We start from the raw sequence: 72,089 nt of genomic DNA on the forward strand, positions 1-72,089 counted from the left end.
CTTTCAAAATCAAAAACAAGGAAATCGTGGAAGTAAGAAAATAACTGTAGTGTTAGCGAATTGCAGATCGGTTAAGGGGAAAATAAACGAGATTCAGGTTCTGTCTTACCAGCATGATATTCTTTGTTTAACAGAGACTCACTTGGACAGCTCAATTGATGATAATTTAATACTTTTCCACACTGATAAGCAAATATATAGACAAGATCGAAATCTTCATGGTGGTGGAGTCTTGGTGGCAGTAAATTCGGAAATTGATTCGAGATTGATTCCTTTGAGTTTGTCGATATACCCTGTTGAAGTTGTCGCAGTGCACATACCCAAGCAATCTATTTTTATTCTAGACTTGGTCATCGTATGCGTATATATGCCACCCGGGAACTCATCTAGATCTGTTGAAGGCCTGAATCAGCTTTTTGAGTTTGTTTTTTCACATTTTCCGTTATCACAGATATTAGTCATGGGTGATTTTAATTTTCCCGATATTGATTGGGAGTCTTATTCGACAAAAATAAGCTCAAACAACAAAGGTTGTCATCAAATTTTTTTGAACTGCTTGGCGGAGTATAATCTTAGACAAATGGTCAATAGACCGACACATTTTAAAGGAAATATTTTAGACTTGGTCTTAACATCGGACTCAGAATTTATTGAAAAAGTTGAGGTTGTGGAACCTGGTCTGAGTGATCATTTTTTAGTAGAAGTTGAGCTCAACATATCAAAAACTGACAAGGTAGCTAGCAAAGATTTTTATTTTGTATATGAAAAAGCAGATACCATGGCAATCAGGAAATTTTTACTTCAAGCTTTGGAAGACATCAAGGACGCGATAAAAACAGGACACAATATTGACCAATTGTGGAATATTTTTGAGAAAGCCGTTAAATCTGCTGTCAGTGATTTTGTTCCTAAAAAGACAATAAAACAACGAAATAACAGGGAACCAGTATGGTTCAACTCTCAGGCACGTAAGGCTGTGTGCAAACAACGAAAACTATACAATAAGTTTAAAAAAACACACTCTCCTGACTTGATGGCCGAATACAAAATTATGAGACGCGAAAATAAAAAGATGTTTCGCAAAATTGAGCAGGATTATTATAATCGAGTTTTGTACGAACCACTCCGGGCTGGCATAAGCAAACCTTTTTTCTCTTTTATGAGGCGCACTCAGGGTCGCAAGAACAGCCCCTCCGCCCTACTAGCTAATATGCAATCAGAGTCGGAGATGGTTAATAATTTTAACATGTTTTTTCAAAGTGTTTTCACAAAGGCAGATGAATTTTTTCCTGAATACGATTTACCGGATACCAGCACCAGTCCAATAATAGTCACTTGTGAGGGCGTGGAGAAAATGATCGTAGGTCTTGTAAAGGGCAAAGCCCCTGGGCCCGACGGCTTAAGAAAAGAGGACTTCATGGTTGACGTCAGCACAGTGTCAGCAATGCTCACACTGGTTTACCAATACTCTTTGAATACCGGAAGTTTACCTTCTGCATGGAAATTAGCCAATGTCACACCAGTTTATAAAAAAGGCGATAAGACTCTCGCCGGAAATTATCGCCCTGTCTCACTAACATCAATAGCGTGCAAGATGCTTGAACACATCATTTTGAGCTATATCAATAAGAGCCTAAATCTTTCCTCGCATCAGCACGGCTTTAGGCATGGACTGTCGTGTACCACTCAACTGGTCACTGTTGTCCATGATCTTATGGATGCAAATAATGAAAATCAGCAAATACACGCTGCAGTTCTTGACTTTTCGAAGGCCTTTGATAAGGTATCACATTCTCTGCTTATAGTTAAACTTTTAGGTGCTGGGGTCCATCATTCGATTGTTTATTGGATTCAAAATTTTTTAAGCAACCGATTTCAAAAAGTTATTATAAACGGTCATGCATCAGCACCCTTAAAAGTCCACTCTGGAGTGCCGCAGGGCTCCGTTTTGGGGCCCACACTCTTTTTAATATATATTGACAATGTCGGATCAGTTTTAAAACACTCCACCATCAGACTGTTTGCTGATGACGCTCTTCTGTACAGTCGAATTGATAATCACCATGATTGCATAAATTTTCAGTCTGACCTCACTGCCTTGGAAAATTGGGCCTCTGAGTCCAAAATGATTTTTAATGTAACAAAGTGTCAAATTGTAAATTTTAATTTCACGTCAGACTCTGGCGTCCCAGCTAAGTACAACCTTTATAATACCAATCTGGAAGTTGTGGATAGCTTTAAATATTTGGGCGTGATTATTACAAATACATTGAGCTGGGACCACCATATAACATCGATTTGTACCAAAGCATTACAAACCTTGGGAATGATAAAACGGGTTCTTTTTAATGCTCCTAATAAAGTAAAGAAAATCGCATATTTGACTTTATGTAGACCCGCCTTGGAGTACGCTTGTGAGGTCTGGGACCCTTTTTTAGTCAAACACATATCTCAAATTGAATTTATACAAAGAAGAGCCGTGAGATTTATATGTAATTTGAAAGGAGTTGCTAGTGTAACGGAAGCTCGAGAGAATATCCAGTTGGAAGTTTTAGAGATCAGAAGAAAACGAGCAAGACTCAACCTTTTAATAAACATTTTATCTAATAGCACACACTCAGCGCTAATTGAAAGTTTTAATTTTTTAATGTCCCAACCACACCAGTATGACACCAGATCATCTCGGTCTAACGCTCCAAAGGCAATCGCCTGCAACACAAACACATATTTTAACAGCTTCATTCCACGAACTTCTCGGGATATTAGATTGGGAGATCATTAGAACAGGAAAGTTTTATTAATTGATGTTTTAAATTCACTTGTTCAAATAGATAAATTTTTATTCTTATACAATCTATGCAAACGGTCTCCACTTCCTCCTTTTGAGGTCTCGAGACTCTTTTTAATCAGAATCAGAATCAAGAATGTTCTCTTTTAGACAGATGCTCAACATGAACTTGTTTTTAAACGCGATCGAAGCTGATTCTCCTATGTGCACCTACGCGTTTTTCGGCGTCGTGGGAAGACTTTCAAAAATTGACAAGCCGTCAACGAACCAAAAGTTAGACTTGGTCAAACTCATTCATATAAATTAGAAAATTCGACACAAACGTCAATTTGTGGACGTTTATTCTCTTCGATGTTATGCCCATTTCACGCATGTCAATACCTATTTCTATCGAGCTGTTATATTGCTACAGTTGTTATTATTCACATGCGCGTCACTACAATCGTTTTTTTTATAATTTCACAGATGCGACAAGTATGTGGGATACTTACATATCAGCTCATAGTATTTCCAAAGTATTATTTTTTTATTAGTACATGTGTATTGTTATTTCATTTATCAAATTATTTTATTTATGACGTATCCAGCATATAGGTATAGCTAAGTCAAGTACTCGATACGAAGATGATCGTTTTTACTCCATTTGTGAAGCTTTGTTTGTACATCAAGTTAAAGGTACCTGTCAGCGTTTACTCATAATTATTTCATGTCAGTGCTTTAGTATTCTGCTTGGTGTTATTAGCAAACAAGTAGCATCTTTCGCTAGCGTTTGCGTTATATTCCTGTAGTAGTGGCTCATCTTAGTTACTGTTCGACGATAATCTATTTGGGTTAGTAGGGCCGTGTGAGCAGTCTTCTATCATTGTAATAGTGTTGGCATCTGCAATTTTCCTTGCCGTCAGTCAATAAAGGATTAAGGTTTTGCTGTTAAGATGAGAATTATCTGTGAGAACTTGGTATCATCAATTGTGTCATCTTGCGTCATCATAGATCTATTAGCTTTAAAAGTAGTTAGATTGTTGTAACTTGTTAGTAGAGTAGGAAATATTCACGAACATTAAAAATGGGTTGTCTCAACTAAAACAGAAAATACAAGTGTGAATAAGTTTATGATGTACTGCCTTCAGTAATATAAGCTAGGCCTACTGCCTACTCTCATTCTAACTCTTGTAAACGACTTTAATAAAAGTGGTAAGTGGTGTTTACCAACATATATTGTTGTGTTTAGCTTTGCTTCTATGTAGTAGGCACAGCTGTGTCCTCATAATCTTTATATTTAAAATAAATCAGTTACACTGATTTAATTAAAATTACCTATTCGCATTAAGCAATACATAATCGAGTTAAAAACTTGTCTGATGCAGCAATTCAAATCCCAAATCACTCAATTATGGTTAAAAGATACTTGGCAAATAATTGGCTACAGAAAATTTTAAGAAGCAAAGCAGATGCTCAACAATATATGGTAGGCTACCACAAGTTTACTCTTTTCGTTGCATCGAGTTGATAGAACAGTATGTTATATATTGTATTGCGTCCAATTAATAGTCACAATTAAATAACCATTCAAGTATTTGCTTATTGCATTTTATTCTTAGCTGTGTTTGGGTATATTTCATGTATTCTGATGTGAAAACAGTAAGTGAACATACAATATTTAAAATAAGCAAAATTATTGCTATTGGCAGGGAGAAAACATTTCAAGGTTTTATTTTCTCACCTATCTGTTGCCATCAGACACAAATATTAAATGAAATTAATCCAAATAGAGAACTCTGATTTGAACACCAAATCTGCTTTTACTAAAGGCGTCTGCTATTGGAGCAGAAGTTGCGGGTATAGATAAGACCCCGAGAAAATGCCTAGAGAACATGTTTTTCAATTTCATTTTGCCTGGGTGGAGGAATTTCTCATATATAATGCGGTTCTACTATTCTAAGTATAGTATCGTCCATAATCATTGTAATATTGTAATGCTAATAATTCACAAGTAATTATTATATGACGATTATATGTACAGCTATATATCGGTTTTCGATCACGGTCCATTCGAGCATGCTCAAAAAGTGATTTGTTTGAAATCCAAAACTCTTTCATTATAACTAATGTAATGTTAATAATAATAACAATAATGTTCTGTGGCTAGAAAATGACATCAAACGACTAGATTACAATGTGTAAATTTTCTACTAGTGCTGTTTGTCATTTCTCGATTAATTTTCCTCAGCAATGCGTCTGCGGCTTGAAATACCCTAGGACACTTATATTTCGCTAGTATTTAGTTTCGTGAGTAGCATACAGAGTAAAATTTCACTGCAACTTAATTTTGCAGCTCTGATGAGTGCAGAAATATAGTGATGTGAAAGTAAATGCAGTGGAACAAACATAATTAGATTCCTCAATTTCAGTTCACCGCAGGCCTGTATTCATTGGTTGCAAGTTGGGGCGGCTCATGTTAGGCGACTAGTTATGAACACCTGGAGGTGTTGAGGGGGCGCTGTAAGCCCCCAACAGGTTTTTCTTATGTAGGGCCTCAGCCGAGCCTCTCGTGTGAAGTTTTAAAAATTTTTATCGGAAAGTATCAACATTTTTCTATTTTTGAGATAGATTTGTTTTGTTTTAGGTGATGTGACTGACGAGGCGTTTTTAAATTAAAATAGGCAAAACTTGACCGCAGTTAAAACGCTCAGAAAAAGACATCTTTTTTTGAGCGTTTTAATAAAGATCAATTTTGCCGATTTTATTTTAAGTTTATACGGAGGTTTCCACGCTTTCGATATGACATGGCCAAGCGGATGTTTGGTAAAACTTGATATCTTGCAAACCTTTATAAAGGTCGTTAACAAGAATATTTTGCCGCTGATGATGATAATAATGACGCCTAAGAACTACTAAAAGTTGATGTTTGTCTCTATAACTTCGAATAAAGTGATATTCTACAGCGATAAAAACCGTCTCCATAGCCGTTGGGCAAATAACTTTTCGAATAAATGATGTTGAGTTATCTGAAGCAATTTATCATTGCGTGGGAACGGATCAAACAAATACGTTCGAGTTAACCTTGTGTTTGAGATGAAATGTTACATTTTATCCGAGTGCGAGTTATCCGAGTTTGACTGTACTTAGCTGCGGAAAGTTCCTAAAAAGTTGGGACGGCTCAGCCGGCCAGCCGCCCCAGGGAATACGGGCCTGGTTCACCGATAAAAAAAATTTCAATTTGAGACTCATTTGTAATTGTGAACCGCAGGTAGAATGGTGTGGCCGAGGCCGATAATGCAATTTGATCGCTTGCTGCCATTTGTTTCTTGGACTATCAATGAACCAAGCTATATAATTTCGCGTTTTCGCTCGTTCGTTATGATGGTTTAGTTTCACACATGAAATTTGAGAGGATGACTCCGCGAAAACGCGAAAGTTAGGTGAGGCTAACACATAAGTGTCATAGGGTATCATTGACAAGCATTAAGCTGGGCATTTTAATACCAGAATAATATCTGAACTGGCTTTAACGATTATTTTAGAGGTGCTAAGCTACTTTGGATAACATGATCTTCTGTTTTATAGCCAAGCAAATATTCGGCAAAAGATTTCACGAAAAAAATGTTTGTTAATAATTAGTTGTTTTTATCTAGTACTTATCTCAAATCACTTTATTTTTTCAAATCAAATCCCAAGTCACTTTTGCATTTATTTGTCCACATCAAATGAATTTTGATCTAAATCACTACAAAGCGGATTTGGTTCCAATATTTCAATATTTGAATCACCAACAATCTGCATAGATCTACATCTCTGGTATTAGCCATTCCTATTTTATTGTCCAACTATTATGCTGCTAATTTTATATTGATGTATCATTTTGTACAAGTTTGATAGTTAATTTATTATATTGTGAGGTGAATTCTCATTATTATTATACCTACATTGTGGTTATTTCAGTTCGCCATGATAATGAGACTTAAAAATGCTTTATTCATTGTGACGTAGAAGAGAAATTTCCTATCTTTAGCACAAATATGGCCTGATGACAAAAAATTTTTGTTGTTGATTATTTCTTTATTTATTCTCTTACATGTAGTTCAGTTATTTGCGTTTAAATTCTTTTTATGTAATTTTGTATAGTGCATAGTTTATTATAAATGCAAAACTTTTATTATAATATTTTGCTCTAATGTGACACCTTATGGTGTATATCTATCTCTAATGTGACGCATTATGCAGTATATCTATTTCTAATGTGACATATTATGCAGTATATCTATCTCTAATGTGACACATTATGCAGTATATCTATCTAGTGTGACACCTTATGCAGTATATCTATCTCTAATGTGACACATTATGCAGTATATCTATCTCTAATGTGACACCTTATGCAGTATATCTTATCTCTAATGTGACACATTATGCAGTATATCTATCTAATGTGACATATTATGCAGTATATCTATCTCTAATGTGACACATTATGCAGTATATCTATCTCTAATGTGACATATTATGCAGTATATCTATCTCTAATGTGACACATTATGCAGTATATCTATCTAATGTGACACCTTATGCAGTATATCTATCTCTAATGTGACACATTATGCATTATATCTATCTCTAATGTGACACATTATGCAGTATATCTATCTCTAATGTGACACCTTATGTAGTATATATGTCTCTAATGTGACACCTCATGCAGTATATCTTATCTCTAATGTGACACCTTATGCAGTATATCTATCTCTAATGTGACACATTATGCAGTATATCTTATCTCTAATGTGACACCTCATGCAGTATATCTTATCTCTAATGTGACACATTATGCAGTATATCTATCTAATGTGACACCTTATGCAGTATAGCTATAGCATAGCTTTTGCCGGATTTGTCTTTGTAAATCATAAAAATTATAAAAAATGTAATATAATGACTACTGATGTGGTCAGTATTTTATTGGATACTGCCAGAAAGTATCCAATGACCCCCTATGCTGATTAGCATTGGATTAGTTCGATTTTACAAGGTGGTTTGTCCCAACCCAAAGCAACTAACCGATCTTCTCATAATTGCTTGATATGCTTAGGATGACTAGTAGCTTACATATTCGCATTTGTTTTGTCTGTATTGAAAGTATTATCTATAGAGTTCATATTCTATTCTCTTTGTATTCGTAATATTTTGTTGTTTTTACCCATAGTTGTTGAGAAGATGGACCATACAATATGCTGTGGATGGCTAACTAAGTCTCCTGGCAGCCGCTATGTCAGCATACTAGGGGGCAAAGTTCAATTGCCTGTCAAGGCTGTGAGTATGAATGTCAATTGTCATTTTACTTTTTATAAATCGTTGTGTGCAAATCCTTAAATAGACAAAGCAGATATCCTTCATTTTTGAGGTTAGGTGGGAAAAAGTAAAAATCCGTGAAATTGAAACTAAATTTTTTTTGTATAAACCACAATTTTTGCACCAGAGCACGTCAACTACTTTCTAAACTTATTGTATTTATTGCGTGAATTTCATACATATAGTAAATAAATAAATTGTTGTTTTCTCGATTAGCTCAGTCTTATAATTTTAAGCCAGAGAATGCACTTAGGCATTAGTAAGGACTTGATCTGGTCTAAATATTTATTCTCGGGAATTACTGAGTCTGTTGTGAGAAGGAAGTAAATATGAAAGAGAGGGGATAACTTTCGGTTGTCATAATTTATAATTATTGAACGGCTTAGGCAACGAAACTGTTAGTTTGTTGATGTATTTATACAAACTAGCTGAATGCTTGGCGTTGCACGGGTTAATATTAGCCCTTTGGCTGGGGAAACGATAAAAACGGCAAAAATGTCGTTTATCGGTTGCATGGGTAAACGACATTTATGTCGCTTTTGGTAGACGTTTATAAAGCTGTCGCCTAGTAACGTTAAACAAAGGATATGATCGCTAGTAAGTTTTAAATATCATCAACAAGATATTAGTCGATGAATTACAATATGAAACGATTATCTGAGAGGCGTTGCTTTGTGCTAAAAGCTAAAGAAATCGCGCCTCCTTGGAAAAGAATAAAAGTTGGAAAAACCAGTCAACATTTGCTCGACATTCAAAATGGCAAAATAAAAATTTATTTGATCCTGCGATCGTTAGGGATTTTTTGTCTGATCAGAATAAAAATAATTCAGATGATAGAAGTGATGTAAACTTTTTGCTATTTTACTATACTTGGAATATACAGAGAAAAACGATCGTTATGGTAGCTCACACGGCTACGTTACAGCGTTGTGCTCTACCGAAAGGAATGCTTCCAGGCATTTCATACAGGGACAATTGTACATGGTTTTAGTTTTTTTTGTAGTAGTAGATATGTAAATGAATGTTTGTGTACAAAATATTTTGTTCATAGAAATAAATTTAAGATTGAGCTATGCACGTTCATAAAATATCGATTTCTTTGAATTTTCAAAAATAAATTACACGACTTTCAGGTTTTTTTGCAGGGCTTTAACCCAGCCAAAGGGTTAAAAGCAGCTTATAAACAGTGCTAGGTAATGCAGTTGCCATTGGCTAAATTGAGTAAGCTGAGTAAACTTACTAAAGAGAGCTGTGAGAGCAAGCTTTAGTGACATTGCCCGTAACACAGTCGCTATGCATATTTCAAGTCAGTTGATGAGTATCTGCTGAGTGAATCTATTGTATCCCGTGGAGCTTTGTGGGTTGTCACTTTGTGAACAGATTTCACTCTCTATAACTGGACATATTGTGCACAAAAAGACAAAATTATAAACACTGAGGTTTGTTCAAGTATATACAAATGAAGGCCATTCCATGTTCAATGGCATCATAAAAATATGTCCAAAGAGTACGCCTAAGAATTGAATTTGAGAAGTTGCTATAGAACGATTTATAAGCCGTGAGGGTTGTTTAGTCACACTCGAGTGCACTATTCTATTGTTTATTGTTTCTCCTTAAATTTATAGTCACATCCCAGATTTCTTATCGGCTCCTTATCGGATTTCTTATATTCTTTGCCCATGTTAATCTTTTTTGGCCAGTCCTTATCTCTATATCTCACTCAATTGGTCACAATGATAGGGTCCTTGTAAATACGCATCCATCGCATCATTATTAATAAACAAATTAATCCCCTCACTGTTGATTGCTAGAAATGGAGAAAAAGATATTTCCGGTTGTACAAAAGAGATGGCGAGCACATATCACACAAGTTAAGCTACTATCAGGATGAGAGTTTAAACAAGAAGATAGGTTCTATTAAACTTGAAGACTGTGTAAAGATTCAGTCATCTCTGGACTCATCCTGTTACCAGCACCTCTTCGCCCTGCAAACCTGTGACACTCGGGTGTGTTTTTATTTGCATATATTTTTTTTGGTTGCATTTTTATGTCTGTTCTGCATGTAGTCATGTAGTCATGTTTTCAATTTATATATCTTTTTCCTTATAGGATCCTTCCTTGTAGATTCATGTTCATGTCTTGCTCTCCTTGTGCAGTCGAACGGACTTACGATCGCATCCACATGCAACTTTTCTGACATGTAATGTAAAGTGTTAAAAAAAAATTCTGACGCATAATGTCAAAAACTTCCTTAAACATTGCAGTGTTTTAGTAAAAATAATGGACAAAAATAAACTAGAAAAACTGAAGAGACGTAAATATTCATTAAAGTTCTTTAAAGAGTAATGTTCAGTTGCATGTTTCTATCATTCACTCTACCGCGATTCTGCACTTAGCTAGTCATTAATTTATTAATTAGCTTTTACGTATTATGTAGTCTTTCACGTGTAAATTTTTATATAGTTTCATGTGTTTTAATGCTATATATAATTGAGGTATATGTTGTTGTGTTTTGGGCTCTAGAATGAATTAAATAAAATACCATACATTCCTGTTAGAATGTTTGTTTAAATCTACTATGGTTGGACATACAGCACAAACACCAGAACTGATTGATTTTGTATGCCAAGGTTTTGACTCTATAGTTCTACAGTGGTGTGAAAAATAAACGGGCTCCCCAAAAGAATATCCTCTTTGTTGACTGTGCAGCACTCAATACGCTTAATCCGTCTTTTAAAGAATAGAGAAAGCATAATATTATTATGCTTTATTATTTATCTTGAGGTGTTGACTGATGTTCTAAAAAAAGAATCAAGATTGACCAACCAGAAGCTGAGATATAGCCAGCCAAACACAGGTCTACCGAAAAACATAAGTGTTTTGGTAATCATCAATATATGACATGAAATCGACTTGTGTGCCATTGGTCAATTAAGCCAACTAATGCGCTCTCTTATAACAATCACGGCGTTTTAATTGGTTTATTCCCTGGAAGTATAGAACAATCAAATTGGGCCTAACAATCATTGCTCTGAGAATTCCGAACGAGTCCCTCTGACGTGTAGATTAATTTTAGAATAAAATAATTACACGCATCTATTATTTCGCAACATTCTGCTATCACTTTCTACAAATTATATTAGTTACATCATTTATTCTATACGCAGTTATATTATTATTTTGTATAATATGCATTATGGTTATTATATTAATCATAAAAAATAATCATAGATAAGATAATAGATCAATAGAAAAATCAAATCAGAAGTTATCGTTTTCTTTTCTTACAGCAAGAGCAGCACGGTCAAGTTATTCTTTTTTAAGATTATGACTGTAGTGAACTTACAGTCTGTTAATAGTGACGATAATCATGAAAATCAACTGAATGCTGCAGTAGATACACGGTAGAAAAATGATGAATGAACAAAAATTCACATTCCCATTTCTTATTCAAAACGAACTGCAATCGCGGATGTCGCATATAAACTATACACGCGCCGTTCGTTGAACAGAGGATCTTCGGAGCATATCCGTGGAGATCGAGTTAAAATTTGAAGCTCAATAGTCAAAATCTGCTCTTCTGTTTTGAAAAATCATGGCAAGGGGTTGTGGGCAAATGCCTTTACCACACAATTTTTGCTTGATTTTTCTGAGAAACCAGAGCTAGTCTGTAAATTATTTACTATCGCGAGAAGCGTTTCACTTCTCGTAGCCAAAACAATCATTGTACGTAACGGCGGTAAGGGTGCGCAACTCCGGCACATGAACATTAAGTCGATTTCATACGTCACAGTTTTCAGGATTTTCGAAGGGTTTTCCTCTGATTCTTCATTAGGTAGACCTGTGTTTGGCTGGCTATATCTCAGCTTCTAGTGGGTCAATCTCCTTGATTCTTTTTTTAGAACATCAGTCAACACCTCAAGATAACTAATAAAGCATAATAATATTATGCTTTCTCTATTCTTTAAGTATTTTTCTTGAGCTGTTCCTATACAAATTATACATCAAAAGAAAGCTTATAAGGCGTAGACTTTGATGAAACTACTTATAGTTTTGAACAGAAATATTGAGTAACTCTCTTATAGTGATTCAAACTTAACATTTATTTCTGACACTTTTACTCATTTTCACTTCAAATAAATCCATATTCTATTCGCAAATAACTTTGAGCAGTTGAGTTATTCAAATCAAAGATTTTATGCAAAATAATCCTCAAGTCTTTCTGTTGTAGTGTATAGAAGAAAAACTCTTTTTAAGTTGTTATTATGCTATAAAAGTAGATGTGTAACATCAGTAAATTCATTCTATTTCATGCTGCCATTATTGCGGGGGGAGACCCGTTTATTTTCACACCACTGTATATTTGGTGTACGTTTACTTCTCTCTATTTGTCTATATCTTTCTATTCTAAGTTTATCTCTTATACAGATATATATATGTCAAGATTGTGTTTATTGTTCTCTATTGCTTGTCATGATAGAACTTAGTCTATTATTTGCACACCTTGTCTATTTACTATGATAGAATATATTCTTTGCTTACCTCTACCGTTAGTGATGATAGAATAAAGTCTATTGTCTGCATACCAGGGTTCTCCCCAGCTGGGATAAATAGTATAGTAAACTTAGTAATTAAGTTACCTAATTAGTGGTTATGATTTGTAATGAAATGCAAAATTACTATGTACAGCACTGTATTAAGTTCTTACCCTTGAGACAGATGCAGTGGCTAAGGGCTGCGTGAGAGATACTTGACTACAGTGCCTTCGGCACAGTAGACTTTTGTGACGCTACATAACATAACATAAACTTTGAATTTAACCTGAATTTAGCTTACTAAACGAACTTTTGAAGCAAAGCTTCAATCTTTTACTAAACCTAACCTGAATTTTATCTTAATCTTTTATTAGCGTTCTGTTTCCGGTTTGGCACTTTTTCCGTTGCTTTCACTAAAACTTTTAGCCGACCTTATTAGAACATTTTTCAAACTAATTTGAAAATAAAGACCGAGCGCCTATTTGAATTTTATAGAGACATTGTTGATGCTGTATGGTGAGGAAAATGTCGTAGCAAGGCGCTGGAACAATTTCGTATTCCACTCCCCACCATTCTTTGCCTGCGTCATATAGTTGAGGCAGTCAAAAAATTCCCCTTTCACACATGTTAAGCTCCAAAAATAGCTTTTTAGTAAAAGTATAGACAGTTTAGTGTTAATTCAAGCTGTAAATGTTTTTTATAATACAAATTGGTAAACTATTCAAAGCATTTTAAAAAGGTCTATGTAGTTCTGAAACTTTTGGGATTCGTCTTGAAGTCACGGAAGGACAACCCAAAATTTTCTCCTCAGCCTGGAACCTTCTTTCTTTAAATCACAATTCATGGGAAAAACTCTGCAGCATACTTCTTATGTTTGTCAGGGAGAACATAGCCTATCATCTGCATAGTTCTGTTTTTCATGATAGAACAGAGTATATTATCTGCATACCTCTACTCTTTGTTATAATAGAACAGAGTCAATCGTTTGTCATGGCAGTACCATAGTTTATTAACTAAACGCCACTGCTATTGTTGCGATAGAACCAAGTTTATGGTCTGCATACCTCTACTGTTTGTCATGATAGAACAGAGTCTATTATCTGCATAACTCTACTGTCTGTCATGATAGAATAGAGTCTTTCATTTGTATACCTCTACTGTTTATTATGATAGAACAGACTCTATTATCTTCATACCTCTACTTTTTGTAATGATAGAACAGAGTCTATTACCTTGCTGCTGACTGTGAGGATGATATGAACACCTGGGTGGAGCATATCTGTGAGCTATGTAAACTCAAAGTGGATGGCACTGACCCCCATCGGTCAGGTATGACTTAGCATGTGTGAACATGCGTCTAGAGGAGTATCCCAACTATATATAAATTATTAACTTTATTGTGCAAATTTTAAATTGCATGCCTCATATTTCCATGCACATTGTCAAGCTGGCCACAGACTGCTCGGAATCTGCCAGGGTGAAGAGTCTACTAGTTGTGGTCCTTGAACTGTACCCATCAGAAGTCAGCGTCGACTCGACGGGCTTTTGCGACGATGACGATTTTATAGGTTTTGTATCATGACGTAAAGTGCTACGAGTATGCTGTAGATGTATTCTATTAATTGTTCTGTTCTGTATCTATAGGCTAAGCATGACCAGGTATTTTAGAAATAGAGCGGCCCTTTCCTATCTGTTTCATTGCCCAACCCCCTACAACTGACAAGGGTAATCTCAGAGCCCCCTTGTTTTGAATAAAACAAAAAAGGTTCAAAGCATAATAAAAAATCAGACAGACCTGAATATATGAAAACAATAAGTTATTAAAAACTTATTTTAATGAGTCCAACATTTGCACACAGCAACATATAAACAACAACTTTATGATCGTTGATTTTTTCTTGCCTCGGCTATTATCTGATCTAAAAGTGCTTCCTTGTGGATGAATGAGTAAATACAAAACGTTATTCGTTATTTTGCCTCGCTGAGACGTGATCACGTGTAGTAATGGAACAAATATTAACTATAATTTTTTGTGATGACAAATACACTTTCTTCGTCTCTATGATTGATTCTCGCACTTCCTGTTCTCTGAATCTTTGAACTAAACAAATGATCTTGGTGCAAGCTTGCGCTGCATATCAGCAATGATATATGACTGCGTGTCAGAGGAGACTTGTCAGTTTGTTTTTCTAACAGCGAGTCGAGTCGAATGCAAGTTATACAGATTTTAATTGTTTCAGCTAGCAATGAATGATTAACTGTAGATAAATATTTGTAACAAGTTCACTCAGTTGTTAGTCAAATATACCTCAGAAGACAAGTGACAAATATCTATAATGCAGTCACGTACCTCGATTCATATATTTTACAACATTTACAACATATATTTTGTTGTTGAAACATCGTATATTACAATAGTTCTAGATTTTAGCTTACCTGATCACCTGAATATTTTCAGTAGTGCTTATTTCAAGTAATTCCATGATACTTTACCTCGTTTATTCTCTAATAATCGCGGTTAAAACACTCAGAAGAAAAATATGTGCCTATATGACGTGGCTAGTTTCGTGACGGCCTGTCTCTTTCGTTACTGATATCAGCTATTGTGTTCAAGTTGCAGAGTTGTGCTTCTTTATTCTGTCAGACTCTTTTCCAAGGTGCAAATATAGATGTCATAATCGCACTTTCGGTTGAATCTGAGCTTTTTAAGAAAAGAGCTCATTTAAACTATTATATCTCTGGACTGAGTAGGTCTACAGAGACAAAAATGACATCAAATTGAATCTTTATGTCTTAGCTTTATATTGATATTAGCTGTACTACCCAGGTAATAAAAAAGTCTTTGGACAGAAAATTGATGTATTGACTATGGCTATGCAAATTAAAAACATAGCCATTGACACAATGGCTATGTTTTTAAAATGCCATCAAGTGAATTAGTGCTACCACTCACGACCAATCAAACAACAGCTCGATGAAGTATTAGGTTAGTCTCTGATTGGCTAGTCTTGATGAACTATTATGTTTTGGTGGACTCTGTGCAACCATCTTTGTGATTTGATAATTCGAATTCATTAGATATACATAGATGATGAGTAGTCTGTAAGAGCCATTATTTAGGACTGACCTTGTTACACAGGAGGAAGTCCTGGCTTGTGTGGAAAGATTGTGAAATGTTGATGAAGCAAAATAGTCTAGTTGTTTGTTTGGATTATGAATCATTGTCTCGTGTCCTTGGAGCTAATGCTAATATGCCCTTCAGCTAAGTTGTTTCATTATAGACCAGATGAATACCTAGCATTGCACAGGACCACAGGTAGTGCGGTGCACTGGAAAATTTATTTTTACCCAACAGAGAATATTTTGCTGATGATGGTAATAACAACGCCTAAGAACTACTGAAAGTTGAGGTTTATCTTTATGGCTTGGAATAAAGTGATATTGTAAAGCGATAACAACCGTCTTGATAGCCGTTGGGCAAAAAACTGTTCGAGTTAACAAAGTTGAGGTTGAGTTATCTAAAGCATTTTATCATTGTGTGGGAATGGACCAAACAAATCCGTTCGAGTTAACCATGTGTTTGAGCTATCCGAGAGCAAGTTATCCGAGTCTGACTATATATATACATATATACTAGCCGAATGTCCGGGGCTGCATGGGTATTAAAGACAGCTCATAAACAGTGGCAGGTAATGTAGTGGCATTGGCTACTTTGACTAAGCTAGTATCCGTATTGTTAAACTTACTAAGAAGAGCCGTGAGAGCAAGCTTTAGTGACATTGCGCGTAACACAGAGTCGCTGCATGTATTTTAACTAGGGATGGACGATAAATACTTATATGCTAATATCGTATCGTTGGGAGTTGTCTTCTCGATATATCGAGTTACCGATAACTACTGAATATTGGTGATGCAATCAAATAGTTAGTTCTTTATTTTAAACAACCAACGAGAAAGAAAAACTAAAAATCAACTACCTAGCGAAATAAAATAACTATCGACCTATCGGTCAAATGATACATTGAGTTGACAAAAAAGAATTTAAAAAATCTCAATAATTGTCAAGGGAACAAGGATTGGCATGGCATAAGATCTACTGAAATGATAAGATTATGTGTGTGCAAAAATAGTCTTTAAAAGATTCAATTGGGTGCTTAGGTTTCAGTCAGAATTTATTAGGATACAGAAAATACCTTTGATTCAGCAACAAAATCACAGCCACAATAATTGTGATATCATGATCCGTGAATGGAAATGATGAACTGCAGAAAAAAAATAATACGCAGCAAAAAATGACAGACAATATATTGAGGTGTGAACTATCGATGAGTAAAAGAAACTACCGGTAAGATCGATAACACAATAGGGCAGTTTCGCATCGATATATAATCGAGAAGACAACTACCGAATATCGCCATCGTTTATCGTTATCTTGTCCATTCCTAATTTTAACCCAGATAATGACTCATATCGCCCAACGAATCCATTGCTACCTGTGTAGATTAATAGGTTAGCTCTGACCGGGAGGTTCCGCAATCAAATATTCCGCGATTAGGATTTTTCATTGCTAAATTTAAATCGGCTATAGCTGGACAGACAAACATTGAGATTTATATACATATAGATTGTAGAACTGCTGCTCCAGTCTGCTTTATTCCATTTTCATTTGTAAAAATAAGTTGTTTTCTCAGGCGCTTTTATGGAGTTAAACGGTGTTTGAGCAAGGTGAATTCTGCTTTGGAATTGTAGATCGCATTGGCCAAGTTATTTTGTTGTTCAAAGTTGTGATATATGTGTAGGGACAGACTCTGTGTTTGGAATTCTACCCGCTGACAAGCCTATTGTGCGAGAGCCGGAGAGAATTTCACAGGTATCCCCAAACAGTCTCAACAATTTTGAACCTGCCGTCACATTAGGTATTTCTTCTCTTTGACTTGATCTTTAGCATCGAATATATCAAGGGTCAGGACTATCTCTGTCTCTCAAATTTTAACATTCAGCGGGAGATAAGAAAGTAGAATAGCAGGGAGTAGAGATGACTTTCTGAATGGCTATTGTGTTAGCTCGACACTAGCGATTCTAGTCAAGGAAAAATTTATTTCCTTTTTACGTCGTACGAATCAAAAACTTCACATAAATTATTTATGTGGACTTTACGATATAGAAGGTATACGTTATATATAGAAGGATCAGCTGCCGTGTATGATCTCATCGTCATCAGGTACTCATATGTTTTCACATCATTTATAGGAAAACGATTCGATAAGTTTTAACTAATCTAACTTTAAATCACTTGAAACATCTATAGCGGTGTATCTGAGGCTATATTTGAAGTTTTATTCCAACAATCGTAAGCAAATGCGAAATAAAATATATGGCAACCGAGATGCGTAACCCTGCAACTTGAACGTAATAGCCAATGTCATAATGAGAGGGGCACACAGGAAGTGCGACTGTTGATGTCGTTTTTGGGGAAGTCTTTTTCTGAGCGTTTTAACTGTGATCACGTTTTGTTGATTTTAATCTAGAAACATCTTGGCAGTCAGATCCCCTCGAACAACAAATAAAATCTCAACTGAGAGAAAAATATCTTTACTTTTTGATAGAATCAACTAGAATTTGATGTGGCCCTTTAGCAACTGATTTTATGAAATATAAATACCAAGAACCGGTGTCTTAAGTAATGCATGTAACAGAAATCATGTTTTAGTTTAGCCAGTTAGGTTGAATGTATCTCTCGACGGGCTGGCCTTTGCAATAACTGGTATCTGGTAGACCTGATCGAGTCTAACACAGCTTTGGCTCGGGTCTAGTGGAGCTACACGCGCAACCAGTTGTGTGTGCGTTGCGGTTTGTCCTGTGTCAGTTTCATTTCCTGCATGATGGTCTGTATGTTTTGGTTCCGTTACTTTCATCATAATGCATCAGCATTGCTACTTTAGCAAATGTGCCATATATACGAAATGCGGCGTATCAAATCTTTTAAAGTAACTTCAATAAAAAAATTGAAAAAAGCAGAGATATGCCGGACTCTTTATGAAGAAAATTCGAGCAGTTGATCGCACAATTATATGATCATATATGGAATATATAATTTAGTTAGGATTGCAGTTTTTATTAAAATTATTGCTTAGTGCCGATTTTAGACTGCAACTTGTGTTGTGATTACTGGATTAGCCAATCACACTTCTGGTAGCAGTTTCTAGGGGAAAATCCTAACTGTTTTGGTTTTGATTAAGGTGAAATATATTGACTGGTTATGATTACGTTTACAGCATCGCATAAAATAAGTATTTCACTTGTGAATTAACTAGTTAATGATTAACACTAAAAATAAATTAACTTCATATTTGGAGGTTTATTCTTAATACCCTATGCATTTAAATCTGCTATATTATAAAGCACTGAACAAAGTGATATAAATGGTAAATAAAGTGCTTCTTCAAAGGTTTTTTTGCGCTGGTCTCGAACTCATGAAGTTACGTAAGCTATCTTAGTACACCGACCCTCTACCACTCAAGTACACCGACCCTCTACCGCTCAAGTACACCGACCCTCTACCGCTCAAGTACATCGACCCTCTACCACTCAAGTACACCGACCCTCTACCACTCAAGTACACCAACCCTCTACCGCTCAAGTACACCGAGCCTCTACCACTCAAGTACACCGACCCTTTACCACTCAAGTACACCGACCCTTTACCACTCAAGTACACCGACCCTTTACCACTAAAGTACACCGAGCCCCTACCACTCAAGTACACCGAGCCCCTACCACTCAAATACACCGACCCTTTACCTCTCAAGTACACCGACCCTTTACCACTCAAGTAGACCGAGCCTCTACCACTCAAGTACACCGACCCTTTACCACTCAAATACACCGACCCTTTACCTCTCAAGTACACCGAGCCTCTACCACTCAAGTACACCGACCCTCTACCACTCAAGTACACCGAGCCTCTACCACTCAAGTACACCGACCCTTTACCACTCAAGTACACCGACCCTCTACCACTCAAGTACACCGACCCTCTACCACTCAAGTACACCGAGCCCCTACCACTCAAATACACCGACCCTTTACCTCTCAAGTACACCGACCCTCTACCACTCAAGTACACCGACCTTCTACCACTCAAGTACACCGACCCTTTACCACTCAAGTACACCGACCCTCTACCACTCAAGTACACCGACCCTCTACCACTCAAGTACACCGAGCCCCTACCACTCAAATACACCGACCCTTTACCTCTCAAGTACACCGACCCTCTACCACTCAAGTACACCGACCTTCTACCACTCAAGTACACCGACCCTTTACCTCTCAAGTACACCGATCCTCTACCACTCAAGTACACCGACCCTTTACCACTCAAGTACACCGACCCTTTACCACTCAAGTACACCGACCCTTTACCTCTCAAGTACACCGAGCCTCTACCACTCAAGTACACCGACCCTTTACCACTCAAGTACACCAACCCTTTACCACTCAAGTACACCGACCCTTTACCACTAAAGTACACCGAGCCCCTACCACTCAAGTACACCGAGCCCCTACCACTCAAATACACCGACCCTTTACCACTCAAGTAGATCGAGCCTCTACCACTCAAGTACACCGACCCTTTACCACTCAAATACACCGACCCTTTACCACTCAAATACACCGACCCTTTACCTCTCAAGTACACCGAGCCTCTACCACTCAAGTACACCGACCCTCTACCACTCAAGTACACCGACCCTTTACCACTCAAGTACACCGACCCTCTACCACTCAAGTACACCGACCCTCTACCACTCAAGTACACCGAGCCCCTACCACTCAAATACACCGACCCTTTACCTCTCAAGTACACCGACCCTCTACCACTCAAGTACACCGACCTTCTACCACTCAAGTACACCGACCCTTTACCTCTCAAGTACACCGATCCTCTACCTCTCAAGTACACCGAGCCTCTACCACTCAAGTACACCGACCCTTTACCACTCAAGTACACCAACCCTTTACCACTCAAGTACACCGACCCTTTACCACTAAAGTACACCGAGCCCCTACCACTCAAGTACACCGAGCCCCTACCACTCAAATACACCGACCCTTTACCACTCAAGTAGATCGAGCCTCTACCACTCAAGTACACCGACCCTTTACCACTCAAATACACCGACCCTTTACCTCTCAAGTACACCGAGCCTCTACCACTCAAGTACACCGACCCTCTACCACTCAAGTACACCGAGCCTCTACCACTCAAGTACACCGACCCTTTACCACTCAAGTACACCGACCCTCTACCACTCAAGTACACCGAGCCTCTACCACTCAAGTACACCGACCCTTTACCACTCAAGTACACCGACCCTCTACCACTCAAGTACACCGACCCTCTACCACTCAAGTACACCGAGCCCCTACCACTCAAATACACCGACCCTTTACCTCTCAAGTACACCGACCCTCTACCACTCAAGTACACCGACCCTCTACCACTCAAGTATACCGAGCCCCTACCACTCAAATACACCGACCCTTTACCTCTCAAGTACACCGACCCTCTACCACTCAAGTACACCGACCCTCTACCCCTCAAGTACACCGAGCCCCTACCACTCAAATACACCGACCCTTTACCTCTCAAGTACACCGACCCTCTACCACTCAAGTACACCGACCCTCTACCACTCAAGTACACCGACCCTCTACCACTCAAGTACACCGACCCTCTACCACTCAAGTACACCGAGCCTCTACCACTCAAGTACACCGAGCCCCTACCACTCAAATACACCGACCCTTTACCTCTCAAATACACCGAGCCTCTACCACTCAAGTACACCGGCCCTCTACCACTCAAGTACACCGACCCTCTACCACTCAAGTACACCGACCCTCTACCACTCAAGTACACCGACCCTTTACCACTCAAGTACACCGACCCTCTACCACTCAAGTACACCGACCCTCTACCACTCAAGTACACCGACCCTTTACCTCTCAAGTACACCGACCCTTTACTACTCAAGTACACCGACCCTCTACCACTCAAGTACACCGACCCTTTACCTCTCAAGTACACCGATCCTCTACCACTCAGGTACACCGACCCTTTACCTCTCAAGTACACCGACCCTTTACTACTCAAGTACACCGACCCTCTACCACTCAAGTACACCGACCCTTTACCACTCAACTACATCGACCCTCTACCACTCAAGTACACCGACCCTCCACCACTCAAGTACATCAACCCTTTACCACTCAAGTACACCGACCCTTTACCACTCAAGTACATCGACCCTCTACCACTCAAGTACATCGACCCTCTACCACTCAAGCAATGCTTGTCTTACTGTTAGTGCCATATAAATCTGAATTGCTCTCAAATGATACGACCCAGCTCAAAATAAAACTGTTTTCTGAATTCATTTTTCAATACGAAAATGTTATTGTACTTTTGTCAACAAGTTGGTGTGTAAAGATGTTAAAATTAAGACATTTTCACGTGTCCTTGGTAAAGTGCTTTGGATTCCCTCACTCTGCCACACTCCTTGTTTTCATTGTCCTTTGACCTTTAGCAATCTCAACTTCTCTCTCTATCTTTTCCTGTCATCCAGCTATTCAAACAGTAACCTGTTTAGTCCTGCCAACAAGGTAATAGGCAAGGGTCAAGTGTTCCCTAGCTGTCAGCCGAAGGTATGCTGGATTAGTTGGCAACGATTATTGTTATGTGGCTTGCTCAGTCCAAGTTAGATTTATGATATTAGTATCCTTGCAACTATTAGGCTCTCCCATTGTAGAGTCTGAAATCCATTCACTTCAAATATTCTACGTATGTATGCCTAGTTTCAATATCCTTGTTCCAAGTAGTTGTGCTTGATGAGTGCAACATAGTACTCTGCAATCTCATGAACTGTTTGGTAGAGTTGCATTGTTTGTCGAGTCGCAATGGAAATTGAGTTATTTTCTATTGACATGTGATCTATTTCTATTTGGTGAATGGTTCGGGAGTCCACCATTTACAGCTAACTGTACACGGTGGAGGCTCCTGCGAAGTAAATAATCTGTGTCGAGAGTAATCTAAAAACTAAACTTGATATTTTAATTTAATCATTGTACAGTAGTTATGGTTTAATTAGTTTGTATTGGCAATCCTTTTCTTTGTATCACTTTCACTTAGCGTTCGTGATTACAGTAGTTTTATGTTATGTTAAAGGGGCACAACCTTTCAATGTCCATTTGAATCGCTTTTTTCACACTTTTCTAGACAGTGTGGTCCATTATAGTAGAATAAAAAAATGTGTACATTTTAATTATATAGCCTACAAAATGAAATTATTCGCGGAGTTAAATTTCGTGAAAATTGTCTTTTCAAGCATATTCGTGGACCAAATTATTCGGGGATGAACACATTCGCTAATAAATTAATCCGTGAAAGCAGCTAGCAATAGAGTAAAACCTTCATGTGCGCATACCACGTGTTTAGGTTTCTATTTGGCTGAGAATTTTATGTCGATCATGCTAAGCTATACATTTTTGACTGCATAGGCTCCAAAGATTTTCATGAATGTTGATGGATTTGGAGGCCTTTGGTGAACCAACTAATTGTGGTAAGTTATGAGTTTTTTCATTGGAAACAACTGCGGGAGAGATTTTTGCGATGATGACGCCATGCCAAATTCCGAATAGCTTGTGACAACCTTGAAAATTTTTGTAAAGAAGTGTGTGATGCATCGGCAATGGGCTTAATTTAATGCCCTGGCAAAAATTTTAAGAGTTTGGAACTCAACTACGTTTACTAACTCTGCCTAGCGGCTAGTTTTTAATTTGAAGTAGTATTTATTCTTCCTTGTGTTAAAATTAAAACTAATTCACGAATTTGACTGTATGCGAACTCGCGAATTATTAAATTAAATTATTAAAAAATTTAATAATAAATTTTTTGATTGTTAAAAAATATATATATTTAATATCGTAGGAGTTGTCTGTTCATCAATTTTTCTGAAGCGAGGGTTAGAGGTTAGGATAACAGACTGATTTCAACGAGACTCCACAATTCTTGACATTCAGCTTGGTAGACAGACACACTAACACCTGCACCAATTGATAGCCTTCAAGTATTTCTGAACTTATCATGCAGCTACTTATTATCTGCACACTACTACTTTATCAGCTCATCTGACAGTCTTCTATGGCTATACTGGCTATATACTGCTATGGCTATACTGCATGCTATACTGCATGCTATACTGTGAGGGTTCTAGTATATATAGAATAGAGATGCCCCTATGTTTCCGTTTTTTCGAGTACGGCAAAGGAGAAAAAAATATCTTGAAGTCTAATTACGGAACTCTCTTTATTCAAATCGAATTTTAGAACTTGCATGGACTTGACCCTTTAGGTCATATAGAATTTCTTACCTAATATGAAGCAAGAACTTTACATAATTTCTTTACATTAAGAGAAATTTATGTTAAAGGATGTATACGTTATAAAAATGGTCTGTTTTACTGAAATTTGAAGCAAAAGTTAAGAGTTATTTTCTCAATCTTAGCTCTCTTTGTAACGAGAGGAAACAACTCTGTACTAGATGGAACTTTATGAGCAATTACTCAAATGAGTATACCGGTATAATAATTCTTGTGGGAATTTGGTGAACATATCCTTATTGCTTTTTAGCAGCAGGATACGTTCCTCTATTCCAATCTGAGATCTATACATGTTTTATCCTGCTCGCTTCTACCCATTACATCATCTTTGAACATCATTGCCTTTTCCCAAACTTTCTAGTGTCTGCATTTGTATTATAGGTTTCAAAATTCTGTTAAACTGCCCAGACTATATATATTTATCCGTCCGCGCATATGACAGACATCATTTTTTCATTTCATGACCCCAACATACTTCATCTACCATCGTATGTTTCAGTTTAGGAACTTTCTGTTACTGCAACCTACAATTCACTATCTCGACTCCTCTGCAAAACGCGTTTTTTCAACTCACTCAATGATTCCTGATTTCTGACTTTTCATTTTTTGTTTTGGCATGTAATGAAAAACATTTTGTTGGTGATTACCAATGTCAAAATAAAGTTATACACACATACATGCATACATACGCACGTACCTACATACATACGTATGTGCGTACATACATACATACATGCGTACGTACATAGGTAGTATGATACCAAATGCATCACTTCTAGGACAATCATTTGATTTTACTTTATGAAGTTAATCAGTTATTTTTTAGTCCTTTTGTGTTCTTACCTAGATGTATCAATAGATCGATCATACTGGCCGATGCTTGTCCATTCTGTAATATAATTTGTTAGTACAGTAAATGTTTATTTGTCAATATTTTGAGAACATTAGAGCAAGCAATCATCAGCTATGCTTGCATCACCATCATCTCATATTCTCACAGTAAAATTTGATACTGATAAATATATTTATCAGTGTTATGGTCATCTACTAAAGAGTGACAAAAACTTGTAATCGTTTGAATTCAATATTTAAAGTTTTTGTTTTAAATTGAAATCTGAAATGCATTGTAGTCAGCTGTTTCATTTTCCTACCTCTACTATATTCTACAGGAGAGATCGTAAGTTTTTTCAGCTCGGTTAGATTGCTATGTTTACATGTTTTTCAGCTAGGTTCAGTCGTTGTAAATATATGCTATGGCAGAGCTACTACATATCCATCCATCTTGAGCGCCAGAGTATTTCCTATCCTTTTGTCACTCCTCTGCATGTAGTGTTTTGTTGTGTTGTGGCTAGATTCTGGCTTTTGTTCCGGCAGCATTCGTATTGCGCGAAGGTTTATTACGTTGTATTTAGCATTCCTTTCCTTACAAAACATTGCGTGTTAATCATACGAAGAGCAATGTTTTTGTCTGAAAATTACTGCAATTCAGTGTTGCAAGTTGTGACACTTCATTTTTATATAATAGAAATTTCAAATGCTGCCGCAGAGACTTCAGTAGTCGGTCATGCAATTCATTTATTCTTAGCAAAGTAATTCTGCTTCTGGATAAGTAATTTTTGTAAAAGAGTTTTGCTTGTTTATTTATGAAAGTTGAGCTATCTTGTCTTACCACTGCGTTTACACCATAGATATATATACCTATATATATCTATATATATATATATATATATATCTATAGATATATATACCTATATAGGTATATATATCTATGGTTTACACGCATTGATAGTATTCCTTAGAGAATTGCCTTTCTTTTACTAAGATAATGCAGGCCGGTTTACAGTCAGAAAAGCTCGTATGTAATCAAGTCTTGTATATATAGTTTAGTTGTTTGATGTGTTGTAACTGCTTAAACTATGATTAGCAACTGATTAGCTCATAACAATTAATGAGCTAATCAGTTGGTGAGAATATTTGAAATGGTTGTCAGCCTTTCCATGCAGCTCATAGCTGTCAATTGACAATATATTTTATCTTGCTATTCTAACTTACAAGTTTATGTTAATATTTTACTTAAAAATTATGGTGAATTATTTTTCTGTGTAAACATGATTTTGGCAGCAATATTGCTGACCACAGTTGAAGTCGTTGAAGATGAAATCATTCGGAATCTATTTGCCGGCAGATTCTTCATAGCGTCAGTTTTTTGAAGAATAGAAGATACTTTCATAGAGTATGTTTTTCAGTTTTTCCTTTTTTTCGTGCGTGTAAGTAGGCTTTGAAGAACCAATAGAAACAGTAGTTTTGTTGCATTAGGAACTTTGTTGGTGTATGTTGCTTTTATTGAGCTATTAAGGATTTTATCCCAGGTAATGCAGCCTCTGGTAAAGGAGATTCATACAGGGAGGACTACGATGTGCCCCCTCCACGCGCTAGCGTTTACCCTGTCGAGTCCGAGGCTATGTCGGTATGTTGGTACATCTAGCAGTTTTAGCATTGCTGAAAATTTACTGTTAAACTGTTAGTTATGTTGCTACAATTTTACCTTGAAAATGGTTGTTTTTGTTGATTGTGAAAATGAAGAAGGATATTCAATGTTTCACTTTAATTTGCATCAATTTGTACTTACATTATATTTTACAACATAAAAAGAAAAAGTTGCATTATTATATATATATATTATTACACTACAATATTATTATTATGTTTCCAGTTTAATAGTTCTGGTGTGCTTCACAAGTTACTTAATCCTTTCACTGCCCTACGCAAGTTTATGCGAAATCTATGATCGTCTTTCGCGGACACATTTTTGCGAAATTTGCAGTAGTTGAGTAGTAACTGAATATTAATGATTTGTGACAAAATAACCAACAATATTTGGTACTTCTATGACCTTGACAGTGATGACCGAATATTTATTTCAGAAGTTTGCATATATTCGGGAAGCAAATTATAATGTCATCAGTCATTTCCAAGCCAAAAACATACATTTTTTTCTAACGATCTAAGTTTTTAGTTGTAATATGGTTTCCGCAAGCAACTCTCGTGTTAGAAAAAAAGAATAGTTTTTTGTTGCTGACATTATAGTCGATTCAGATTCAGACTTTAGTGAATAATCAGATAATGAGTCACAGCACAAACTCTGATGGTTGTGAAAGTAATAGTGTTGTAAGAGTGAGGAACATTGTAGGGGGTCAAAATAGCTTCGTAGCGATCGTAGCTTCACATAGCCTTAGCAGTGTGCAATATATAGATACGTTTAATTTTTCTGTATAGTTCTGTTCGTTAACATGTTGGCAACATAAAGTATGTAACAAAAATGGTCTAGATAGTGTTTAAAAAAAATGTATACGAAATCAGCAATTTTCAATAAAATGGCTTGGCTAGCAGTAGGCTGATAGGTAACATTGTACATGGATGGAAGTGACAGTGTTAAAATTTAGAGGGAGCTAAATAAAAATGGCTCACGTGACTGCTGCAAACTAATCGTATTTAGTATCGTTATGTAACTACCAGATTACTCTTTCTTGCCAATGCAGAAGTTTTCGACGTAAATGCATAATTATGGTAAGACAACTCTATCGAACTGTTGTCACATTGGTTCTGCAGAGTCTAATATGTTTCTAATAATTAATTGACATCTGTCGAGCAGTTTGCCAATTTTTCAAATGAATATGGAAAGCAAGTTGCACGAAGAACGAGCAGGATATATATATATTTATATATATGCAGATTATTATTGCAAAAATTATAATAAACTAATTATTTAACATATTATTTGGCATAGAAAGTCCATTTGACAGATGTATCAGTTGTTATGGTTTAATAAAAGTCTGACGGACTCACTGAGATGTTAATATATTTTACTGTCAGCTTTCCATAATCTTTTAGCCGGACTCTGTAAGTGATAGACGTTTTAGCAAGAAAGATTCTTATGCTGAAGATTATGATGTTCCTCCAACGCCTAACCCTGTGGAAATTGACAGTGGAGAGCAAGTGCCTCGAGCAGTATGTTGTTATATGTACTAGTATCCTGGCAGTCCGGCACGCCGTGAGAAATCGTCAGGTGTAACAACTAGCGACATAATTGTTCCAAAATGTGGCAAGGCCATCGATTGGTACAGGTGATTGAGTGTCGGTATGCCAAACTGCAAGTTGGGACTTCGAATCCCGTGGAAAGCAATACTTTTTCTATCCTCTAAGAGTTGCTTCTGACGGATTTTACTGTACAAATCTTCTAACCTCTATGCACAGCTCTTACTACATTAAAGTGAATTTATACAAAATTTTAGTAGATTTTATCAGAACGTATCGATATCTTCTAATATTTGCAATCATTTTTAGTGTTTAAAGGGATCTGATTGCCGGGATGTTTCAATATTAAAATCGACAAAACTTGATCGCTGTTAAAATGTTCAGAAAAGAACATGTGCGGAAATGACGTCACTAGTAGCTCGGCTGCCTGTCTATCTCATTATTGATATCTGCTACTGTGTTCAAGTTGTGGCGTTACGTGTATCTAGTCTGTCGAACGCTTTGCAACTATAGACATTATAATCGCGCTTTTTGGCTTCTCAGCGTTTTACCTGCGATCAAGTTTTGTTGATTTTAATCTTGAAACATCCTGATAGTCAGATCAAGCATCAAAAACAATAGCAAATGATAAAATAGTCTGATACTTCCTGATAAAACCTGTTAAAAAGTGATTAGTGTGCAAGTGTTGAATGTGCAAGTCTTTAGGCGTTGAGTCAGCCGAGTAGTGAGTCAACCACATACATAATTATTATGTTTCAATTGATATAATATATAATCTCTGTTTGCTTGATTTATGATAATGTTAAGAGAATGACTAAATGAAGCGGCTATTTAAAATAAAATCAAACCCTCACTCTTTAAAAAGACATGTCGCATCAACATGTTTTGTTGAACAGTAGAGTTGTCAGCACTTGTCTTTTAAAAGTTTCTCAATACAAAGCTTTTGCTCATCATTTTTGGAAAGGTTTGTGGAAGATTTATAGAAATAACAGATGCAAAAATATAAATGGCTGCATCAAAAATATGAAATTTTGTTACAGTGTTTGCATGTTATTTTAAATAGTTGTTACTTTCAATCAGTTAATTGTTGTGAGAACTTGCACTGATAAATCTCTGGTTAGGATAGGTAGAGATGGCTATTGGTTATGTTCGACTTATCTACCAATATGTTGTAAATTGCTCATTTTGGATCTTATTATTTGCAAATGGTTAGTTTTTGTCTGAAATAGATTGGTGTTTAAGCCGTATTAAAACAAAATGGAGCTAGGTTTTATTTACCAATGGAAGTTTTTGATTCATCTTTTTATTTTGAAACTGTTATCGTTAATTGTAACAAAAACTTATATTTGGGATGTCACAGAAAAACAATGAACAACAACACCAATGGGTAGCACTTGAAGTGCAGTGGTTTACCCTTGAATTGATTGCATGACCTTGATGGACTGCAGATGTGTAATCTATTCTCAATTTATCATATGTGTAGGGTGAACGAGCTTCTTCAGAAGCTGAAGGACCTGAAGAAATATATGAAAATGCAACAGTTTTCTTCCCATCCAATGATATTAGGTATATTGCACCACTTCTAACAATTTGCTACAGAATTTATGACCTACCTGCTAGGTAGACAATTGCACGGAGAGCTTGTGTGCATTAAATGGAAGTCTACTTGAAAGTCAACGGCTATATTTAGAGGCTTTGTTTTTAGGAGTACCCAAGGGCAGCGTGTAGGAGTGTTTATAGGTAATATCCAGGGGTAGTGTGTAGGAGTGTTTAGAGGTAATGTCCAGGGTGGTGTGTAGGGGTATTTAGAGGTAATATCCAGGGTAGTGTGTAGGGGAGTTTAGAGGTAATATCCAGGGTAGTATGTAGGAGTGTTTAGAGGTAATATCCAGGGTAGTGTGTAGGAGTGTTTAGAGGTAATATCCAGGGGTAGTGTGTAAGAGTGTTTAGAGGTAATATCCAGGGTGGTGTGTAGGAGTGTTTAGAAGCAACGTTTTCAAGGTAGAGGTTCATTTTTTAGCTTTTAAGCGCTTGTAATCACATTTCCACATATTTTGCACCTACAACACAGCAGAGTAAGACATAGTGGATCTTTTGATATCAAATAACTGTAATTTGAATTTTGGTGCAAGTCAACCTTTAAGCATATAAACATATACTTTCAGTCAAAATACTGCTAATGTGGCTTTCCTTACCACGGAAGAGACCAATGGAATGTCACGCCCTCCGCGACCTCCTAAGCCCGTTGTTGACTCTGAAGAAGCGGAGTATGGTAACCTGCTATCATCTGGCGATGTCTTTGCTGTGTCACCTGTGTCACCAATGACAAATGAGAACTTGGATGAGATATATGATATACCTAGGAGTCTCTGCACCGCGCCTCCGCCCATGTGCCCTGGCGGAAACACTAAAATCCACAAATACATAAATGCTTCAACCAAGTCTATCAGTATTGAAGGTATGACTCTAAGGCTGGTTCACATGCTAGACACGAGTCACAAGCAGTATAACTAATAGACATTCAAATAACTAGAAATTTCCCGTGTTATACAGCCCAAGACCAAAGTGATAATGGAACAAAGAAAGGGTACTGCTGCTTGTTGAATAAGTAGTTACAAAAACTCAGAATTCTACAAAAGTAGTATTCTTTAGTTAGATGTTGTAGGCGAAGCCTACAACAGATGTTGTAGGTTGCTGTGATGTTTATGGTTGATGGTTGCTGTGAGGATCTTCTATTTCTCCTCCTCCTCCGTAATAATTGGGAGACACGTGGACGGCCAATGCGACGACGTGGTGTTCTGGGAGGTTGTATGTTCATGGTAGTTATCAAGTTGTTTTGAAATGAAATTCAAAAGGTCAATTATGCAAAACAAAAGGTTGTATAAAAATCAGGCCTAATCTACTACTATCTCAAACTTATGTTTTACAACAATAAAATAAATATTAATTCAAGCTGTAGACCAAACTTACTGTCTGTAATTTAATTAACAACAGCAATAAAGAAATATGTTTATTATATCTCTGAAATGCAATATTAAATGTAAAACGGCAAGCTGCCTTGTAATATACAGTTTGAAAATTGGTTGTGTTGTGAATGTAGAATGGTTTTGACAGCGATATGTAACAGAAAGCAAGCATTAGCATTCACGCATCTGGAAGTTTTCTGCAAACTGGAGTGAAATAAAGAAATATTATTATCACAAAGGGGCATTGTAGTTCGGCCCTAGCTTTTGGATAAAATGTAAAGAAATCTGGGTAATGTTCTAGATAATTTAAAAAACCTTCAGTAATTGGACAAAATACGTAGGCTGATAAACTGCGTACCACATTTTCGTACCTGTAAATCGGTTTACGCCTCAAACAGTCTACGTTAATTACACAAACCTTTGGCAATTAAACAATGCTATAGACTGGTGAAATGTCCACGATTTTCTCGTAAAATGCTGGCGACTTAATATTTCTACTCTCTGTCGCACGGCTTTATCGGCGTTTCATATGCCGGTCTTAACTTTAATTACAATAGGCTTGTAAATTTTTTATTTTGATTTAAGGCCGAATTAATCTGTCTATTTATGCATAATCCGATCAGATGGGTTAGTTTTAGGGTTTTGCGGTATCCTTTCAAAGACTTGGTAACATATTTAAAAAGGTTTATATGTGTTTTGTATCGTTATCATATTTAAACGACTCTACACAAAAATGGTTAAATTTGTTGATGAGATTTCGGTACAAGGGTTTGCGACAGCCGTTAATGAATAATTTTCGGGAGTTGTGTGCACATGTGCATTTATCATAAATCTCCCAACCAATCGTTTCGCTAGTGTTTGGTCGTGGGATTATTATAAATTGCTGTAAGTTCAATTACTAAGTTACTGTAAGTTCAATTAGTTATTGTAAGCTATCGCTTTATTGTTTTGTGATGTTTGCAATATATAATTTTCTGATTTCCTTTCAAACTGAATTTAGATTTTTCTTCTCTTTGTGGCTCTTGGATTATGGTAAGATATAGAGTGCTGCCATTCCTACATAGTACAAGGGGCCCCACAACAGTTCATATGAGAGTATTTAACAGACAACTGAAAATTGTTTGTATTTACAAATTTTTTAAAATGAGGAAATTGAGACTTTCGTTTTTGTTTAAAAACCGTTTTATTTAAAATTAATAAAGCACAATCTTCGTTTTTATATTTGAACTGTTGCAGTAAATACTTGAAACAGTGTGAGACTATCATAACATATCATTTTGTAGCAACTACTAAATGTTGTCTGACAATGGTTCATGCATTAGTGAAAACAAATATCAGATTCAGTACTCACAATTTAAAGTGATGGCTCATAAAATAATTCTTTACGAGATAATTGTATGCCAATATTTGTACTGTTTTTTCTATCTGTAATGCTCATAGAACTTCTCTACTGATACAAATTGTTACAAACTGCCAATACTGATTATGACAAGCTGCCAATACTGATTATGACTGACTGCCAATACTGATTATGACAAACTGCCAATACTGATTATGACAAACTACCAATGCAGTTTATGACAAACTGCCAATACTGATCAAGTTGAAATATCTTCCTTGTGTAGCTGTTTCAATATTTTAAACGTAAGCAAAACAGAGCTTGTTATCGCGATGTTCTCTACTTTGTCTTTATAATAGGTGAGAATTCTATGTACCCTGATGCATCAAGTCAACCAACTAAACCCCCTCGAGAGACAGATGCTTCATCACCAAAACATTTTAGTGTCGACGATCAGGACGTCTATGATTTTCCTCCAACTTCTCGACCTCTTGATCAAGGTGCTGTTGGTTTGTACGCAATCTTTTCATATTCTGTTATGGAGAAGTTTCGGAGAGGTCTAGCTTTGAATAAATTGATATAAGCGCTTGGTAGCTCAAAGGGTATCAGAGATATTGGTTGGTTAGCCTGAATATCTGCTCTCGCAATGCTTCCGTGCGATACAGTGTGCATGCACAGCAGAAATGATGCCTATTAACCCTTTCACTGCCGACCATGTACAAATTTAGCTATCGGCCTACTGCCAGCCATTTTACCAAAAATTGCCAATTTTGCTTCATGATATGTATACAATTTTTTCAACTTCAAACTCTATCTAGAACACTTGTTACGTATTTTATTTTGCTAACATATTAACAAATAGTGCTATGGCAAAAATTCAAAGTATCTATGCTTTGGGCGTTGCTAATGCTGTGTGAAGCTACGATCGCTACGAAGCTAAAACGATCCTCTACATTGTAGAGTCTACAATGCTCCTTTTACAAAACTATTACTTTCACCACCATCAGAGTCCGTGCTGCTACTTTAATTGTCTGTGTTATCACAAAAATCTAAATCTGAATTGGCTATAATGTCATCAACATAAGTAATTATCTGTTTTCTAACTCGGGAGGTGTTTACAAAACTTACACAAAAAACCTTTGTTTCAAGTTGGAAATTCCCATGCAAAAGTTTAAAATTGTTTCGTTGTTTTTGGCTAATTTTATTGAGCAATCTTCGGACAACACAGTCAATACCATAAAAGTCCTAAAGATCGTTGGTTATGTTGTCAACGAATAATAAATTAAGTTATTACGCAATTGCTGGGCAAGTCGCATAAATGCGTCTACAGCAGTCGACCATAGAAAACGCATAAATGCGTCTACGGCAGTGAAAGGGTTAAGTTTGTTGTAAAATGTGTAAAATGCTAGCTTTCTTGGTAATGATGCTCTATCTTACCACCCAATTTATAGCTGTAGTTTGTTTATAGCTGTATACCTTTCATTAGTGGGCTATAATTTTCCCTCCCCCAACCGTTTATGTTGGCGGTGTTCAGCTATTTGATTTTTGTTCGTTTGTATTAAATATAATAATCTCATCTGTGCATATAAAACATGATGAATTGAAGTTCGTTGCAACTAGGATAAGGCCCCTTGGAGTGTTTGTTGGAGCACTAACTCCTACATGGCTTTAACTTGTACATTAAAACGGTTTCAAATCTGATCAAGTTTGTTCATTAGAATACATCGTGAGTCGTTCCATCGTGTAAGAAACTTCTGATATTTTCTCAATAAATATTGCAGAAATTTATACAAAGCGATAAAGAAATGTACTATGTAAGGAAAGTGAATAATATCTTATTAAACAAGCACACAAGTGAATGGAGGTCTTTCATTGTGAGGGTAGGTCAAGGCAGGGAAACGAAAGAGCGTAGAGAGATACATAATATGGTCTATATATAATAATATGATTTGTACATGTAAAAGGCAAAAGTTAAAGTTAGCTACAACTTGTCCAAGGTGCCTTGAGGTGTTTGTTAGGATACAGTCAAACTGTTACATAGGATTTAATTTGTATGTTATGTTGGTTCATGAGAATGCATTGTAAGTCGTTCCACAACCCAGGAGCGTACACTTCTTTCTTATTCTATGCTACCAAAGAGTACACAAAACTGGTGAAATCAATTCATTGTTACCGTATTGTGAAAAATATTTTAATAAAAATCACGTGAATAAAGAGGTCGTTTTTTGTTACTCAAGCAAGCAGAAGTGATGGATGGTGTATAGGTAGAGTCGGTGACAAAGCGATGTGGGTAGTGACTTATTCTAATATAGACTACGGGAAGTTTAACCCTTTGAACCCTGATGACTGGCATTCCGATATTCCGTAGGGTGTGTCAGAAACCGTAACGGCCGGAATACCGGCATCCAATGGCTCTGTTTACAAATGTTGTTTCTAAGCAACATTGTTAACCAATAAAATCAATTCTTGCCCACGGCTTCATGCCAGAAATTATATTTCCGTTTTCAAATATGTTTTTTACTTCCTTCGTTATAATAATAATTTTACTCGGACGGTATCGTGAAAAAAATTGATACAACTCATTTTTGGTATGTTATGAAAGAGTGTGATGCAGATGAAGAGCTAGATGATACTAACCATAATTTTGTGTAGTAGAATGGTTAGTTCATCATCATTTTATTTTGAGTAATAAAACAATGATGAACGTGTACTCGATAAATATGATGCTACTGTAAAGACTTTTAGAAGTTTTTAAAATCGTATGAATTTCTATGGTTTTAACCCGAAATACTGAAAAGCGGTTTTTTTTAATTTGGTGACATTTGCTGCGGGTGTTACTGAACATTTTTATCAGTGTTCTACCAGATATCGTTAAATTATTATCATATTTAGATATATTTAATAAGTTTCAAAATTTCCTATCGGTGAACAAATTGCCAAATTGGACAAACACCAAACTAACATCGTCTACACCCTCTTCTGTTGTTTTTCGCTGTTTACATATTTTTTATTTTCACCTTAAGCCTCCACCATTAGTTATGAAACCGTGATGCTTTGATATACAGTATGTTGAACATTGTCTATTGGATATACAGTATGTTGAACATTGTCTATTGGATATACAGTATGTTGAACATTGTCTATTGGAAATCTGTTGAGAGGTAAAGACAAATGATTGCTCGAGTTTTAGACAGTATTTTAGAAAAGAAGACACTGTACTCACCCAAGTGTAATGCTCCCCACTTTTAAATAAAAAAACTGGTCTTTTTTGACATATCCAAGTATAACGCTCACTTAAGTTTTCAGATTCTATGTGGTACGGCCGGCGAGTTTCGGCCGGCGAGTTTTTGCCACTATCTGCCAATGGGTTGTGGATGCCTGAGCTAAGGTATCAGTCTGTAGTGTCATTCGAGCTTTTACTGAACAAGCGGACTCTCACTAGGGTACTTCATGGTTGCTTTTGAAAAAATAGATATTACAGTTTTAGCTCTATGGCAAAAGTTATCGGGTCTGGTGGCCGTCAGCTGCCACCTTTATAGCTGATAGCAGTTTGCTTTGTTTTTTAGTTCAAAATCCTCAAGGGCAAGCAAGCCCTAGCTCCTACAATACTCTCGCAGACGATGTGCAAGTGATGAGCATTTCTCAATCGTCTCATACGAAGTCATATGTCAGGGACTCCTCGTTGATGTATGTAAATCTCAGTCGTTCACTTTTTACTTGTATTATGATGTATCGATATGATTGGCTACTTGCTCTGGTAGGAGTGGAGTCAGGTTAAATCCCACAACTTGGTGGCGTATATACCGTACTTTTCGGACTATTAGCCGCTACTTTTTTCTGATGATTTGAGCCATACGGCTTATATAAGGGTGCGGCTATTATGTGGCTTTTTCTTTGACGGTAGGGCGCATTAATCAGAATCTCCGGTTAGTGCGCCTTTAGTGATGAAAGAAAATACGAAACAATGCCTAACGATACTGTTCCTTTAGGCACTAGGTTAAAAAGCGTCGGTTAATACGAAACAGTGCCATCAGACACTGTTCCGTTTTAAACGGCAAAGTTACTGCCGTGTTAAAAAGCACCGTCCTGAGTTCTGCGGCCTATACAAAGGTGTGGCCTATGTATTGTTTTATTATCGGTTTTTGGAAAATAAAACAGATGCAGCTTATATAGGGGTGCGGTTTATAGTTCGAAAAGTACGGTATATGCATGCATGTGTGTATTTGATATGATTGTTTACTTGCTATGGGAGGGTGGAGTCAATTTATGTCTCTCACAAAATGGTAGCATATACCGTAAAACCTCTAATTGGATGCCATGGCACTCTATTTTTCAACCCTTCGATGGTGGCGGTCAATTGGAGGCGGCGTTCAAATAGAGACTGGCAGTGTATTTTTCAAATGCCTCATCAGAATTTTTGGAAGTCAAATTCAGCACTATTGCGGGCGAAATGAATGTCGCCTATATTTTGCTCTCTGATTCGGTCGAGCGATATTAAACTTTTGGATGCAATAAATCTGCTAACATGTCTCTAATTTGATCTCTTAATAGATGTGCATCAAAAAACCTAGAAATACCTCTATTAGTTGATATCTATTGCTTGCAATTGACCTGCGATGATATTATAGCCTGTGTTCTTCTTTGCAATTTGCTTGAGTTTTCAATATTTATTTCTAAATTTGAAAACAAATTTTTATTTTATATCTGTGTTTGACATCGTTGAATAAAAGCTCATTGCACTCTTTGATATGTTTACTACAATTTGCAGCCAACACTAGCTTTTTATGTGCAATAGAAGTGGAGTTATGAGCATCGCTCCACCGTAAGCCGTGTTAAGATAGCTGCAAGGACGCTAATAATTAAATAACATGCTATAAATCTGCATATTTATATATTATACAATAATAATCGATCAAATGATACAAATATTTATATTTATGAGCAAGTGACATAAACGAATCATACTTATATTACATGCAAAAACAAAAATTAACGTTTTTAACACATAAATATTTCCATCGTTTGCTCGGATAGCTGCGTTCTGATAGTTGCTTTCAATGGAACGAACATCTTTTAGTTGTCCAATACCTTCCACAATATCTTCTGACCTCAACTCTTCTTTTGAACTGCTGAACTAGTCCAGAAAATGTTAGCGCCCAAACATTTTTTAATATAGCTTTCACGTGCTGCATTGAGCATGTAATGCGTAAAAGTTTGCTTAGTAAACGTAACCTTTGGTCCAAGACTTGTTAACCGGTTTTTATACGCATGTACTTCGAAGTATTAGGATCGCATTATATAAGGATTTACTATTAGCCTGAGACAGTTAGTTTTCTATGACGTTGCTTTCAAAGTTTAATCTACCATCGTAAATTTAAACTGTTTTTTCTATGTAGGCTTCTTTGAAGTAGAAAGACCGCATTAAACAGAGAACTGATATTAGCCTGAGACCGTTATTGATTATTTCTATGGTGTCACGTTCAAAGTTTTAACTAAAATCCGAAAAGCTTTGGAATTGGATAACGAGACAATTAATTGTCCTTGATATAAGCGATTCATTATTAATACGATTTTGTGGACACTTTTCTACTAGTCGGTTGATATTATGAACTCGTAAAAATCAAATAATGTCAAAGTGGTTTTCAAATGGGTGTGGGGTTAAATTGTAGAGTGGTGGTCTATTTTTCAACCCTTCTCTCAGGGTGGCGGTCAATTGGAGGGGGCGCTCAAATAGAGGCGGCGTTCAATTAGAGGCGGCGGTCAATTAGAGGCAGCATTCAATTAGAGGTTTTACGGTATATGTATGTGCGTGTCTGTGAGTCGGAGAGTTTTCCTCTTCACCGTGTTTATTCTCATATATTTATTTGCCCATAGGTTATCACAGTTGTTATTATTGTTTGTGTTGGCTGATTTACTAAGCCCAGAGTATAGCTACCTCGCTGATCAGAATGGGTTCAAAATGAAGTGCAGTGAATTTTGCGCTGCCACCTTTTGTTTGAGACATAATAGAGTGCTTAGATATGGTTTTAGTCTGTAGATGGAAACCTACACAGAGCTAAAACTTGTACAAAGTGGCCAAGTGACTTACCTACTGATGTACCTGTTTACTAAACCCGGGATGTTAGCCATAGATCAGTATTTTATAATCAATAATTGTTGATCCCGTTTGAATTATTCATTATTTGCTAGCTACCAAGGACTTTAGTTACATAAAATTTACAAGTTTATGAAATAAGTCGAAATGTTGTGTGATCTCGGCTCATGAACGACTACAAAATTATCCTCATTAAATAATGAGAACGTTTGTTACATTTACTGAGAATTTAAAAAGAAAGACTTACAATACTGTTTTTCCGCTACATTCACGTAAGTTCTAGCAATGTATTGAAATCTCATCCATTTATTAAAAGATTTATCTCTTTTTCTAATGGTAGTTAAAACAAAAGAGAAGGTACTTTATAATTTTATAGTTTGGTACTAATAGTAGGCGATTGATAGTGATGTATTGACATCTAGTGCACCGAAATGCTAACCTTGATTGATGGCGATATATTGACATCTAGGGATATATTGACATCTAGGGATATATTGACATCTAGTGATATATTGACATCTAGTGATTTGTGTCGCGGTCACAGAAACCATGGTTAAGTCGCAAATCACGAAGTTGAGTTATCTGACTTTGAAGTTGAACCAACTGAATTTATAATATGGGTAACGATTTTTGTAACACTTGCATCTTGACCAATCAAAGAGTGATCTTTCTGAATCTGAAGTCAGTTTAGCCAATAGAAGTCTTTAACCCTCGGGAAAAACTCCCTTAAAACCGTTGCTATGCTAAACAGGAATTACTGAAAAATGGCGTCCGATAAATATAATCGTTTCTTTGTTTGCCGATTTTAAAGATAACTCTGACATTTTGGACACTTATAATGAGTACTTTGGTATTCCAACTGATGTCAAAAGCAGTGAAAGTAAAGGGAATTACGATGATATTTTCCTAACGATTCTTTTAAGATTATTACAATATTTAGTTATAAGAATAATTATTCGATTTTATAAGATTGTTATCCAATTTAATTATAGGAATAATTATTCGAATTTCCAAAATCGAAGTATATAGTGACCAATGGTGTGCAATATGTTACCGTTTTAAATTTTTTAAAGATTTTGTTGATGGTTTGGCTGTGCCCGATATCGCAGTACTGCCAAGCCGTTTTTAATATCTGCAAAATTAAGTAATACATTTTCTTATAAATATACAGCTATTTCTATGACAACCAGCTAAAATCTGTTTAGATTTTTAAATTCAGCATAATGTTTTTGATGTAAATACAGAAATATAGATAAATATCACAACTTCTTGATATTGGCTGCTATGACATTTTGAAATGTAAACAAAATTGTGCGTTGGTTTTCGTTTCGCAAACTTTAACACCAGTTTTCACAGAACCATGTTTTCGCACTAATGGTAAACGTGCATTCAGTTTATTGACCATAAAATCTGCTGTAATTAAGCTAGAATCAAAAAAATTTTTCAAAATAACTGAGAATTTTCTCCTTTTGCTAATGTAAATAACTCCAAATTTTACAATCCGGACTTAACCATGGTTTCTGTGATCATGACCGATATATTGACATCTAGTGATATATTGACATCTAGTGATATATTGACATCTAGTGATATATTGATATCGAGTGCACCAAAATGCTAACCTTGATAAAAATGTAAGCTCTGCTTCAGCTGTTTTTTGACAGCTGGAATATTTTCTAGAATAACTATGAATAACAGTAATAATAACGATAATAATACTTGTTATAGTAGACGTGTGTTGGTGCTTCACATATCCTCTACTACCCTTGTTATAGTAGACGTGTGTTGGTGCTTCACATATCCTCTACTACCCTTGTTATAGTAGACGTGTGTTGGTGCTTTACATATCCTCTACTAGCCTTGTTATAGTAGAGGTGTGTTGGTGCTTTACATATCCTCTACTACCCTTGTTATAGTAGACGTGTGTTGGTGCTTTACATATCCTCTACTAGCCTTGTTATAGTAGAGGTGTGTTGGTGCTTCACATATCCTATACTACCTTGGATTGTTTGTACTTGAATAGATGCAATCTGCTATTGTGTCTGCGTCTGCTTTCGTTGCACATGAAAAGTCTTAAAACAATTTCAACTTTTCTTCCAGTTCCTTTATTTTATCTTTTTTTAACTTATTCTACTTGCGTTCATTTTCCCTTTTGTGATTAGTGAGGATCTCTCAGGCAACTACAATAATTCAACAAATGAACCTACTGACAACCAATCGGACAGATCTTCCAGTCATAATGGAGACTCGGATTCAGATCAGGTGAATCTTCCATCTATAAAAATCTGTGTTTGTTTGTCATCTGTCATTCGGGGGTCTAGCTATAGTGGTAAAGTTTGAAGAACGGAAAAACCACTTTGCGCTGGGATTAAACTCAGAAATCCAGATTCTGCAGACAGGCGTGCTATCCACTATGCCGCATGGCTTACTTGCTTTACTATGGAATCATTGTGGACATACGTATTACACCTTCCAATCGCCACCTTTAATGACAATTGGTTCAAATATCCACGGCTTCAACTAGAGCGCTTGAACTGATTTACTAGGAGAAAATTTTGGTGCATCTTAGGTCGGTAAAACGCGCATACAACGCATGCGCAACGCGCATACAAGGCACTAGCAATGCACAAACATCGCGGATACAATGCGCATACACTAGCATCACAACGGAAAAAACGCACTAAAGAGCTCAGGGTTGTCATAAACAAAGGAGTTGGAATGTTTTAGACCTGTTTTAAAACAGATAACAAATAGAATACTTTGTGTAATGTTTTAGACCTGTTTTATTAACAGACTATAAATATTTTGTTGTTAATGCGTTGTTAATTACTTGTGTTGGCGTTGTATCCACAATGTATGTGCGTTGCTAGTGCCTTGTATGCGCATTGCGCATGCGTTGTATGCTCATTTTACTGACCAAATATGCACCATTAATAAAAGTTTTACTAGAAGGAAAATACGTGTCAAGACTTCCTCAAACTACTACCCTACAAGATGAAATTGTTTGATGGATTTAGTAATTTGCGAATTCACGTACAGTAAATTCCGCGAATTATTAAAATCCGCGAATAATAGTTTTATTTTTAACTCAAGAGAGAATAACTACTACCTCAAATTAAAAACTAGCCGCTAAGCAGCATTAGTAAACGTAGCTGAGTTCCAAATTCTTTTAAAATTATCGCCGGAGCTTTTGAGTTAAGCCCATTGCCAATGCACCGACTTCTTTACAAAATTATTCAAGTTTGTCACAAGTTATTCGGAATTTGGCATGGCATCGTCATTGCAAAAATCTCTCGCGCAGTTCTTTACGTTGAAACAACTCATAACTTACCACAAGTTGTTGGTTCATGAAAGGCCTCCAAATCGATGAATATGAAAACCTGGATGCAGCCAAAAATTTATAGCTTAGCATGATCGACATAAATTTACCCGCTAAATAGAAACCTGACCACGTGGCATAAGCGTGTGAAGGTTTTACTCTATTGCTAGCTGTTTTCACGGATCAATTTATTTGCGAATGTGTTCATCCGTGAATAAGTTAGTCCGCGAACATGCATGAAAAGACAATTTTCGCGAAATTTAACTCCAAGAATAATTTCATCCTGTAGGGTATAAATACTAAGTGTGTATAACATAAACTTAATTAAATTGATAGCACACACAGAAATAAATAAACACCTTCATTTAAAAGGTAGAATGGTGAAGGTTGTATGTATATAGTGTATATTAATAAAAATCAACTTTTTGTGCAAAAACTTATTCTATTACCCGTGCAATGCCGGGCATTCCTCTAATCATTTATATTTCTATATTTTCCTTATATTTAACAGATTAGGACAAAATATGCTGCGCTTTGCAGTTGTTTTACCATGATTGCTGTACTCAATCAGTCACATAAGGAGAAATACTTGAGTTAAAGATAAACTTACACAAAGACTTTTGGTAGATTTTATCAGAAAGTATCTGTATTTTTCCATCATTTGTGATTGTTTTATGCTTGAGGTGATCTGACTACCTCGATGTTTTAAGATTAAAATCGACAAAACATGATCACTGGTTAAAACGCTCAGAAGAACAAGAATTCTCCAAAACTGATGTGATTAGTTGCTCGACTGGCTGTCTCTCTCGTTATTGATATCAGCTATTGTGTTCAAGTCACAGCATTACGCTTCTGTATTCTGTCGGTCTCTAGTTGCCAAAGTGCAACTGTATCATAATTCCACTTGCTTGGTCCGAGTATTTCAACCGTGATCAAGTATAATCGATTTTAATCTTGAAACATGCTGGCATTCAGATCACCTCAAACATCAAGAACAATCGCAAATGATAGAAAAATATCGGTACTTTCTGATAAAATCTACTAAAATTTTGTGTAAGTTCACCATTAATAAGAAGTAGTCGTAGCTCAGTGGTTAGTGCGCTGGCATACAGTCAGTAGGTCAGTGGTTCAAATCCCAGAAGGATCATTGGTGGTGTTAGGAAGGGCATTAAGTCACAATGGCTCCCGTGTTGAATCTCCTAAGCAGATGGTCACAGTATATTTTGTAACGGGATATACCATTGACAATGGTGGCAACGAAATGAGAATAGCCAAAGACGGAAAGTCCTTATAATAAAAAAGAAGTGATGTAATTTTATGGTTTTATTTCATTCACGCTTATTACAAATGATCATCTGTACATTTTCTTCAATGTTTTATAAATTCATCATAGACTCACTCGATGGCATTGCATGCTTTCCTTTGAAATTGAATATTTGAGCAACATGAAGGAAATGAAGATTTTAATTAGCTGCACCAATATGTAACACGCGAAGGTATTACTAGGAGTATTTCTATGGTCATACAGCATTGTCTCTTACAGATATATGACATTCCTCCCACAGCTGCGCCTTTACCTCAGCCCACTTCCCCTTCCCATGGATTGGGGCGGCCGATGCCAGCTCCCGTAAGTGACTATAGTATTTCTCCTAATGTATTTCAACATACATGTAGGTGGTGTACCATAAGTGAAGCTTGTTACATTATTTTATGTAAACTGCCAGCGGCGTTGGTTTTTCTTTAAAATGTTAAGTTTACTTTTTGTATTTCTAAATATAATAATCTCATTTGTGCGTATAAAGCAACAGGAATTAAAATTGGTTACAACTTGTCTAAGCTGCTTTAGAGTGTTGGTGAGAATACAGTCAAACCATTAGATAGGTTTTAATTATTAGATTAAAACCCTTTTATGTCAGATTAAGTTTGTTTTTATAAGAATACGCTTTAAGTCATTCCACCATCTAAAATGCCTCTGATAATCTATAAATCTCAGTTTGTCGTTGTTACTTGTCTGTCTTGCTATAGCTATTAAAATCTTGGAATGAAAAGCTCGCTTCGTGCTGAATTTGAACTCACAAAGATTTTCACTCACGAACCACTAAGCTATGCAGTTCTAACAACTCTATCGCTCCCATCATACACTGTATACCTTTTTCTCAATTGCACACACTAACTGATGTATTAATTGATACATTGTGCCCACGATTTACGATGCCTCTGCTATAAAATATTTTTGCCCAACTCTATGAAACACGATACATTTTTGGCCTCGCCATACTAGGGCGACTTTGTTTTAGGGCGACTTTGTTTTCCGCCATACTATATCAACTAAAATTTCTCTTGAAATTAAAGTTTGGACATTGTTGTACTGATTACGATGAAATAACAAAAATGTCGATCTGCTATTTCCCAAAATACCTCCCACAAAGCTGGAAAAAAAATATGTTGCTCGCTATCTCAGTTCAGAATTATCCATTATGGAAGAAACAGATTCGCAGACAGATAAGGGATAAAATGTTAGTCGAAGGTTCGAGGTTTACTAAAATACTAACTAAAACTTCCTTTGAGTATGTATTGTTAGCTAAATTCATTCAAGTTAGATTCGGTGTTTTTGTTACATGTCTGTCTCGAAGGTGAGAACTCTCCATGATACGTACATTACTTCATGTAGTACATTGTAATGTTACCTTTTCTTTCAGATCATAATCACAAAATGCACCAACGTTATTTTGGTAACTATAGTTACTAAAGTTAAAATAATGTTTTGTTACTATTTTTCAATGATGGTGATTTTGATGGTGTTTACCAGGAGGTGTTTGCATTAGATAATTGCTATGGGTTTCCATACCACTCTATATGATGTTTTCGCCTTACGATGCGAACACTGAAACCAACTAAAATCATATAATTGTATACCAAATAATTTTTCATTGTGTTATTTGCAAAATAGACTATATTTAGTCATTACTTGCTAATGATTTCACATTTATATTTAAACACCTTTACAGTTTTATTTTTCCTCTTAATTTATTTTTACAAAACACTTTTCATGATATGAAATTGTTAATAAAAAGTTACAGCTGTTTGGAAAAGCTTAAAATCTTTACCGTTGTTTAATTTTTTTTAAATCATTTGAACCGCACAAAAAACACTTTTACATGATATGAAGATTAAAAATTAGAATGTTACATGTTGTATATGTTAAATAGAAATAGATTTTCTGTCCAAAAACTTTTTATTACTCAAGCAATGCCGAGCATTTAACTAGTTTTTTTTAATAAATATTGCACAAAGTTACACATAGCAACAAAATAATTATATTATGTAAGGAGTGTGAGAAATATCTTAAAAATTAACACACAAGTAAAAAGGGTTTTTCATTGTTACGTTAAATTCAACTCTTTCGCTACCAAATTAATTTTTCCCTGGACATAATAAACTATTCGCTAACACCTAATATTTGACAAGGGTGCAAATAAATTGTCATAACTTTGAACTACATGGTCTATAAAAATATTTCAATACCAGATTAATCAGCATAAAATTTTACATCGGCTGATGCCATAAAAAATGTCACAAATATGCTGTTACATTTTTTGGCCATTTTCCATTCTACATTGAACATGTCCGAGTCAGACAAATTATCAATATAATTATAGTTTATGGCATAATTATTAGGCTACTGCTAAACATACAGTAATCATTCTCATAAAGTCTGAGACACGCACTTGCTCATGCCCTTATGCCTTTTCCAGCGCCAAATTGCGGGGTCACATTTTGTCCAGGTGTATAACAATTATTGGAGAAGCATGTTGCAGCTTTCTGACGCATTTAGAAATTCATAATCAATTCAGGACAAAGAATATAAAACTTTATGTAAAAAAGGTTTTACTGAGTAATATTTTTACAACTTTTTGTTATCAAAAAAGCTTGTTTCATAGTAAATAGATATTGCTGGCAGGCGTTCATCGGATGCCTCTTTCTGTTACGGGTATTATGCTGCTCTTCTAGCTGAAAAGTTATGAAAAGCAGAGAGCAAACAACAGTTCTTAATTAATTTGGTCGGTCAGTGTTCATCTGCCTCTGGTGATCCATATGTTTGGATCCGATAGTTGTGACCCGTACTAGTTGCAGTAATTTAGAGCATAGCGGCTGTAAAAAGTAGAGCAATTTCAATATCGACATTTTCAGTACGGGGAGCATTTGTCTGTACTGAATATACTAATAGCTGCTGCTGTTTAGTCTAAAGAGTAGCTGTAATATTACTGTCTGTAATTGTTAAACCTGAGCAACTCCGCTCCTCGACAACTGATAAACCAAACAAAGTCCAACTTGCATCAATTTCAAATTTAATGAGTCAGTAATATTTAAAGAGGGTTTTAAAACTGTTTTTTCGTCAATCAAAATCAAAGCCAATATTTCATTCTTTCAAATTTTATCATCAAATATGTTTAATTTGTATTTCCAAAAGTTATTTTTTGCACTCTTGTAGAAATTGTGAAGTCGCACTATAGAATGCAGTAGTTGAGGGGCATTAATGAAAGGACAAGTCATTTTATAATGTGGTGGTCTCAATCTCTAGTCAGGATCATTCTATTCTCACTCATACAATGTATGTAATATATCTCTCACGTATTCGAATGGCGAACTCTAATTCAGAAACCGTTTGTTGTAGAGAAATATTCCTATAGCCACTCCTCGGTCCAACTGTTCTATTCGGCAAAACCACCAATAGCTCAGTTTCTCCTGACTCGCAGGTGAATTAATTATACTGACTATGATTTGAGCCAGTGTTGTGGGAGACATCACCCCGTACTAGTAGATAGTAGTGAGTCTCTCTGTACTAGTAGATAGTAGTGTCTCTCTGTACTAGAAGATGGTAGTGTGTCTCTCTGTACTAGTAGATGGTAGTGTGTCTCTCTCTACTAGTAGATGGTAGTGTGTCTCTCTGTACTAGTAGATAGTAATGAGTCTCTCTGTACTAGTAGATGGTAGTGTGTCTCTCTGTACTAGTAGATAGTAGTGTGTCTCTCTGTACTAGTAGATAGTAGTGAGCCTCTCTCTCTACTAGTAGATAGTAGTGAGTCTCTCTGTACTAGTAGATGGTAGTGTGTCTCTCTGTACTAGTAGATGGTAGTGTGTCTCTCTGTACTAGTAGATGGTAGTGTGTCTCTCCGTACTAGTAGATGGTAGTGTGTCTCTCCGTACTAGTAGATGGTAGTGTGTCTCTCCGTACTAGTAGATAGTAGTGAGTCTCTCTGTACTAGTAGATGGTAGTGTGTCTCTTCATTCCAACAGATCATGTTTGTCATTCTGTTTACATTGTCCTGCTTTATTATGTTGTTATTAGTTAGTTAAATTATGTTTTTTTTTTCTCAAGCTTATGATTGTGTTGTAGAGCTCCAATGCTTTGCAATGGTGATTCTAGCAGTGGAATGTTATGGCTGCTGCGCACGTGTGAATTATGTTCCATATCTCCCAGAGAATATGTCGACAGACACTTCATTTTTTCGTGTAGATCTGCATCCATGGTGTATTTAACAGATGGCTTTTCCAGGCTAACTCAATCAAAATATTTGTACTTGTAAGATTATTAGGTTTATCAATTGACCAATAGAAATATCGTTTTCTATATATTGTGTGAGTTTAATTATATATTCTATTTATAGATTATTTGTGTTACTTAATGCATGAATTCAATTTTTGCATATATGTAGGTGTAAAAATTTGCAAAATAATATGGAGTTGATATTATGAAAACCAAAATACATGTATATAGTTACATGAATTATACCTAGATGCCAATACAAGCTAACGATTCCCCAGAAGTCACATGTACTTGTTATCACGTCCATATGTTGCGTGATACCAATTCTTCTATACTACACCTACGAGTCTTGCTACTACCAAGAAAAGTAATGTTGCCAAAACTCCTGACGGATTAATCCTTGCTGCTGAACTTGTTGCTCTTCCTGTATCTATACACATATTTGAAGTCAGCTCATCTGTAAAAGACAAGCAAGACAGCATTAACCAATGGCATGGCTAGTTTCACTGAGGAGGTTGTATTGCATTCCGAGGACTTCAGCCAGTTATACATGGGGGCGTTAGGGCTAATCCTAGGATACAAGATTTTATTCTTAGGGGATTCTCATGCATGTTAGTTTAACACTTTTAATATATACTGTTAATGATCTGGTGGGGCTTTAAAATATTGTCATCCAATAATCAGGGCCATGACAGTAGATCGGACAAAAATATCAGGTTTATTCATGGCAAGGCTCTTGGTCTACCATGGTTACAAATGAAGTAGGCTTGGTAATCAGCTTGAATTATGCGCTAGCCGTACGGAGACCAACCATTCATCAAGGTGGCAGTAAGGAAACTCTACTATTGACGGCAGTTGTCTTTGTTAACTTATGGTTGTGAACCCAATGAACCAAAATTCCATTTAGAAATGCAATCTACACTACAAGACAGAAGCTACGCTAACAAAAAATAAATCGCTTAGGAATTCAACTCGCAAACTCCCGATTTCCAGTCGCACACTCAAACCACAGCCACCTTGCCACTTCCTGTGGCAGTTATGAATATATAAATTACCCATTACAATCTCTCACGGTGCACCTGACTGTCAAGCAAACTAGTATGGTACAATTATGAGAGGACTCATGACCTTGTGGTCTAGATTGTTTGACCTGCAAACATCAGGTTGGAGTCTAATTTCCAGCAAAATGTCACTGTTGGTGACAGGGATGACAGCCAACCTTAATTGCTCTCCTCGACTGGACATGTCTCCAGTTGTCAAGGTTCCCTGCCACTGGACTAACAGGATGCAAACTGCAGATAGTTTCAGCGCATAGAAGAAACATTTGAATGCAAGTTTTGCCAATTAGGAGGCAAGTGATTTGGTTATAGTACATGAACTTCGATGTTCCGTCAATCCATTTCAGCTTTGGGTAAAAAAGACGACCTTGCAAAATGTTAACAAAACATGTGTAATTGCTATACAAAGCCAGTTAGTTATTACCAATGACACCATGCACTTCACGCATTCCTGTCATGACATGGCAATCTTTAGGAGTTGTCTTACATCACCATTTTTGTTTGAAGGTTGGTTAGTTTATAAATTACGACAAATGAATAAATCCTGAATGATGAACGTTGTACTAATAAAGGAGAACAAACCTTTTAGAAAAATGACATAACAATATGTTACGATATTAGCTAAAATACAATGTACAGTCAAACACTTCCCATTTCACACAGCCTTTAATAAAGAGAAATTACTGCGTACGTAATAAGGAAACTCAGTCGCAGTGCTGTAAGAACCAAACTTAATAGCACTCGTGTAGAAATATAAATACAAAATATTGACAATAGAAAAGGCAACTTTAAACAAAGGAGCAAATTATGTACTCATCACCCCTATCTATATTTTGTCACGGGTTTTATCAAAGTAAAATATGATACACAATGAAGTTGCCAGGCAAAATATAATAAGTTCTTTGCCTATATGTCTCGTAATCCCTATAACGGGTTTTAGATCGGTTTGACTGTTCCAAGTTTCCTTTAGTCAAAGTAATTTTATCGCTCGATGTCACAGCCGTTGAATAGGCCATGGTATGGCTTGACGAATTCGATTTGTTTATTCTATGTATGCTAATGTGTACAAATATGTCTTAATAAAGATATATCCATTTTAGTGTACTAGATCTATGGTAATTACATGTACCTCCGGTATACTTCTTGTGCCTTAGGGTGTCAGGTTGGTTTGCTGATGTCATGAATTTGCTGATGAAGTATCCGTTTAAATATAATGACTGATGTGCGTTCAAACCTGCTGCAATTGCCTTAATATAATTACTATAAAACTCAAACGCTAACAGAAAACAATAACCCGCGCCAGAAGAATGTTGCGATTAACTCGATGCTATCGGTCAGCCTCTGACTTTTCAACACAATCGATTTCCCCGTACTGCTCTTGCATATATTTATTATACTCGTGTTTCCAGTTCACTATGTACTGGGTGTTCCACTCGGCAAACTTTTCCTTCCATTCCTTTTCCATGTCGCTTATGTCAGCTGCAAAACAATATGCTTTTAATTATTACAATGAATAATAAAAATTGCGATAAACAAAAATTTGATTTTGGATATTCTGAAGTATTGTAACAGCAAGCACGATGCTGGTAGAGAGATGTTAGTATGCTGAGGAAAGCTAGCTGAAGCAACCATGGTTAGTTTTTTTAAATGTTGAATGAACTATGCATACATTAAATGCGGATGAAATGCATTCGTCCACTGCACACCTGTCACCTATGGGGAAAATTTAAAAAGAAAAACATGGGTGACAAAACTGTTGTGTAGAAGTGGTTAAGAGCTAAATTGCTGGGGTGAGGTACAGGGCACGACAGGCAGGATTTCTAGTAGTAGATCTTTGGAATTTGTATAGTATGGCGGGCGGTAATGCATACGACTCGCAGGTGAAGCAATGAGTGAGGTAAATAGGCAGCTTTGCGTATAACTAGAGTATATTTTTACCTTGATGTGACAGATGATTTGCCCGCGGCCTCACGGATTGTTGAAGAGAAAGAGAGAAAATTGAACCTTTGAACTGAACTAAACCATCTTAAAGTTTCCAGATGGACATACAGACAGAGCTGGTCATAATCATTATATTGTACAAGAACCAAAGTCATAAATGTCCATTGAGGTTGATACAAAAGCCACCATGAAGAATCTGTTACCAAAATTGAGTGTGCCGATTCTTTCAAACCCAATTGAAAAAAGTTGGTCAAGCTTCCAGATTGATTGTGTTGGTCTCGATAAAATGGATGCTATTGCTGAGATAAAAGCCTTAATCTAAATTCGAAACATAAGAGGAAACAATTCCAAGTTGTTATCAGTGAAACTTGTCATTATTCCTATCTTTGTATTATGCAGTTGTAAAACTGAGCAGACACCTAGTGGGGTCAAGGTTTCTAGAATTATAAATGCCAGAGTAATAACATCATGGAGACAAGTAGGCCTACATGAATTTGTGTTGCTTTTTCATAATAAGGAGTTTTCATAAATAGGAATCGTCTCCACATCTGAATGGCAATTATTATTATTTCAATGATGCCTGACCTACATAATCAAACTCTTTTTCTATTCAACAAAAGCATTTTGTTTTGGAATTGTTAAATGGAAGTTTTGTACCAAGATTGGGCCGCTATATCTTTGTGTCATATAAGATAGCAATGCTTAAGATACCCCCACAATGCATGTGATTTAGTGACAAAACCCTACAAAAAGTATATCATGCATGCATGAATGTTCTGAGGTTCTGTCAGACTACCTCGGCTACTAGAAAGTGCATTATCCATATGATTGTAAAAGTATCCACCTTTCTAGCTAGCCCAAATCAAGCTCTACTTAACTATTTTTTAGGTCTTCATTAGTAAAGGAGAGACAACTCCTGCGCAAATGATCAATCAATGCGTGTTTGGTAAAAATGGTGAACTGATAGTTGAAACTGTAGCAGTGGTAAAAATTTGTTATATTTATTAATTCTGTTATACATGTAATGTGTATTGTTATTGATATATGAAATTGTTATTAAATACGAAATGGTAAACTAGCAATGAACAAGATAAACAAAGGAGTTAACTTATTAACATTAGGAGCAGAGAAGGGATAACTTTTGTTATATAACACATATTTAGGTTAATGATCTCATATGACAATCTATGTACAAGATTTTTGTCAACTGGTATTAAAATATGGAAAAAAGAGAATTCCTGGCTAACAAGGCAAATGAATAAAGATATACGCTTACATTTAACAGCACTTACATAGCAACCACTTTTAATTGGCAACCCTACATTTCCTCATTGGCAGAAGACCAGAGAGAAGATAACTCTCACGTTACGATATTTACAAAGAGAAGATCCTATACTAGTAATGTAGCCGTGAGAAATAGCTTCTACCAGTTAAATGATTGGATATATTTTACTCACCTGTGTCTACCACCAGCTTTGGCAAATATTGCTCCCAAAAAGCACAATATTCGGTCCTCGGCCCGCTGCCATATGTTGGATTATTCATGCTTTCCACACTGAGCTCATAGTACTCCCTTCCCAGAGGCGTAGCAGTCGGCCAGTCCAACCGGCCTGATCGATCTCCTTGGCTATTAGGATTTCTACAGAAGTCATTTCAAAATGGTCGCCAAGGTTCACATAATTAGTAAGCCTATTTAGTTATTGTAACAGTCTACCAAAATATATAAAAATGTTTTTTGAATGCAAACGACTAACTATGTTGAATAATCAAATTATTTATTGAGTTATTGTGTATAGCGCTGGCAAAAAACAAAGCATGTTTTTAATTCCGTCAAAACTTAAAGGTTGATTTGCAACAAAGTTCACATTACAGTTATTTGGTATCAAAATATTCACCATGTCTTCCTCTGTTGTGTTGTAGGTGCAAAATATGTGGGAATGTGATTACAAGTTCTTAAAAGATCAAAAACGAAGTTTTTGATCTTTTAAGAACTTGAAACACCTTGAAACACTTAAAACACCGCCGTAGTTTGGATTCTCTTTCCAAAACGGCTCAAATGGGATGTAGTTGTTACAGGATGGTTTCTGTTTACACTTTCATGCAACCTCATTCGTCGAAATATTTTCACAAATATACTTCACGCATTCAATAAAACCATGTCTATTGTTCTTACCCGTCTGTTTTATCGTCATTGTAATGCTGTCACTTTTAGCACTGATATCTTATAACTTACCGTAAAAAATCGTTAAACTTTTTAACCTTAGCTCGAAGGAGTACACATCATTGTCTGATAATCATGACGAGCCTGTTGGTCACCTGTGATAATCGAAAAATGCTGCAAAAATTATTTGCGAAGTATTGGGTCACATGATCAGATTATGACTTGCCAATTAGACTAGGCTGAAACAAAACTGTAAAGTAGCGAGCATCTATATTTGTTACGGGTCTTCGGTAAAACCCGAAGTGTTTGTCATAAACTAGTGCTACGACGAGTTTTATATTGAGCTTTTTATTGGCCTTTCAATTCACGTGAGAATATACGTGACAAGACGATAACCAAACTGTAATAGTTACGTCAGAGAAATAAAGAGATTCCAATCTACGACGACTTTTTGTTTATGAGCTTTTAAGAGCTTGTAGTCACATTTTTACATATTTGGCACTTACAACACAACAGAGTAAGACATTGTGAATCTTTTGATAACAAATAACTGTAATCTGAATTTTGTTGCAAGTCAACCTTTAAAGCATAGCCTTTTTAGGTTTTGGCGGACTTGAGGTACTTTTTTTGTCACTCTAGTGACTGGTTTCAATGCCTATATTGGTTAAATTTCTCTTTCACTACTGAACTAATGACTGCTCTTGCGTGTTTGCAGTGACAGCTGTGTTCGGCAACCGTAAAACCAAAATAGCGTGCTTATAAATGACAACGTGCTGACACGCATACTGTCAGATTAATCTAAATTGGCAAGAAATGATACAAGCCAGCACAGCATGACATTCCTTCTCAGCTGCCTAAATAAATACCTAATGATGTTTTGCTGAGACATTTCCATGTCTTATAAGCAAAATATTGAGAAGCTTTCAAAACATGTCTTTTTAGCGATGAAATAGTACAGAGAGTGATTATTCTACAAGCTCTTAAATTTGTGAAACTACAAACCCAGTTTTCGAGAAATTGGCCCAAAGTTGCATCATGTGCATGCTCAGCGCCTTTTCATCATCAGTGTAGGAACTGTCCGGTCTGATGGGCACACCGAACATGTAGGCGACCTCATCTCCGTGCATCACGCCCATCCACTCTCCCCACTCGTTTCTAGATGAGCGATGCCTGAAGTAGTAGTAGTAGACATCAAGGCCGGCTAGTACAAAGTAGTGTGCGTATTTGTTGGTCGGGCACAAAAAGTGGTAGTCACTAACGGCCATGTCAAGATTTTTCAGATTTAATGTGCTGTCATCTTTATTTCGCCAGTCGGTGTAGCGAAACGTGATCGCATCTTTTCCAAACTTATTCAGGTGTTCAGGCCACTGGGGATAATATTTAAAAGCCTGATCCATGTACTCTACATGCTTTGAATATGGAATTGGAAAACTTATTTCCGGCTGGTTGTAGAAGCGATGAAATTCATCATAAAATTCATATACCAAAAACCACGAGCCTTCGTTTTCATTTGATCCGATAAGAATCGGACAACGCTTAAATCTGCCTTCTCTTAATGAGGTCTCTGGTTTTTCGGACAGGAAGTAATAGTCAATGGATGGAAGCCAGCTAAACTGAATGAGTCCGGTGGGTGCCCAGGTGCCGTTAAACAATGCACCTGCGTCTACACTTCGCAAACATTTCATAAGTGTCGGCACATGGCTCGTACGTTCTTTACACCCTACATCTGCGCCGAATATCGTAGTGTTCAGTCTGTACCAAGAGCTTTCTGAACTCATCAATGTCCAGTCACCTACAGAGGTGCCGCTCTGCATGATCGCCCGGTTAAAGAGATTCCTGCTTTTGGTAGAGATTAGGTGGAGGCTAACTGAAACTGAACCAGCGCTCTCACCTAAAATAGTAACATTATTTTTGTCTCCATACAAGAAATCCGCGTTATCTTGCGTCCACTGCAAACCCATCACTTGATCCAAAAGGCCCATATTTCCGGGTGCATCTTCACTTTCTAAATTGAGGAAACCCAAAATTCCCAATCGGTATTGCATCGATATGACAATGACATTTTGCGAGGCAGCTAAGTATCGTCCATCATAAACATCAAGGGTGCTGCTACCGCTGTAGAAACCACCACCATAGATCCAAACCATAATCGGTTTCTTAGTTGCCTGATCGTCTGGGTTTGGAACCCACGCATTTATGTACAAGCAGTCTTCGCTTTGTGGCTCGTATGGATTCCACATGTCTGAGCCGGCAAATTCTAAAACAGAACATTAATTTTATTGTAGACTGAAAAATAATAAACAGTAATAAGCGTAATAAACAGGAACCTTTTCTGACACAAATCACGTCGCTGTGGATAGTGTTTGCAAAAATGACTAATGAAATCACTTAATCAAAAGCGCCCAAAGAATTTCTTTAGATACACGCAATTTTTATTATATAAATTAAAATAGCTAGCGTAAATTAAAGAACTGTTAATTTAATTTGAGAAACGATTCATTCTCAGGCTCGCGATACAACAGTAACAAAGTGATTTTTATTAATTCTGCTAGCTGAAAATTGATTGCCGAAACAAGCTTGTAAATTTCATATAAAAATCACTCAAATTTATTGGCTATCAGCAAAAGCTAAGCATACAGAACTTACTATTTACAGCAGCTAAAACAGATGTTATTTTTTAACTTGGCATAGACCAGGGCTTTCCAATTAAAGGTACGAGCTGTTGTTTGCAAGGGTGCAAAAACCAATCGTAAAAATTATCTGTGTATTTCACTTGCCCACTCGTTTCGATCAGATAATAGCAGAGAAAAGGATGGAAAAAAGTCAAAGTTCACGAAGTGAGTTATTTTTTTATGTTTTTATGTGTGAAAACGTTAGAGTAGTCTTAAAATGACCTAATAAAATATTGTTTTCATATCTTCTGAAATGCTTTGCACTAGAATTGAACTCGGAAACATCGGTTTTACAGACAGGCTCACCAATGGAATAATTAAAACATACTTATTACACCTGCCAATCCTCAATGGTATTTGGTTAAAATACGTGCGCTTCAGCTAGCACTTGAACTACTAAAACACATACAAGCCCAGACTTCTCCCAAATACTATAAAAATTAGGTACATATAGCATAGACCTAATTAAACTTACAACACACAGAGAAATAAACACCTTCAAGTTGAAGCTAAAATGGTGAATGTTGAATAATAATGTTGATCAACAAATAATTTTTTAGTGAAAACCTTCTTCATTACCCGCGCAACAGTATAGTGATAGTGAAGTATGCAACATAAAATGTATGTAGACTAACTTCCAAAGACGCCATCGTACACATTGTAGCAGGCATTCGATCTTTTGGTTGCCCTAAAAACTCCTGGCCACGGACCAACTGGCTCAGGCCTTTTAAACCTCAAGTTTCCAACTGGTGGCTTTCCCATAGGTATTCCAAGATATTCATGTACTAAAATAGAACAAAAATGCACTGGTGAACATAAAATGTCGTCTACGTATGACAAGTCACTGCTGTTACTATAGGATCCATGCGGAGTTTTGCTATGAAAGTGGGTTTACTTCAGTTCCGCTGTCAATAGACAACTTGTAGATAATTAAGTTTTAAGGTGTTGCTATATTATTCTTATATAGTGGCTAAAATGTATGTATACTTTTGTAATGAAATACTATTATATCATGTCATGCAACATTACACCATGTTATACTGTGTTACGTTGTATAATTCAATTTTATATTATATGATATAATATAAAGTATACATAATATAATATAAAACTCTATTGTACTATTGCTGTATTGTACTATAGTATGTTACATTAGATTATATAATACTAAATTATATTAAGTCATGTTATAGTTAATCTGTTAATGGGCAGATCAGCTGGGCTAGTATCATATTTGATCCAATATTCTGTTTCAATTTAATTTAATAATTAAGTTGTTATGTTATGCCCTGTTATGCTTCCCTTTAACTCTAAAATTTAAAATATATGCTAGTTTGTCATGAATTCTATTCACACATATATTTATCATGTATTTACAATGTATATTTATAATACATATTATTTATATTACAATATTATTTTATATATGTATTATATAGCTACTATGCATAATATACTATATATAAAATATAAATAATATATTATTTCAAAAAACCATAAATATAAATAATATATTTATAATAAATAATAAAAACAATATATTATATTATTATAATATATGTTATATGTGTAATAGCTTTTATAGATGTTTTGTGTAATGCTATAGTATCCTTTGAATGCCTCTGACTAGCAAAAATAAAGTCCATATCAATCATGTGCTGATAATCAGGTCGGTTGATAATTTAAACAGCATCTACAGCGACGATAACAGAAGTGAGAAGGTTTAGGGGGTGACTAAAGTTATGAAAGATTAAAATGAACATTGTTACACTCATCATCCAGCACATCAACAAAAAGTTAAAGAAAAAATGTATCAAATGGTATTTTATATTGTGTAAACAGCAGAGCATCTATGATGAATACGTATCTATTTGATGCATTGGAGTATGTTTAGAGTCATACTATTCTTATTCCGACCCAGATTTTGGTGCTGCCATAATGCTACTAACCCATAAACAGAGAGTCTTAGAGGGCAGTCAAATCATACCAATGAGTTCCTTAATGACAACTCTTGTTTAAATTAACTTTTTATAAAGACAAACATATGCTTACTCTATAGCTAACTTAAAACAGTAAAAGAATTTTAAACAGTTACAGCATAGGACCGTCTTGCGCTGTTAACATATGCCAAACATGTGTAACTGCAGTTTGTTGAATGTGCTAACTTGTGATTAGTAAAAAATGTTTATTAAAATTGTCTAATTTAGCTGAAACCCATATTTTCAAGTATATATTTTTAATATATATATATACATAATATATATATAATATATATTTTCAAGTATATAGGTGTGCTTACACCAGGAGGAGTTGGTCAAGTTGCTTCTACACCGACCAAGTATGTTTGGTGTAAAACAAAAGTCAATTGTAAAAAACGGCTTTGTTTCAGACGACAACGCAAAATTGATGAAATGTTATTGTTACATATTATGTAACAATTGTTACGCAAAATTGTTACATATTATGTTTGTGTGCTTTTAACAACTGTCAATTGATGGAGTACAACATAAAAATGTTTTGCGATAACGCTGAAAACACAAACATAATGGTGGTGTATTCCGTTCTCCCTAAAAACATATCAGCTCAAAATAGCATCAAAATCAATAAATACTGAGCAAATAGTTTTTGAGTTGAAGCCACAAATTTTTTTCTGAACCTTCACACTTTCGAATCATTTTTTGCATGAAGGAACGGAGCGACTCTTCTTTTTGTTTATTGTTATAAGCAATCAGATTGGAATGGATATCAATGTTGTCTCTCATTGGCTAAAAAAGTGACCTATTTCTTATAGTTGGAGTTTTAAGTTGATTTGGTAAAAAACTGAGTTTAAGATTATAAGAGTTTAGACAATGACATCATAGCTGGGTAGCCGTGGCAGCGGAAATGCCAGGCCTCGAATTGATAACAGATCACTGAGACATTAACTTTTACCTTACAAAATCCCACTTCAAAAAGTAGCTAGGGTTACTTAATCACAACAATTCTACTTCTCCATTCTTTACTTTGTTGGTGATGCCCACATATTACAAGTTTTTCTTTCCTAAGTGTTTAAAAAAATACTCAAAATTTTATATCAAATAACTGGTAAATATATTTTTTTGACTAATTAATTTTTTAATTATTATTAGAATTTAGACTTTTTTGTTAGTTTAGACTAATATAAAAATCTTCCAGTCAATATTTACTTTTTAGCACTGGTTCTAAGCTTCAAAAAGTGTAAAAAAATCAGCTTAATGCAAGTGTATGCAAATTTTCTGAACGTACCCGACCACAGGAAGTGAGACTTTATATAAAACGATGTTTGCATGATTTTTTATACTCTTTTATGTTCTATTCAGGTAAAAGTCTTTGGCAAAATGTGTTTTAAAGCGTAAACATATTAGAAGTCATTCCAACTCTAATTCTCTCAGCGTGAACACAACTCCAAAAAATTGTCCTAGTGTAAACGAACCGTATTTATCTTATCAAATCTGAACCCTCAAAGGGCTTTTGTTGCGAAGAAAAAGGCATGTGTTAAATATTTCATGTGTTATTGTAACACCATTGCTGTTGAAGTTTCCTTGGCAAATATTAAGACAACGATTACAAATTGGCCTTTTTCAGATTTTTGTATTTGATATTCAAGAGTGAAAAAACATCAATTTTCAGACTGAAAGACCAATTATTAAGCGCACTCAAAACAGAGTGAGGATAATTGTGATAGACATACCATAGACAGTGTTATAGACATACCATAGACAGTGTTGTAGACATACTATTATAGACATACCATAGACAGTGTTATAGACATACCATAGACAGTGTTGTAGACATACTATTATAGACATACCATAGACAGTGTTATAGACATACCATAGACATAATGTTATAGACATACCATAGACATAGTGTTGTAGACATACCATATACATAGTGCTGTAGACATAGTATTATAGACATACCATAGACAGTGTTATAGACATACCATAGACAGTGTTGTGGACATACCATAAACAGTGTTGTAGACATACCATAGACAGTGTTGTAGACATACCATAGACAGTGTTGTAGACATACCATAGACAGTGTTGTAGACATACCATAAACATAGTATTATAGAAATACCATAAACATAGTATTATAGACATACCATAGACATAGTATTATAGACATACCATAGACATAGTATTATATACATACCATAGACGTAGCATTATAGACATACCATAGACATAGTATTATAGACATACCATAGACATAGTATTACAGACATATCATAGGCATAATATTATAGACATACCATAGACATAGTGCTATAGACATACGATAAATATAGTATTATAATATACATACCATAAAAATAGTATTATAGAGATACCATAAACATAGTACTATAGACATACCATAAACATAGTATTATAGACATACCATAAACATAGTATTATAGACATACCATAGACATAGTATTATAGACATACCATAGACATAGTATTACAGACATATCATAGACATAGTATTATAGACATACCATGGACATAGTACTATAGACATACGATAAATATAGTATTATAGACATACCATAGACATAGTATTATAGACATACCATAGACATATTGTTATAAACATATTGTTATAGACATAGTGTTATAGACATAGTGTTATAGACATAGTGTTATAGACATATCTTTAAACATGGAATAGGCATAGGCAGTGATTTAGACATACCAACGGTACCATCAAGTACACTGTGACGGTTACCAGTAGCCCAGCCCTTCTGAAGTCTGATCTTGGTAGGGTCATTGACATTGGAATATGCAAAGGGAAGAACAGCGAAAATAAAAATTATTTCCGCTAACGGATTCATCTCTGCTCATAAGTTCAGCTGTTTTCAGTGCTCCAACAATACCTGCAAGATGGTACAGAAAGATACGTACTAGCTAGCAGCAGAACTACATGTATAAAATGAATCTTCATCGGCAGCGGCTTTACCCAAGTGACAGCAGATTCTATCAGATGATGAAAAAAAATTAAAGTTTAAATGATTGCAACTAGCCAACGGTTTCTTGAATATATAACAAGGCATTTCCCGCACCAGTATTTACACCTAGTAGGTTAGTTTAGAAAACTCCTGAAATGTCTGCTAGCTCAAAGTCTTTGGTTTGAAGTCGCCAAAATGGGCCACTTTTCCTACCTTACCAGCAAATTACATGTACTTCAGTTAATATTGCTCAGCGCTTGACTGCTGTTATTGTTATCAATATTACTGCTAGCACCATTATTGTTATTATTGTTGTCGATCAAACTCTCCCAGTCAAGCCGGGAGTTGACAGAGGTCTGACAGTTTTTTGAGGTCACAAAAATATTTCTCTTTCGTAACTTGTTACTTCTTCACTAAAACCTTCAATATCTATTTGCTTTCAAACAAAGCTGACTTCATAATTCTCATAATTACTATTACTATTGATATTTCTATTGTTATTATTGCTACCAGTATTCTGACAGTCTAGTGTGCCATAAGAAATCATAAGTCGTTAAAGTGTCAGTCCAACGAGTCAGAAGTTCGAATCCTGTAAACTGCTGTCTTTTATCGAACCTACAACAGTAGCTTATGACAGACGTACGACTCTTATTATAGTAAAGGTTAATATTATTATTAGTGCTATTATGCAAATGAGTTGCATAAAGTAGGCTAAAGTACTTGCATATAGTTTTAACTTATATATGTATATATAAAATACAGCGGTACTTTCAGCAGCCCTGTAAGAGAGGGAGATAATAGCAGTGACTAGGAGACAGGCAGCCGAGTTTCATGTGGCAGGGCAGAAAATGCTTAATTTTGAAATGTTGGTGACAAATATGGATAGGATCAGTAAAAAGTATGTCAAGGAAACAGGTGTTTGCAAGTGTTGAGCAGATCAGGAGGAATCGAGGATGACAAGGTTGAGATGGTAAGGAAAAGTCTTGAGGGATGGGAAACATGGAACTATCAAAAAAGATCAAAAGAATGGTTCATGGATGAAGGAAAGGAAGGGAAACAAGGAAGGCTCAAGAGAAACAATCGATCAAAAAGGCGGCGAACAAAATCTACTGCAGCAGCCATATTTGAAAAGAAGAAGATGAACTAATGCATATGTTTGAGTGTTATTGCCGATTACTTTTGTTTCTGTATCCATCTCTATTCTCATCTGGATGAAGAACTTTTTTTAAGTTTTTTAAAGGTTGGTTAGACTTGCTACGGCTTTAGGTTACCATTGTTTGATAAAGAGCGTCTTGTAGTTGCAAGGTGCTACCATATAGGATAAGGATGCTTTTATGATTTGAAAATTTAAATAAAAGTCGCGCTAGTTACATGACGTAAAAAGAGCTTTGCAGTTTTCATATTACCTAATTACTTAAAATGGAAATAAAATATTTATTTACTGTTTCCATAGAGCAGATAAAGCCAATCGGGAGTTGTGCGCACGTTGAGTTACCATGCGACAATTACTTTAATTGACATTCACATGATGCGGATTAATGCAGGTGCATTATTAAACAAGATGAGGATTTCTACGTTAGGGTCAAAATGGCGTATTGTCTCGCTTAGCAGGAGTAGGCTTTCGAAATAGGACCGAATGAAGGTTTGAAACCGTTTCAAATAGCTATAGGAATAGCTTGCGTGACATTTTCTCACACATCATTCGCAAGAGCTGTTTCCATCATTCAAAAGCATGGAACATGAAAAGTTGAGCACTAAGCATAGAGCATGAAAATTTGAAAGTAACAACAATTGTTTGACTTACAGGCTTTCGCCGCTTCCATCTTGTAGATGATGGAAACTTGGAGATTAACAGCGTCATGGAAACGTACTGATTGTTAAAACCTAGTGAGCAATAAGAAGTAATTCGAACAAGCACCAATGGCCCGGACTTCATAATGGGGTCATTGGAAACATGCAAAAAGCAAACATTGCCATAACTATCAGTAGCACACTTGAGCCTACGTATAGCCGCCCTCCGATTCTCTGCATTCCTTCACAACAATTTTATTGTTTGTATCCACTCCTACCTCCCCCTTTCGCTTAAACTTCGTATCACTGGAGGAGTCAAATGAGAAAGCTAATCGCTAATGAGCGAAAAGGCGTAACATAATGAGCTCTTTAGCTCAAGGCATTACGCTTCGTCAACAAATAACACAGGCCAATCTGCAGCTTGAGTTACAGTGCAATTGCAAGCAAAATACATTCAGATATTTTTTGTCCAAAAATAGCCGTTATTACCAGCAGTATAAACAAAAATTTATTCACGCGCGTTATTGCCTTTAATTAGAAACGAGCTTTTTTCAAAGCACCGCTTGTTTGGAAAATATTTTTATAAACTTAAAGCAAATACGTTAGCTGGTAATAGGCTGATTCATTATTCTTGTTATATGATATCACCTGCAGTGCATAAAGAAAGCAACCTTTCTTGCGGTTTGTTATTAAGAATATTTAGCCTGAGAAGCTCTAGGACGAGAGCATAGAAATCGCACGTCTTCTTACTGCGCAAATATGATAGAAACACCGATCTATTGAAGTTTACCATTTGGTATTTAATGAAAAAGATCCTTTTGTTGAAGACTATCAATAAAGATTTATACATACATACCACTTATCTCCTCTCCCCTACCGCGAGTTTCAGAGAAGTGGGAGGAAGTGTACTTGTGACAGCTGATATGAGCGTATGTACTACAGATTTACGGAGCTGTTAAGTTAGATGAAATAATCATCACAGTGTCTAGCAGGGTCAATAAGGGTTGGCATAATGTATAAAGTGTCACTTGTAAAAACAATTATGAAATCCGGAGAAAATGATCACGAAATGGCTCAAAAATGTCAGTTGGCATTCATGGAAACCAAATTAGCTGGAATCAGCAAGCAATCCTTCCAAAATAGATTACATGATGAACTTTCAGTAATTTTGTTTGTTGTTTTGATTAAAAAAGGTTTTTTTGTTATTTTGTTAAAATTTCATAAGCTAATATAGTTGGTTCTCAAAAGGAAAATTGCATATACATGTATATTACTTTAATGGGTATAAGTTTCTCTCAAAGAGATGTTCTTTAAATTATGCCACACGAGAATCATGAAACAAACAAAGAAGATAGAACAACAGTTAGCAACTAAAATCAAATAAATGGTTTGATATATATTTTTAAAACAACTCCCTGCTAAGGGAACAGATATTAGTTAGAAGATTGTTAACGCTGCCAGCAATGATATTTTTAAAAGTAATTGAAAGATGTTGTATGCAATTTGTTCATATCACTTAAGTTGAAACGAGTTAAAAATCTGTAGCTGTCAGGTACAGTGAGGATGCAAACCGTGAAAGTTTTATGAGACCTTTAATTGACGCAAAATAGACATTTAGAATAGGCAGAGTGAGACAATGCAGAGGTTTGGAAAGATCATTTGTTGGAATAATATATGCAGGAATATGAAGAGGATTTGCATTTAGTCGGAATACTTATAACCATTTCTACGATTTCTTTTCAAAATCCAAATGAAAACTATGAACCTCAAGATAAATTCATTTAGTAGAAGCAAAAGAGTGTAATAACTGTATTGTTATGCCTCTCTGTAGCAAACACAGCTCGCTCAATTACGTAACAAAATACACAGGGCTACTCCTGTTGATCATATTATACCACATCAAATACTTCAAATGTGACACGTTTTTAACCGTCTGATGGTTGGCAGACGTGACAAGAGCTTACATGTGCCATAATTTGTCAAAGTCCACTCTACGCGGGAGAGAGCTTCTAGGACAGTAATATGTGTCTACAACTATGGTGCAACGCCAAGGTTGCACTGGTTTCAAATCGATCTCATAAAATTACCATTTGGTAAAATCTATGGTAAACAGTACCAATATCAAAGCTTTACTCAAACAGAATTCTCAGCTTCAAGAAGCTAGACTAATTTTAGTCAAGACAGGTGCTTGAAATAATGTAAACTGATCGTAATAAAAGTATGTTTTATCGGACACAATAAACTATTATCTAGAATTGAGAGCTGGGTGGGTGTCAGCCTAGCCAAAATCTATTGTAATAGTTATAAGAATGCTAAAAACAGCAGGCAAACAACTTCACACATACTTGCATTACGTGGCAGGCAATTAGTGCTTGACGATGATGTTGAGTGTTTGAAGAGGTTATTGCCGCAGGAAGGTATGCCTCAGACTTAGAGAAGCAAGTTTTCATTTCATCATGAACATACATTTATAACAAACTAGACAACTCCCAAAAGCAAAAAAGAGCGTTTTGTAGAATTTGAGACTGCCAAATATTTGGATTTTGATGCTACAAACTTTTTTAATTTTTCAATTGGTTGGTTTACTACCCTGAATATGACAACCTTTACTATAAGATGATCTATGTCTGTCTATCCGTGGGTTCGAAGCCATACTGAGTGTTGAGAAAAAATATCACATTACCCAGGAGTTGAACTGGAACATGCAGATTCATAACCAAGCATGCTACCATCTAAGCCACTCAACCACCTTGTACCAGCCAAGAATAAATGGACTCATAGTTATTATACATGACGATCTCTCCTGGCTAACAGGATTCTCAACGTACTAGAATACACGATTTAAAAACCTCCAAATCTATATATTATAGATTATAAATTGTATATGCATCACATTATATAAAGCTATTATGAAACATCTGTCATTATCGCGCCCTTTTTAAAGTTTATTAACATACAGTTTATGGGATTTTTTCAAAATCTTCAATTCATATTATCAATGACATTAGCGACGAGCTTTAAAATAGTACATGTAATTTGTCTGCCGCTGCCGCAAGCTTAAGTTTAGAGTTCTAGCAGTCACTACACCAACATTCAGTACTGCCAGTTTCAATATACAGCAGCTAATAGGCACACTACAGCTGTAATACTAACTTAAACAGGTGAAATGAGACCAGTATAAGCTATGTCTAGTGTTAGAATACATAGACAAATGAATGTCAGTCAGCTGTATGTCCTTAGAATAACTGGGTAAAATTAAGACCATAGCCTGAGGGCATATGATTCTAATTACTCCAAAGCAAATGATGAGACGTCTAACTAAATTTTGCAGTAATTATGTAAACTGCGTCTGACCTAAAGCTTCGAAGCAGGCCTTTCTTTATGACGTCACAGCTTTTATATCATCCGTTCGCATGAAGCATTTTAATAAAACTTTTATTATTTCAGAGTTCAGATAGAAATCTTAACATCATATTTTGCTGTCAAGTGAACATGAAAAAAACACAAAAGTTTTTTACCTGGTGGTCAGCAATTTGAGTGAGGAAGAGTCGTGCCAATATAAGTGGTTATGAGCAATGCAAACACCCTCTCCGATTTATTAGCTAACTGATATAACAGAAAGGCTAGCCAGATGCTACGAGCACTTCAAACACCAGGCTGTCATTAGCACCTTGCACGAGTAGACCAAGTTTTCAAGCAAAGCTTTTGAAAGACTGGTGTCGGTCATGCATAGACTTCCTCAGTTGTGATCGCCTTAGAAGTTAGGCTAGAATAGCACTTCACGCCATTCATTGGGTAACTGAATATTTGACGGATTAAGGGAGTAAGGTTATAGCAAGATATAGCAATAGAATTATAGAGCTTCTATATTTAGCCGACAAGTGCTTATGACAAGAGTAAGTACGCGGCTTAAAGAATAGAAGCCAAAAATAGAGTCTAAACTTAAATTTTCAATATTAAAGATGAACGTACCACAGATTTTTATTGGTTTAACCAGAGAGTATTGATATATATTTGATATATATTGATATTTAAGGTGATTTGACTGCCAGGATGGTTCATAATTAAAATCAACCAAACTTGATCACACTTAAAATGCTCAGATCAAGTGAAATTGTGATTATCATGTTTATAGTTGCAAAGAGGCTGACAGAATAGACACATGTAACGCTATGACTTGAACGCAGTAGGCGATATCAACCATCGCAACTTCAACAGCTAGTGATGTCATTTCACGCGTTTTTTTTCTAAGGCCTCTACCTGCACAGAAGTTTTGTCAATTTTATGTCTGATTTATCCTGGCAGTCAGATCACCTCAAACATCAAAAACAATCACAAATGATAGAAAAACACCAATACTTTTTGATAGATTTAACTAATATTTTGTGTATGTCTATTTTTAATGCTTTTGATAGAAATACTTACTAGTGGTTCGACTATATCCTAAACAAATTCACAAAAAATTTTGGCGGTAGCAATCTTATGGCAGTATATAGTGGTTTGCAGCTAAATGCCAACCGACTGACATGGTAGTCAAAAATTATCTAATAATGTGGCATGTTTTTATTAAGACAGCCATGCTCACAGATAATAATATCTCTATAAGACAACAAAAAGACGGCATATATCAAAGCATCAAGATTAAAGTTTAATGTGTGTAAAAAAAGATAACCCAAGTTATTCTGATCATACTTAGCGCTTTAGAGGTATTCAAGGTCATTCTAGATTCAGGATGCGTTTTTGCCTACGGATATCATAACTGCAGAAGTGCATATGATGACATTCATCAAGACACACTGATAAGATCACATCTCAATGAATTAAAACTGAAAGAGTCCAAACAGATAGGAACTATCAGCAGTAAACTGTACTGTAGAGTTGATATATTATATTAAACTGCTAGCTTTGAAGATTTGAAAATTTGAGTCTAGGATAATTCCAAGCATCTTTTTGTTAATTTTCCAATTATCATAAACTGTCAAACAAAACCTGATTAAGAATTGGCCAACTTACCTAAGCTGTGACAGTTGCAAAGAATCTAACACACTTGTCTGTGCTCTCGTTTAGTTAAATGTGAAAGTGAGTGGTAGACTGAAACCAGTTGAAAATTAATTGCAAACATGAAATGCAATGTATCACATCCAGCCTGGTTTTATCAAAGACAGACAACTCTCTCTGGATTACCCTAGGACACTTATGTATTCGCGTCATCTAACTTTCGCATTTTCGCGGAGTCATCCTCTTGCGAAAATTTTATGAGCGAAAATAAACTATCATAACGAACGAGCAAAAACGCGAAATTAAATAGCTTTGTTCATGGATATCCACAATAAAATCATCATATTAGAAATGCAGGTAACCTTTGTGTGTGGTTGGGCTCATTGGGCAGTTTCTGCTAAACTTATTATAGCTAATACCCTGACTGAGCAGCTTGGCAAAGCAAATTGAGATAACAAGTTCTTTTGGAAAACAGGAAAAGCCAAGACAAATGAGAAAGATGATGATATTAGTTTAGTCACAGAATTTGTAACTGATGAGGATGAAAGTCTGGTAGGGAAAGTCATAAAATTGAATAATAATTATTGTAGCAATGAATTTTATTACCAACCAAAAACAATAACAACCTTGAGCCATGGCCGCTGTGTGCTATAAATAATTGAGATCTAATATTGGTGCCATATCAGTCACTGCGGCAATGACCTAGACGTCATTGATAGTCCAAGAAACAAATAGCAGCAAGCGATCAAGTTGTATTGCCGATCTTGCCCACACATTTCTACCTGCGGTTCACAAATACAAACTAGTCCCAAATTGAAAAATTTTTTTACTAGTGAACTGGGCCTGAGTAGTCTAATTATGTTTGTTTTACTGCATTTATTTTCACATCACTATATTTTCGCACTCATCAGATTCGCGAAATTAAGTTGCAGCGAAATTTTACTCTGTATGCTAATCACGAAACTAAATACTAGCGAAATATAAGTGTCCTAGGGTAAGCAAATAGGCTATTTCTTTTATTGTGGACATGATAGGCATGTGTGTACAGGTGTCTGTAGCCAGTTCTTATCTTGGTTTCCTACATTACTGGGCGACAGCACCAGCTGCTGCTAACTGTAGCAAGCAGTTAAATTTTACATACATGGGTAAACTTCAAGGAAGTAAGTTTGCTGGTTTCTTAATTGTAACACTCAACGGTGTTGAAAACACTTGAGGTCTTTCGTTTGAAGGATTCGCATTACAGCTTGGCATGGTACGATCAACACTGTATAACATCTGAACATCTCATACCATATTCTGTAACTTGGTAACACAAATACCAAACTTGTGTACAACTACCAAAGACAATGGTTTGCATTCCTTATCATTGCAATACAGATATTATATTTAGAAAAGCAAAAATAACTGACCTTGGAACTTGTTTAATCGAAGCCGTTTTTTTTAGAAATCTATTGGTTCCTGCCTGAAAGCGCGCTTAGAATACTTAAAATTCATTTTTTGACTTATTTTTTAAAAAAAATCTCGGTTTTGTTGACCAAACCATCCGCTAACCAGATCTTTCTGTCTACACAATCTTTCCGCTGGCCCAACCTTCTCACTATCGCTATTAAGGTTAAACAGTTTAGTATCTTGGTACAGTTTGATATTTTGCCTATTTGATGACTATTTGCGTGTAAGGCTTTGAAAAATTTACTCATATTACATAGCACTTTTTTATACTAAACATTTCAAATAACTACTTAGTATTCGCAGAAGAGAGACATCTAGTTAGGTGAAACATAAGAAAATGGAACTCATACAACTGTAATGAGTGTGATAATCAATAGAGAGACTATAAGGTTGCAAAACCTATAAGAGAAGAAGAGAGGGAAGAGATGGAAGATGAGAGGAGAATGAGGAGTTGAGCATTACCTGAAGGTTGGAGAAGGCTAACAGCTAGAGAGTAGAATCCGAATAGAAACAATACATGAAGCAGCCACACAACAGCTACTTATGCCAATAGCTGCCTTTGACTCCATCAGCGCTTACAAATTGCTTTTCATCAAAAGAAATAATAGGCCTCATTTTAAAGAATAGGGATCAATAGCTGTAATGAGCATGTATTTATCCTGCGTGCGCGTTGATGGCAGCCGTCAGTGAATTGTAAATGCTTACAGCGGCCAATAGAAACCTTACAGGACATTGCTGAAGAAGTGAGAGCATATCTATGCGTAGTACTGTAACATCAATTATACTTTAAAATTATCCCATCTGGAGTTGCTCCCTCTTAAAAGCAACTAGTAGCGAAAGTACTTGTATTCAATGCAATCTATGCCGTCGGATTTAACTAGTTCACAGTTTCCTGGAAGTGTTCATTTTATATGAAAATAGATCAATGGCAAGAAGCATGCGTCTTTGTACAGCCGTTAAATTTTTGATATCGCATACCATTGCTGTCAATACATGAAACTTATATTTGCAATGTAGTGTAAATAAATATTGATTTCTTAAGACAGACGGATAGAGAGTCGTGCAGAACAGAGTTCAATTTCAGTTGCAAGGGTTGATGTGATTACCCGAGGAGCTTTTATTAGATTATGTGCACTGAAAACACGTCTAATTAAATCTCTTCCAGCTACTTGCGAACACGGTGCCCTCTGAATTCTCGCGGTATCTGCTGTCGCTGCCGAGTCAAGAGCGTCAATGCTGATTGTCTAACGCTTTCGAAACTGCTGAAGTGCATGAAAGTCACCACTATGAAGTGTTTAATGTGTCCAGGGTAAATAGGATTAACAGGATTATTGGCAGTTTGCCTTGCAGCTGACAGTGGCCAAAACATAGACGGAAGAATGGCAGCACCCTGGTGATTTCTTAACGTCAAAAACTAGGTATACTTTTAAAACAATTAATGTGCTACAAACTTTCTCATTTTGAGTTGTAATGCATTTGTATTGTTTCACTTAGAAAATAAATTTTGCATTATTAACTGTATATAGCATCATAGAGTTTTAGTAGAGTACATGTATAGTCTTTCCAACAATTATAATCATAATGATGTAGTTTGAAAAATTAAATTGTATTCTTATATAGTGCAGAACCAAGTTTTTTCAAGCTAAAAATTGCTGACAAAATTATTCAACTGTTGAGACGATGGTCTTCATTTTATAAGACAAATTTCAGTGATTGAAACAGATGTGGAAGATTTTTTACCAAGTCAATTCCGACAGCCTATTCCAATGAAATTTGACTAAATACAATAAACTAGAGGTGGTATCATACAGATAATACTATATCTAATACAGCGCTAGTCTCATAGAACCAAACTTGCCTTAGAAACCAACAGTTGAAAAGTGAATTGTACTCTGTTAATTACAAAAAACACTCACACAGCACTTGAGAAAAACGGGTTTTGTAAAATCATTAGTCTACACATCAGCAAACATGTATATATAAAGCACTAGCATTAAGCTCAGCGATGTTTGGGGTTTCTTTCACCTTCAACTTAAATTCAAAAATGTTCATTGTTGACAATTGTCCTTAATGCATATGAAGACGGTTTATTGAGTTTTTAATCAGATAGATTGTGACACGTTTATACAGAAAATGAATATTCTAGGATTGTAGATTGAGTCTGACATTGCTGATGTGGGCCTTTTTATGTTCATTAAATAAGCCATAGTGAGCGTGCTCATATAACTCTGCCCTCACACTAGAGTTGGTTAACATCGTGAAACATCGCGGAACATCACTCTTGTTATAGTAAAGATCATTCTTTAACTTTGACAAGTGGTGAAAGTGGTAGAGTGTTGGTTTACCAACCTGCGGGTCAAGAGTTCAAGACAGGCAAATAGTTGTCTTTTTTGTAAAGCACTTTGATTACCGCATATATTGGTTCTGGTTTTATGAGTTGAGGACTACAAGATGTGGGTTTCATACTATAGTAGATTAAATTGTTGAGACGCCGTTAAAAAATGTCAGCAAAGATAGATGGTGAGTACAATTTCATAGTTATTTATTAAGTGTATATCTATACACGTTACACTCATAAACACACTACAAATAGAAACACATACCTACGCATACAGTTTTGTGTCAATGAAAAAGGGGTACAAACTAAAATATACTTACCATATACTTAAAATCTTGCTGATATCTTTAGATCCATTCTGGTTTCTTGTGTACCCCGAGGTGCAAGACAGCTTACATACATGCCAATTGAACTCTTGCTCACCGAAATGTTTTGGCATGCACAATAGAGTTGAAGGTCAATGCTGAGTAGCTCTATTGACGTCATGCAGTACCGACTTACTTGAGACAACTGACCAACCGGGGTGTCGTTTCGCAGTCGCATAATCAAGCAACACAATGTCTTGTAATGCCTTAATATACCTTTACGGGCATGATTATTGGAAACCAATATAATATTAAGTTTCGTGTAAAATAATTAGTGGAGATTAGAAAGGATGAAATGTGCGACGCTGTTATTGTGGCGACGTTGAAAACATCTGCACTAATATAACACTTTCCATTACCCAGCACATACTATATATTATACTCTCTATTACACTGTGCATACTATATATTATACTCTCTATTACACTGTATGTACTATATATTATACTCTCTATTACCCAGCACATACTATATATTATACTCTCTATTACACTGTGCATACTATATATTATACTCTCTATTACACTGTATGTACTATATATTATACTCTCTATTACACTGTGCATACTATATATTATACTCTCTATTACACTGTATGTACTATATATTATACTCTCTATTACCCAGCACATACTATATATTATACTCTCTATTACACTGTGCATACTATATATTATACTCTCTATTACACTGTATGTACTATATATTATACTCTCTATTACACTGTCTATACTATATATTATACTCTCTATTACACTGTATATACTATATGTTATACTCTCTATTACACTGTACATACTATATATTATACTCTCTATTACACTGTATATACTATATATTATACTCTCTATTACAGTGTACATACTATATATCATACTCTCTATTACACTGTATATACTATATATTATACTCTCTATTACACTGTACATACTATATATTGTACTCTCT

At 35.8% G+C, this 72,089-nt stretch overlaps 3 protein-coding genes across 6 annotated transcripts; 2 read left to right on the top strand and 1 right to left on the bottom strand.

Moving 5' to 3' along the window:
* Nucleotides 1–3,182: 3,182 nt before the first annotated feature.
* LOC137406677 (GRB2-associated-binding protein 1-like) lies at nt 3,183–47,652 on the top strand. 2 transcript variants are annotated; one of them, XM_068093289.1, is made up of 15 exons: nt 3,183–3,262; nt 7,986–8,092; nt 9,943–10,137; nt 13,884–13,995; nt 17,466–17,582; nt 26,480–26,577; nt 28,002–28,118; nt 29,629–29,711; nt 30,311–30,603; nt 32,810–32,959; nt 36,017–36,137; nt 40,707–40,806; nt 43,407–43,490; nt 46,539–46,620; nt 47,262–47,652. In XM_068093289.1, exons 2-14 carry the CDS (start codon nt 7,997–7,999, stop codon nt 46,596–46,598), a joined length of 1,626 nt encoding a protein of 541 aa, XP_067949390.1. In that variant the 5' UTR covers nt 3,183–3,262; nt 7,986–7,996; the 3' UTR covers nt 46,599–46,620; nt 47,262–47,652. The 2 variants fall into 2 exon arrangements, with proteins under 2 accessions (XP_067949390.1, XP_067949391.1); XM_068093290.1 differs by having other exon boundaries at nt 32,810–32,950; nt 47,262–47,646.
* Nucleotides 18,630–22,050, top strand: LOC137406102 (uncharacterized). The gene is made up of 3 exons (XM_068092630.1): nt 18,630–18,653; nt 19,503–20,266; nt 20,724–22,050. The coding sequence occupies exons 1-3, from the start codon at nt 18,630–18,632 to the stop codon at nt 22,048–22,050; spliced, it is 2,115 nt and encodes a 704-aa protein (XP_067948731.1).
* Nucleotides 47,653–47,716: 64 nt separating the features above from the next.
* On the bottom strand, nt 47,717–60,007 carry LOC137406675 (acetylcholinesterase-like). 3 transcript variants are annotated; one of them, XR_010979938.1, is made up of 6 exons: nt 59,948–60,007; nt 55,879–56,028; nt 53,574–54,828; nt 51,868–52,049; nt 48,631–49,948; nt 47,817–47,868 (listed from the first exon to the last, which is right to left on the bottom strand). XR_010979938.1 is itself a non-coding variant. In XM_068093288.1 (5 exons), exons 2-5 carry the CDS (start codon nt 56,003–56,005, stop codon nt 47,741–47,743), a joined length of 1,692 nt encoding a protein of 563 aa, XP_067949389.1. In that variant the 5' UTR covers nt 56,006–56,028; nt 59,948–60,007; the 3' UTR covers nt 47,717–47,740. The 3 variants fall into 3 exon arrangements, 2 of the variants coding, with proteins under 2 accessions (XP_067949389.1, XP_067949388.1); XM_068093288.1 differs by lacking the exon at nt 48,631–49,948 and having other exon boundaries at nt 47,717–47,868; XM_068093287.1 differs by lacking the exon at nt 47,817–47,868 and having other exon boundaries at nt 48,357–49,948.
* Nucleotides 60,008–72,089: the final 12,082 nt, after the last annotated feature.

The sequence above is a fragment of the Watersipora subatra genome, chromosome 10 (assembly GCF_963576615.1).
Source record: "Watersipora subatra chromosome 10, tzWatSuba1.1, whole genome shotgun sequence".
Classification (NCBI taxonomy): Eukaryota; Metazoa; Bryozoa; class Gymnolaemata; order Cheilostomatida; family Watersiporidae; genus Watersipora; species Watersipora subatra.

What these genes read in the sequence shown, in the direction of transcription:
- LOC137406102 (XM_068092630.1), top strand. Translation starts at nt 18,630, where the DNA reads ATGCGGCGTATCAAATCTTTTAAA. An exon ending in GGCGTATCAAATCTTTTAAA is followed by an intron (nt 18,654 to 19,502) that starts GTAACTTCAATA and finishes CCACTCAAGTAG; the next exon opens with ACCGAGCCTCTACCACTCAA. An exon ending in ACCGACCCTTTACCACTCAA is followed by an intron (nt 20,267 to 20,723) that starts GTAGATCGAGCC and finishes TTACCACTAAAG; the next exon opens with TACACCGAGCCCCTACCACT.
- LOC137406677 (XM_068093289.1), top strand. Translation starts at nt 7,997, where the DNA reads ATGGACCATACAATATGCTGTGGATGGCTAACTAAGTCTCCTGGCAGC. An exon ending in TCGAGTCCGAGGCTATGTCG is followed by an intron (nt 26,578 to 28,001) that starts GTATGTTGGTAC and finishes ATAATCTTTTAG; the next exon opens with CCGGACTCTGTAAGTGATAG. An exon ending in GTCAGGGACTCCTCGTTGAT is followed by an intron (nt 36,138 to 40,706) that starts GTATGTAAATCT and finishes TTTTGTGATTAG; the next exon opens with TGAGGATCTCTCAGGCAACT.
- LOC137406675 (XM_068093287.1), bottom strand. Translation starts at nt 56,005, where the DNA reads ATGGGAAAGCCACCAGTTGGAAACTTGAGGTTTAAAAGGCCTGAGCCA. An exon ending in GTACGATGGCGTCTTTGGAA is followed by an intron (nt 54,829 to 55,878) that starts GTTAGTCTACAT and finishes GTTCTGTTTTAG; the next exon opens with AATTTGCCGGCTCAGACATG. An exon ending in AAAGCTGGTGGTAGACACAG is followed by an intron (nt 49,949 to 51,867) that starts GTGAGTAAAATA and finishes ATTGTTTTGCAG; the next exon opens with CTGACATAAGCGACATGGAA.